We start from the raw sequence: 66,841 nt of genomic DNA on the forward strand, positions 1-66,841 counted from the left end.
GAGGGATGTAAAAAGGGTGACAGATGTCCTTCCCTTGTTTTTGGCCTCAGCAGTTAAGATTCCAAAAGTCACTTTCGCTTAGCCTGTGATAGTTTCATCTCAGCTGTGCTGTTCTTTTCACTCTTTGGCCCTTTCTGACTTTTCCTGTTGTACATCTCTAGACAGTCTGGGAGTCACGATTATGGCAGGCTCTCCTGCATAATTTTTCTACCTTAATGGATCTGAGACCTAAGTACATAACAAAATTTATAGGATAACTTCAGTTTGGGTGTGACTGAATAACCTATAGGATGTTATAGGTTTGGGGAGACGGCTCAGTGGTTTAAAAAAGCCCACACTGAAGGAAAAGCCTGATGAATGAATGAGATCATGACCAGAACCCAAAGAGGAAGAGGAGGTTGCTGGGCCTCTATACACTCACCATAGCACCTCACCCATCTCCCCACTCCCCAACTTTCATCCTCTGACCACCATAAACCCGTCAAAGTCAAGGCATTTGCACATCTCTCCCACCATATACATAAAAATAGTTGGCCTGGGGCCTTTGTAGAATTTTGTGTCTCATCTACAGTTGTAGGAACTCTGTATCCATTCCCCAGTCCCTGCTTTCACACTTGCATTTCCCTTTCCAGTGGGGAACCTCAAGAAAATCCTTTCAAAGCACAATTGTGATTAAGTTAAATATCTCCCCTGCTTCAGTAACAATCAAGGATTGCAGGCTTTCCTGGCAGGTAAATGAGGTCGTGGAAACCAGTCTGAGCCACTCCTGTTCTTTGTCTTCCTTAATGTACTGTGAGTGCTCTCCTTGTTTGCTCCTGCACTGAGCCTCAAACTTTGGCCTTACATGGCCTTATCTCAACAAGTACAAACAGCGCTTGTCTCAAGTCCGAATACCAACATAAACTACGCCCCCAAAGAGCTTTGCATTAGCCCCTACCCTTTGAAAGTCATTTGTTTAAAAACAAAATCTCTGCTTCTACAATCTATAGATTTGTACTCTGCCTTGGGTGGGGTTAATGATAAGAGAGCCATCTCAGCTCCTTCTAAGGGTTGATTCCTCTAGGTAGAATTGCATGGTTCATCTTCGTCTCTCTACAAGCCTTATAGAGATACATTCTAGATTTTTTCATGAACTTAAAAAAAAAATAGAATAAAAACAAGAATGATGTATAAGCCAAGAGTTCATGGACATTTCATCATCGTTTGCAAATGGCTGACAGCCTTTGTTCTTTCTCTTGTTGCTACTGTTTTCCTTTAAGCTCATTATTTTCTTGAACTCTCACCTTTAAGTTTGCTTGAGTTCCTTAGATCTAGTGTAATACTGAATGACTGAGTCATTTGTTATCTTCTATTATGAACGAATGGTTTTGTTTGACTTTTTTTTTTGTTCTGTTTTGTTTTTTTGTTTTGTTTTGTTTTGTTTTGTTTTGTTTTCGAGACAGGGTTTCTCTGTGTAGCCCTGGCTGTAGACCAGGCTGGCCTCGAACTCAGAAATCCACCTGCCTCTGCCTCCCAAGTTCTGGGATTAAAGGCGTGCGCCACCACTGCCCGGCTTGTTTGACTTTTGATAGCTGAAGGAAAAGGTTTCTGCTTCAGTGTTTGGAAGTGTCAAGAACTAGACTCAGGCTTAGTCTTCCATCTTGTTCTCCACTCCCACAGTTAACATTTTTCTAATGCTAGGAATAGCTCTGCACCAGGCATTCCTGACTAATGGACTGTGCCATGAGTCACATATGACTCGGCAGATATCTCAGATTCTTAATGAGTTACCATTTATTGAAGAGGCTTCCCAAACACCATTAGTCATGTAGCTTGCACATTTTCAGCTGATGACTAATTGAACATAAGAACACACATTTACTTAGTAACTTTCCAAATTTTTAAAGGAAGCATCCTTTATTTCATTTAATTTCATCAATCATATGTCATCCACCATGGAAAAACATTCCCTTATCTACAGACGTTCCTTGGCTTTATATCCCATTGGAAAAATCCATCCATTAAAAAAAAAAAAGAATGAATGAATGAACGAATGAATGAAGTAGGGCACTTACCATAGAATGATGGATTAGAAATTAAATGGAAGCAGAGAAAAATGACTTTAAGGTTTATTTTATTTAGTGTGTGTGTGTGTGTGTGTGTGTGTGTTTGTGCGCGTGTGTGTATGGGTGGATGGGTGGTGGATGGGAAAGTGGGTATCAAATGTTATGTGCCAAGGCTCTTATATAGAGGTCAGAGGACAAGTTTCCAGGAGTTGTTTTTTTTTTTTTTTTTTTTTTTTTTTTTTCTCCTTCTTCTTTGTTTTTGAGGCAGGGTCACTCTTGCTACTGCTTTACTGCTTCTACCCAAGTTTCCAGTTTCTGTTTCCCATCTTACCACGTGAGTAAAAGGGCTGAGTTTACAGACAGGAACCACAGCATCTGGCTATTTAACATCAGTTCTTCCTTTGAATCAAATCAAGGTTGTTGGGGGTGTATGGCAGGCACTTTGACCTACTGAGCCATCTCACCAACTTTAGAAATAACTTTAAAATTGTGTATCTGATCAACAAATAAAACCACCCAACTTAACTAAAGAACACAAAGGGCTCAAATGAATGGAGCACAGTATCAGTTTTTTTGTTTTGTTTTTTTGTTTGTTTGTTTTTTGAGACAGGGTTTCTCTGTATAGCCCTGGCTGTCCTGGAACTCACTTTGCAGACCAGGCTGGCCTTGAACTCAGAAATCCGCCTGCCTCTGCCTCCCAAGTGCTGGGATTAAAGGCATGCGCCACCATGCCCGGCTCAGTATCGTTTTAATACCACTACAAATTAGAAGTTGGTTTCTGCCAGGCGTTCTACAAATTGATGGAAATTCAAAATGACAACATTGTTTTTTTGCTTATTTGTTTTAAAGATGCTGGCATCAAAATTCCTGAATAAAGGAGCTTTGAAAAGGGAGTCTGAAGGCAGATCTGTTGTATAAAGGCCTCTTCCTTTTATAACTCTATCAACACTCTGAATTCCTCATGTTGATACCAGATGATAGATTCTTTTTTTTCCTCTATCACACATTGAAGGTCAATGTTGCTGACCTTCGACTATCTGTTAGAAGTGGCTCCTAGATCATAGGAAGACCTTTTACTCAGGCTTATCAGTTTATTAGAAGGATGTAGCAGAGGATGCAAGTGAGCAGGCAGCTGCTTAATAAGGCAAGTTACAGGAAGGGTTTTAGAGCCTTCTCTATGGAAATCCTAAACAACTCATGCATTGACACAAACTTTTGATAAGGCCTATTGTTGTAGACCACATCTATCTTATTAAGAATGGAAAATAAAACTGGTGCAGAACTAGAATTCCTACATTTCATGATAGTAGAAGGTACTCTGTGTGCTACCAGAGGAGAAAGGTAAAGAGGAATCCATCTACAAACCCTTTGATCTACAATGGCAACCTGCTGCATTATACAGTCATGTGGTAGTGACTCTATCAATTCTTAACTCATTCTTCAGCTTCTCGCTGCTATTTTGGATTAAGAACTCTGAACTTGTCACAATGGTTTGGTCTTTTTGGTGATCAACTCCTATATCACCGATATAGTATAGAAGACAGTCTTGTCAACCAGGAGACCACAAGGGCCTGGGCACTCCTTCAACAACCAGGGTCAAGGTCAAATATGAGGGCCAAGATTCATTTAGCAGACTTGTTGCTTAGAAAATTGTTTGTTTATGAAGAACTCTGTTTCTGGGCCAGGCAGAGAATGAATACACATTTCTGGTTAAGTTGCAGTGTCACAAAATATACCCTAAAATAGTGGCAATAAAATGACATAGAGCTAGTAGAATAATCAACAAATGGATTGAGAAGGTGGAATAATGGATTCTAGAAACAAACCATTTCATTTTGTAAACTTAGTTTAAGGAAGCAATCTTCTTTCATTAAATAGGGAAACCTGTTCAGGAAAGTTCACTGTACCTGAGACTGTTACTCAGATTTATCCTTGTGGCTTCCTTGGTTATGGAGCCCATGCCTTCCTGTAAGATGTATGGCTGACCACAATAGAGACAAGTACTTCCAGCATCCATTGCAGCTAAGTGGCCATGTGACTAATTCCAGATCAATAGGCTACTGTGTCTCTGGACCATCACTGCCTAGCTTCATTCTTGCTTGATAGTTGCAGTAGTTGAAGGAGATGGTTTTAGGTTTGGCATTTCCTTCCTTCTTGATTTTTACCTTTCTTGGTGAGACATTGAAGTCATGTTGGCATTTACATGCCTTTGTAAATGGTTCCTACATGGAGTAAGAAATTGTGAGTAATTTAGCAAAACTATTCCTATTTATTATTTCATAATCTCATTTTTCAGGGGTAGCAAGAGGGCTTAGAAGTGAAGTTCTTGCTGTGTCCCTGCACAGAATCACAGGACCTGAGTTTGTTTCTGAGGCCATATAAAGGTGGTAGGAGAAAATCAACTACACAAAGTTGTTCTTTGACTTCCACATACACACAATGACACCCTCCCTTACAGACTCATTTACACACACACACACACACACACACACACACACACACACACACACTCTATAACCCAGAACTTGGAATATATATTTACTGTGTTCTTTTTTATGGTCAAAATTGAAGTTTTGATTTTAGATTGGGGTATCATATAAAGACTTGAAGAATAAAAAATACCCCTAGGGCCGGGCATGGTGGTGCATGCCTTTACTTCCAGCACTCGGGAGGCAGAGGCAGGCGGATTTCTGAGTTCAAGGCCAGCCTGGACTACAGAGTGAGTTCCAGGACAGCCAGGGCTACACAGAGAAACCCTGTCTCGAAAAACAAAACAAAACAAACAAACAAACAAAAAAAAACCACCCCTAATCTTTCAGGACTTAGGGAAAATATGGCATTCTCTCTTAGGACTGAGTCTGTTTCCTTGCTTGTGGTCACATAGGGACCCACTATCATCCATAGTCTGTCCTCATTGTCTGTCCTGTGGCTTCCTCTCTCTTTAGGTATCATTTATTCTTTATAATGGCTTTCAACCTTTCTAAGCTTCCCTCTTGGTGCTGGTAGTCAGAGGAAACTGATTTAAAGTGATTCGTGCAGTTGGGTTAGGCCACCTAGATAATCTCCATATATTAAGACCATGGATTTTAATTGAATTAGCACATTCTCTCTCATCAGTATGTGGAAAAGAGTTTTGAAGTGAAAACATAAGAGTTCTTTGGAAAGTCAGTTGTGTCAGATGGTGTTTTGCTGGGGCAAACACATGAAGGTACATTTCGCTGAAGCAGACACTGGTGAAAGGCTAAGGCAGGCTCATGAAGGAACATTTCACTTATGCAGACACAGGTGAAAGGATGTTTTGTTAAAGCAAGTACGTGGAAAGAAACATGATGAAGGATTCTTCTTTAATGACATACATGTATTGGCCTGCCCTACATGTGTAGTTGAGCTGCATTTGTCGGGACTCCATAGAGAAAAGCAACACAAAAAAATTTCTGGTGGTGTGCTGTGGCTTTTTGTCATTTCTGTGGACTTGGTTCAATTGGCAGAGTGATGTCAGCTGAGAGGCTCAATGCTTAGGCAAGATGTGGTGAATCAAGTCCGGCAGAGGGCACATGATGTTTGGAGGGACTATGAATAGGACTCAATGGACTGTGAGAGGGGCTTGCTGGTAGAGCTAGCTTTGCGATGCTTGTTGGTCTCGAGTCTTCACTGATCTTCACGTCTCTGAGAGAGGCAGGGTCAAGAACTTCTGTCATCCCTGCTGCTCCTAATGCCTCCTCCAGACTCATGCCAATCCAGCTGAGGCCTGGCTGTCTCTGTTAGGGTGTGCTACTGCTGCTGTCCTGATCCTACTGAATTGGACTGCTGGTGTATCCATGAGTGTTTGCGAGTGGATAGAGCTGCTGCTGCTGCTGACCTGTGAACTGAACTGCCGATTTCCTGACAACACACACGGGAGTTGCTCCAAAGAACCATTTCTAAACAGGTCCACTTCCCCTGTATCCTTTCTTTTCCACTACCTATGATGGGTGATGGGCTAGAAGGGAGGTTAAAATGTTTAAGAACCATCATTAGAAGCAGGCTTTGAAAAAATTAAAGTTACAGAGTTTAATGGAATAAGCAAAAGAGTGTCTCTTATGAGTTCTGTTTTATGACATTAATATCATGACAACTCGGGAAGGAAAAGGTTTATTTGACTTTATAATGCCCTGGTCACACTCCATTACGAAGGGGAATTGGAACAGAAACCTGGAAGCAAAAACTGAAGCAGAGGCCATGGAGAAATGCTCCTTCCTGGCTTCTACCCTCTGGTTTGCTCACTTTGCTTCCTTGTACAACTCAGAACCAGGTTTGTTCAGGGTTGGCACCACTCATCATGAGGTGGATCTTTCCACATCAATTGTCAATCAAGAGAATGTCTCACCGGTTTGCTTACAGGCCAGTCTTATGGAGGATATCTTCTTCTTTTTTTTTTAAAAAAAGATTTATTTTATTTATATGAGTACACTGTAGCTATTTACAGACACACCAGAAGAGGGCATTACAGGTGGTTGTGAGCTACCATGTGGTTGCTGGGAATTGAACTCAGGACCTCTGGAAGAGCAGTCAGTGCTCTTAACTGCTGAGCCATCTCTCCAGCCTTTCGGTGTGTGTGTGTGTGTGTGTGTGTGTGTGTGTGTGTGTGTGTGTATTTCTTAATTGAAGCTCTCTTTTTCCAAAGAACTCAAATTTGTATCAAGTTGACATAAAACTAATAGGTACAGATATCATCTAATTTTCGGATTCTTCCTGCCATTACAGCTGTTCAAACTTTGCAGAAGAGCCATCCGTCATCCAGGGCGGCTCATCTCTTCCCCTTTGCTACTGGAGTAAAGGGCATTACCCTCATTCCACCTGAGTCCTCTGTCAGCTAGGATTTTCATTACCGATTCCCATTTGATCTGGAGAAGCAGAGACAAGTGGGATCAGGCCTTCTTGTAAATGGAAACTGGTAACTAGGTGATTTCTTTCTTTCTTTTCTTTTTTCTTTTTTTTTTTTTTTTTTGGTTTTTTGAGACAGGGTTTCTCTGTGTAGCCCTGGCTGTCCTGGAACTCACTTTGTAGACCAGGCTGGCCTTGAACTCAGAAATCCGCCTGTCTCTGCCTCCCAAGTGCTGGGATTAAAGGCGTGCACCACTAAGCCTGGCTATGTTTTGACGTTTCTGACTCATAAATGAAATTATAAGTGATGCATTCTTGAATGCCACATCCTGTCTCAGGCTGATGAAAAGAACTAGAAAAGAATCAGTATGTGACTCAATGGAAGCCTGCTCTTTTATAGTGAGATGGGTTAACATGTGACTAATGCTTTATTTAAAAATGTTGCAAGCATATGTAATGAGTTAGCTTATAGACTTATTTTTTTACTCATTTTGATGGCATGGAATCATAGTTAGCACTGTCCAACTTATTTCCTAGCTATGCTATGAACAGGCAAAGGATTATTATAAGAAATTTGACATTATGTTTAAATATAACATAAATTTCTGTTTTTATTTATGTGCATGAAAATGTATGCCACATATGTGCAGGGGCCATGGATGGAAGAAGCCGTCATATTCCCCTGTATCTGGACTCATAGCTGACTGTGAGTCACCTGATGTGGATGTCGAGACTTGAATCCAGGTCCTCCAGAAGAAAAGCTCTCTTAACAGTTGAACTGTTTCTCTAGTCCTCCCTCTTTGCTTTGTTCTTGAGAGAGGATTTCATGGAGTTCAGATTGGTCTCAAACTCATATAGCTGAGGATGACTTGTGGTTTCTCATCTTCCTGCTCCCATCTCTCAAGTGTTAGAATTATAAGCATATGTCATAACTCCCAGGTTTCTGAGGTTCTGGGAGCTGCACCCAGGACTTTTGTGCATGATAGTCAAACACTTTATTAACTGAACTATATCCCCAGCCACTGAAACAAATCTCATTGGTGCCACAGAAATGGTTCAGTTTGAAAAGGTTCCTATAGTCAATCATGAAAACTTCATCTCTGGAGCCTGTGTGGTGAAAGGAGAAAAACAATCCACGAAGGGTGCCCTAGACTCCTGCAAGATGTCCTGGGACCTTCACATTCATGCCATTGCAAGTGTAACCTCCCCAAAATAAACAAATGCACATGAAAAAAAATTTCCAAATTCACCGTGTGACTGCAAGTGAGATAGGAATCTAAAAGTGCTAACCAATCTGGCTAGGTTGACTGGCCAGTGAGCCTCCCCTTCAGTGAGTCTACAAGTTACCAGTTACCATGCCTGGAGGTGGGGCGATTGGGATCAAAACTGGTCCTTATGCTCACTGAGCCAGATAGAGGTTCCCTAGGCCTCTTAATTTAAGTCCTAGGTAGTCATTGAGCTGTCTCTTCAAAGAAAGATCTGTGTAGCCTGTTTTTTACTCAGATGGGTGGGAATTAATGTGATGAATAGCTTGTTGACCTCAGCACTAGATGTGTAGCTAGGCCACACCAGCTCCCTAGACTCTTATGTCCCCAGGCAATCTATAAAGCTCTCTTCCAAGAGATGGGAGATGTCACTTGTACTTTACAAGAGCATCCATGTCACTATGTCTTAAACGTGTACACACAGGATTGAATTGATTATGACCAAGAAACTTTTTGTCCAATTGTGCTGTGCTTAAATATGACTGAAGTAAACTACCCAGTGTCAGACTCTTGAAGTTTGAATCAACACTGGCTGCTATGTCCTCTGGAACTGGAGGGACTTCCTTCTTCCCTTACCTGGATTAACACTTGGGTGACCGCGGTGTTTGCAGAGACACCTCGACCCTCTGAACTGAATCCCACTTGCCTTTTTTCAAAATCTACTATTATAGTGTATTAAAATGTTCATCAATTTATTTGCAACAAGGTATTAATGATTATTATTTTTTCTTAAAGATTATTGTAAGGTAATCCCGTTTTAATAACTTTTCTTAGTTCTTCATAGTAACATCATCTAAATTATATTACAAAAATATTAGGCATGTACAATTTTCAGCTCCTTCTAAGACATTGAGCTTAGTTTTGAAGAAATAATATCATTTGAAAATATGTGTGGGTTAAGAGGATTAGTGATTAAGCCTGAGTCATCAATAATAAATTACATTAAGGATCAAAATCAAAGCACGTCCCCTTTCATGTCATTTAACCAAGAGTGAGTTCAGATTTAGCTCAATGTCTTAGAAGGAGCTGAAAACACCACAGACTCCATTCTTCCCCACCTCCCCACGGTGCCCAGGTACACTTTGAAGACTCTAGAACCACTAGATGAGATGTTATTTATTCAGCTAGGCGGGGTTTGAGCCAGGCCCTGCCTCTAGGTGAGCAGCCAACACCTGGACAGGGACTGCTGTCACCACTCACCCTCCAGCCAGCCATCCGTTGGGAAGATCTTCCTAGCCCCCTTTTAAAGCCTCTTTTACATTTTTTAAAAACATAACTGTTTCAGAGAGGGGGGAGCTGAAAATCACTTTTCTTCTGTTTTGGTTTTGACTTGAAAGTCATTTAAAGCTCAGTTCTAATGATCTATGAAGCTCTAAGTTCCCTCATGGAGCCACACAGATCCAGTTTTGGGAAAGGATTTGGACTCAAAACTAACTGACCAATTCTTTGCCCCCTGTAACAAGAGACTAATACTTAGGCCTAGGAAATAAATGCTGGTGGTTTGTGAGACTGGCAAAAAGAAAGAAAAAAAAAAAGATTACAGCTATGCATTAGCTTAGATTGTAAAAGCTGATTACACAGGAAATCCAAGGTAAGTAAGACTGGTCGTTACATTACTTCTTTTAAAGGCAGGTTAAGCAAACCAGCTGAATACACAATAGGATATCAGTCTTTGGTTTTTAGTGACCTCGAGGTGTATATTAACTCTGACTGTGAGGTACAGCAAAAGTTGTTATTTCTTAGAATGTAAGAGATATATTTTTTGGTGCATTGCCATGACAGTTTTCATTAAACATTAGAATAACTGGTACAATTGAGAAGAACAATTTTGAACAGTGCAATTAACTTACTTTTAGCAGTTTTAGAGCTTAACTAGTGGGGATAGGCATGGAAGGGCTGTTAATAAAATAATCACAGTGCAGAGTGAGGGAAAAGTATGTATACAACACGGAGCAGACCGAAGACAGAAGTGAAGTCCATAGCAGGCGAGAATAAAGGAGTCAACGACCACGGAGCATATGATGATGTTGTAACTGGCTAAGGGAAGCCCTGAGCAATCAAAGCCAGACCACCGAGGATGTGAGGATGTTGTAACTGGCTATGGGAAGCCCTGAGCAATCAAAACTAGACCACGGAGGATGTGAGGATGGTATAACTGGCTATGGAAAGGCATGAGCAAAGGCTACTCTAACTTGTGATCCGTTATTGTGGTGTCACACATACAGAAACAGACGCTATGCATGTGAGCCGAAAACTCTCATAAGGAACAAATACGCAGTTTAATAAAATCTGACTGCTTATATGATTCACTTTTCAGGATACACAAGCTCGGTGTCTTATTAATTCTATTATCTTGAATATTAGAAATAAGATTAATTTTTGTTTGGAGGATGAAAGAAAGAGGGGTGGCTGTGCATAGAAATACATTTAGACTGTGACGCTTTACACGAATAATGGATATATCTAGAAGCATTGCATATGTTTTGTTTTGTTTTTTTACTTCATTTCAGTTCTATAAACTAAATAAGTTATTAAACTCTATAAGACAGATAGTCAGTAGGTAAGGGCACTTGCTGAGTTATTAAACTCTATGAGACAGACTGGCAGATAGTAGGTAAAGGCGTTTGCTGCCAAGTCTTCTGCTCTATGTTTAATCCCCAGAACCCATATTGTAAGAAAACGAACGCTCTCGAGCTGCCTTTTGACTTCTACACACGCTCTTCCACATAGTGTCTACACAAATACAATGTTAAAACATAAAATTCACGGAGAAGCATTGTGAGGATTTAAGTGAAATAAAAATGCTAGTCAACGAGTAAACAAGAACGACTTGGGCAAGAATGATTTCGGTCTTTAGATTTTAAGAAATTAAAAGTGTTTCCTATATCTAGATTTGAAAATTTTCTTCAACATTTTAGACATTCTCCAGGCTTGGTGTGCCTCAGCTCTAAATGGTAAGTCCATAAAACCATAGTTTGTTTCAACTGCAATACAGTATTCAATATATTCATGAGAAATTTAATACTTCATAAAATATGCTTAGTGATAGGTGGCAGTCTATAAATTGATATAAGGGTGATGAGACTATCCAAAGTAGGCTGGGATAACCTATAATTAACTAACACTATAATTAAACACACTTTCTTTTTCTTTTAAACTTGAGTTATCTCCAACTTACATTAGGTTTGTGAAGAAAACCCACGATAAGCTAAGGATTACTATAGAAAACTACCTAATGATTTACTCAATGTTCCAGATATATTGTATGTACACTATTTTGAAAATTTTCCTAGCAATTACCTCACTTCTTATAAACTCTAGTGAGGGTAGTTTAATGACTTCCCATTCACCAAGATAAGAAAACCATCTCAGTGTGGAGGAAGAGGAACACTCCTCCATTGCTGATGGGATTGCAAGCTGGTAAAAACACTTTGGAAATCAGTTTGGCAGTTCCTCAGAAAATTAGACATATTGTTACCAGTAGATCCAGCAATACCACTCCTGGGTATATACCCAGAAGATGCACCAACACGTAATAACGACACATGCTCCACTATGTTCATAGCAGCCTTATTTATAATAGCCANAAGCTGGAAAGAACCCAGATGTTCCTCAACAGAGAAATGGACACAGAAACTGTGGTACATTTACACAATGGAGTACTACTCAGCTATTAAAAACAATGAATTTATGAAATTCTTGGGCAAATGGATGTATTTGGAGGATATCATCCTTAGTGAGGTAACCCAATTACAAAAGAAGTCACTAGATATGTACTCACAGATAAGTGGATATTAGTCCAGAAACTTAGAATACCCAAGATACATTTTGCAAAACACAAGAAAACCAAGAAGGAAGACCATCGTGTGGATACTTCATTCCTCCTTAGAATAAGGAACAAAATACTCATGAAAGGATATAGATACAGAGACAAAATTTAGAGCTAAGATGAAAGGATGGACTATCCAGAGACTACCCCACCCCGGGATCCATCCCATCATCAGCCACCAAACCCATATACTACTGCACATGCCAGCAAGATTCTGCTGAAGGGACCCTGATATAGTGGCCTCTTGTGAGGCTATGCCAGTGCCTGGCAAACACAGAAGTGAATGCTCACAGTCAGCTATTGGATGGAACACAGGGCCCCCAATGGAGGAGCTAGACAAACTACCGAAGGAGCTGAAGGGGTCTGCAACCCTATAGATGGAACAACAATATGAACTAACCAGTACCCCCAGAGCTCGTGTCTCTAGCTGCATATGTAGCAGAGGATTGCCTAGTTGGCTATCATTGGGAAGAGAGGTCCCTAGGTCTTGCAAACTTTATATGCCCCAGTACAGGGGAATGCCAGGGCCAAGAAGTGGGAGTGGTTGGGTAGGGGAGCAGGGTGGGGGAGGGTATAGGGAACTTTCAGGATAGCATTTGAAATGTAAATAAAGAAAATATCTAATAAAAAAAAGGTGGGATTTGAAAAAAATTAAAGTCACAGATGTGAGCATGTGAAATGGTTCATCAAATAGAGGCACCTGCCACCAGGCCTGGTGGACCTGAGTTTGATCCTTGGGACCTGCATGGTAGGGGAGTGTCAGACTTTGTTTAAATGTTCTTCCTAACAGGAACACCTGAAACAATGCTCATGCTTTTCAACTTCCAATTTTCTTGCTTCTTTATTTAAATGTTTACTTTTCTTCCTAGCATTCGTGATGTATGTCCAAGAAATTTTCAACTTGTTAAAGATTCCCTTTAAGGTTCAAAAGTCATCTAATCTACTTCCACAGGTCAAATCAACTATGCTGATTACCATCATACAATCCTTAGTTAACAACCAGTTTCCTTTAGGAACTTACTGGCTATCCTAGATAAGTAATTAACAGATATTTTCTTCCTCAGCTATCTAAAGCAGACTTAAAGGATGCCTTCCAGGACTAAATTTCTCAAACACCCTTGCTTTTCTAGGATCCTAAGCAGACCTCGATGTGCTCCCAAGCAAACCATTTGCTAGTCACCCTGTGAAGACACCCCCTGCTGGGGTTCTGTTCCTCTGTTGTAATTACCCTACAGGTTTATCCCCACAAAAGAAAAGGACAGTGCCTGCTGTCACAGATCCAACAGAGACAGTTCCATCTCCTGAGGCCTGCAGACAACAAAGCTGCCATCCTCCAGACATCATCTGACTGAAGACTCCTGAAACACAAGGTGAGATCCAGAGACATGCACTGAGCCCCATGAAGGACAGACTTGGGCCTTCCAGCTACAGATGAACTCTTTTGCCAAAGTCAAATGGCTACTGAACTTGGGGGAACTTACATGATAGTAAGGAAAATATGATGTTTACCTAGACTAATCAAGTGCTGTTTAAAACTGATGTTATTACCCTCAGACTGTACCCACGGAACAATTAATTGATTCAATGATCCCTTGCTCCCCCCCCCCCCTTAATCCTCCTTACCACTCTGGCTTAGTTGTGTTACTCCTCCAGCCTGTACAGTGTTTTCTTTTGATACTGCCTCCCCACCCCCAATTTTTACTACAAATGACACACTCACTCTAGTGATCCCTCTCTTTTAAAAAGTAAAAGGGGGAGTTGTGGGGCTGTGCTCTGTGCACAGAGAACCTGGTTTCAGGTTGAGCGTAGGCCTTGAACCCTGGTGACATGGTAGGTGGGTAGGTGGTGACTTCTGCCTACAAGGGATGGCAGGTGTTCAGCCACACCCCTGGGCTCCTGGCTCCTGTCACAGCTAAAGCCTCCTACAGGCCCTCCTCCCCCAGCAGAGAGGTGGCCATCAGTCACATAGGCAATGCCCCAAAGCTCCTGGTATTCTGGTATTCTGTCTGAACTCCACCCTCACAGTTACCTGGCAACAGCCAGGTATCTCCTTCCACAGTTACAGTCAGGTTAGACCACCCACTATGAAAGGGGCTGTTTGCCCCCTCCTCCCTCTCTTACCCTCTTGCTCTTACTCTTGCCCTCTTGCTCGCTCCCCATTCCCTTTCCCCTCTCTCCACATGGCCATGGCCAGTCTCTACTTCTTTATTCTTCTTCCTCTCTCTGCCTTTCTACAATAAACACCTTAAAACCATGGACTGCCTCTTCTCATTGGTATCTGCTGTGCTGGAGCTATGGAGCAGGTCTTCCCCTAATGAGCTGCTTATCAAACCTAACAGGGAGGCCTCTCTGTGTTCTCAGCCACAGCCGCCAGCCAACCCAAGCTGCCTGCCCAAGCGTGCCTAGGACTCTGGTCCCCACAGGACCCAGTTGGAGCTCCCTCCTCCTGCCCTTTTCCCTTCGGCCCCGGGCCAGAGTCCGTGGGTCCACACTCTGTTCTCAGCTCTTCCACAGCATACAGCAGCATCTGGGATGTTCAAGAGTGAGAACCTGTAGTCCCTGGCCTCTGTGCAGGCCCAGGAACCCCAATCCATTCTGGCAGGTCCCCGGCGATCTCAGACTCTGCCTCACTATCCCTGAAGCGGGGGATCCCGTGGCTTCTCACAGCCCGACGCCTGCCCAGTGGTGGCGTGGGGTCCACGGTGCAGTCAAATATCCCACGTCTGCCTCAATGAGTGGCTCTAGCCCTGTGGTGGGCTGGATGCCGGACCCCATTTTGACCCACAGGTTAAGGACTGATTCCCACAAGCTACTCTCTGAACACCACATGTGCTCTGTGTTGTGTGCATTCCCACAAGTAAGCAGGTTAATATGGAAAACTGTATCTAATACATAACCCACCTTTAATAGTTGTTCTCTGACATAAAGAGACATTTTAGAATTATACGCAGACATTTTTCTATGAAATAATGGCACCTATTCTGGTTCCTGGAAGGAATAATTCTAAGAGAAGACAATTGACAAGAAGTCTAGGTGAGGCTCTGGCACAAGGCACGGTAAAAATGAAAGACCTCAATTCAGGAGGAGATAAAGGCAACACTATTGGGTCAACACTCTATGGGATGGGGGGTACTTTTCTTGGGGAGATCTGTTAGGGGAAGGCATTCAGGATGATGTTCCAAGTGAGCACCAGTTTCAAAGCTAGGTCTAAATAAGACCAGATGCCGAGTGGCCAGCACAAGAACATAGGCACTGCCAGCAGGCAAGCACAGGGCCATGCAATACAAACAAGAACAGTGGTCATTGTTCTGATGAAATGGGGCCTTTGGAGCCATATTCTGGCCTGACTGAGTGGCAGAGGCTTTGCCAGCCCAGAAGACCTGGAGAGCAGTACCCAGCTGTGGGTTCTGTATGGTCACTGGTGCCTTTGGCTTGATTCAGAAGAAACTCTCTCTGTTTGTTCTAGCAACCTGTAGTTGTGGTTGGGGTATGGAGGAAATGGGACTTCTACCCTCTTCAGTCTTCTAGAGAAAGTGCTCCCCATTGATAATGGTGAAGCTAGGGTTGCTTCAGACTTCTTGTTCAATGAGGATAATGAGGATGGCCTGGGATGTGTTAGAAAGGCTAAAGAAAGATAGCCTTAGTATAGCGATAGAATGGAGAGCCAGCATAACCTGGAGCCAAAAATGTTCCTACCATGGAAAGCCAAGTATGTGAATTACAAGCATGGTACAAAACTATGTCTTTCAGAGCCCTGTTTTTTTTTCCATTTGAATTTTTGTCTGTGGGCTTTGATAACATAGCTGTCTAAAAATGTTTCTCTATCTGATTATTACAATAGATTTAATTCCAGAATACGACTGTTACATAACAAAGAGTCAATAGGTTGGAGGGGAAATAGAAAAGTCACACAATTTTAAGCTTTGTGTCCCTTTGTTTGCAGGGAGTCAGGCATAAATGAGCATTTGCTGCTGGGCTATTCTAGGGCATTGCTCATATCCTGTGCCTTGGGCATGACAGAGTCCGTGTTTATCTTTTATTACCTGCTGGATCCCCCTGGAAAGAACCTCCTGGAATTCATCATTCACTGCCTTTGTAAGAAGTCTACATATAAATGCACCCTGAAGCCATTGCTGAAGGGAGTGTGGATGCCACGGCTGATTTATGTAAGAAACAGTTGACATGACCGATGAAGGGGACCTTGCACAGGAGGTAGGAAGCTAAGAATCAAAATAGTATTTCCCAAAATATCGACAGTGAAGGTTTTGATGATGGCAACTTTTGTGAGCGTCAGTGGGAACGAGGGCACTGTGAGTTGACGTGTATGCTTTCCGGAAGTTTGTGAAGAAGTGGCCTGCTCCACACAGTCAGTTTTTAACAACTGAATACCTTGGAGTTTGCATCTAGTGAAGTGTGCTTAGTTTGAGCAATCACTACAATAACATCATTAGGCACCAGGTTTTAGAAGAATAAAAACACCATAAAATTTTATTTCAATCTTGGTTACTACTGAGAGAATTGTCTTTGTGTGTCTCAAAGCTTATTTTGTCACATTCTTAGTCTTTGCAAGAATGGCTTTGGGGTTAAATGATTAAAGGTGAGAAGTAACTGTGTGTGTTTGTGTGTGTATGTGAGTATGTGTGTGTGAGTGTGTATGTCTGTGAATTTTGTTGAAATCCATTATGTGTTAGGCAGTGATAGAACTTGATGAGTCAGGAACATAGTAAAGAAACCAGTTGTGAACACGCTTCATTTAGGACCATTTCTTCATGCGTATGGACCCAAATCTTTAGCATTGTATTTTCAACAAAACATTCTTGGAAGATTACAGTGTGGCCTTGGAAGTAAGTTTCTGTTAAGAAGAATGAAGCGTTTCTGTAAACTAAATTAAGGAAATCTACCTTGAGAGACAGACTTACTACATGTGAAGTGCCTGAGACAATGACATAGAGAGAACAGACATGATCTGTGCTTTTCCACCTAGTGGAAGAAGAGATAAAGTCTGTGTGAGAATTGGGTATGTTCTACACATGATGAGTATGAGCAGTGGGCTTCGGGAGGGAGATGGGGATGAACCTAGTTTCTACACAGAAACTGCCAAAGCTGTGCAAAGCAGGGAGATTCACTCAGTAGGAGCCGTGGCTTACCCTGCAGTGTCATGCCATGGGAAGAAAAGGTCGAGTTGAGTGTGTACGTGTAGAGAACATGTTTCTCTGAAAGTGAATTTTAAATGGCGGTCGATGGGCACAAATAGCATCAGCTTCTGGACACATTCATTCTTACATTTCACTTCCATTCATTCTTACATTTCACTTCCCCTCGGCGGAAGCTTCGTGCTCTGTTGCTGAGTCTGGAGAGGCACCGTGTTTCCTACCCCAGCTCTCACTATTTTGGTTTGGGATTCTAGTTTCAGCTTCTATGGAACGTATTATGACCTACACAATAGAAGATGTCTAGAACACATGTTGATTGTTTAATCTTAGGAAGATCGAAACTAGCAACACAATTTTATTGTTTGGTTTCCAAGAGAGGGTTTATCTGTGTAGCCCTGGCTGTCCTGGAACTCAGAGACCAGGCTGGCCCCGAACTCAGAGAGATTCATCAGTCTCTGCCTCTTGAGTGCTGGCATGAAAGGCATGTGCCACTGTTGATTGGTCGCAATATGATTTTAAAGCACAGTTTTTAAGAGACAACCTTTCTTTGCGAAACTATACACTCTCCATTTTTTCCTTCCTTGTTCTCAGAGATAACTATGTAGCTCAGGCTAACCTCATATTTTGCACTATTCTTCGTACAGTGGGATTACAGGCATGCATCACTAGGCTGGACTTTGAGAACTCCTTGGCAACTTGGATAGAAGGTGTTATTTAATAAAACCCCGTTTAAAGCACCACCACCCTATAGCAGAACATATACTTGGCACTTCACTGAAAAGCCCCTTTTCATTGTCTCAGATGTGTGATTATAATCGGAGGAAGAGAAAGAAATCTGAGAAGAGGACAAAAGACAGAGTATGACATTGTTTTTCCTGTTAAGTAAGGGTTAGAGCAGGGCAGGCTTTTGCCTCCCCACTAGACACTTGACATGAGCAGCAGCGTGAAGTCAAATAAGCACGGCAGCTGAACAAAGCCTCCACCAGTTTGGATGGGCAGATGGTGTGTGTGCAGGAATCCCTTAGGGTGGATTCTTCCCCAACCCAAACACACTCTGCCAGGATTGTCAGTGACACAAACTGTTATTAGTCTTGTTTTTGGTGCCAAGAAGCCACACATTCAGCCAAATTCTTAGCAGCTTTGATCAGAAAAAACATCAAAAACATGTTTTTGCTTCTTTGTATGCTACATACCTTGGCATAATTGCACATGCCTATTTTTAGCCATTAAAGACAATATTTCAGTTATTTAGTATTCTCTCTCTCTCTCTCTCTCTCTCTCTCTCTCTCTCTCTCATGTATTATAGGTTGGAATACCTTCTCTTATAACATTTTAAGAGCTCCTGTTGATTAGGTCTCATGTTTTTATTTGCAATAGTCTTTTAAAATGTTATCTTCCTGACAGTTCTATAACAGTCCTAGCATTTTCTTCAACACATGTCGTCTAGCCTAGTATCATACACATATATATTACATGTTGCATATATAATTTCTTATACATTATTTTTTTCCCTTTTTTCTAACATGTATGTTTGTATACTGCATGTGTTCCTGGTGTCCCAGGAAATCAGAAGAGATAGGTGGGTCCCCTGGAACTGGCTTTGCAGTTGGTTGTGAGCCACCACGTGGTTGCTGGGATTCAAACCTGTGTCCCCTGGAACAGAGCAGCCAGTGCTCTTAACCACTGAGCTATCTCTCCAGATTCCATTTTTACTTTGGGAAATGTAGTTTTTGAAAACATTTCTGCTGTCTTTCTGCTCATAACCAAACCTTTACCTTCATTTCTTTTATGCAGATGCATGTATTTTTAGTTATAAAAATCTTGATTTTTCTGGTTTCACTTTACCCCCTGAAAACATTAAATAAAATCAGCAAAAGTGCAGGGAATCAGTTGAATTTCTTGCTGTCTTTCTTTATATATATATATATATATAAAGTCATATATATATGACCTTATTTCTTTCCTTTACCTTTGGCCTTCATATTATGAAAAAACACAAGAGAGTTCAGATTTTTTGGAAAATTTTCTTTTCCTTCGTTGAAGTTGTCATTTAGAGGTAATTTCCAAGTACAGAATTTGCTATTGCAGATTTTATTTGCACTATTTTCAGAGAAGCCATGATGTGCTCAACAGCTTGTTGGACTGGACATGTCATCATCTCTCTACCCTAAGTACATTCCTGGCATGTACAGGGTGACAGTGCTTAGGTGGAATGGACTAATTATTGTCAAGGTCATTAAATCTGAGTAGAGAAACATGTAGATTAAAGAAAGCTGTTTTAATGATACTGAGAGATAACAAAACTAGGTAAGAATTCTGAGAGGGTACTATACAGCTGATTAATTAAAATGAAGATGCTAATAGTAGTTAGTTTTATGAGCAGGTCACAGAGCTAATAATAGTCTGTAACTTTCCATTTGAAAATGAGGTTGCTCACATGACCCAGTGATTCCACTACAGAGTGTTACAATCAAGTGCATGGCATCTGTGTAGAAGGACATGTGAACTCCTGTGCTCATCTATGGTTGCCTTAGTTGATTTTTTATTGCCATGACAAAACACCATGACAAAGACAACTTATAAGAAAAAGTATGTAAGTTCCATCTTATGTAAGTAGGAAGGAAGGAAGGAAGGGAGGGAGGGAAGGAGGGAGGGAGGAAGGAAGGAAGGAAGGAAGGAAGGAAGGAAGGAAGGAAGGAAGGAAGGAAGGAGGAAAGGCATCAGGAGTGAGGAAAGTAGTTGGAATAGATATAGGTGGGGTTTATATAAGAAAGGGCCAGATGTAGAAGCTGGGAAATCTGTCAAGGCTGGATTATCCTGGGCCTCAGAGAACTGTCATGTGAATTTTTCTAAATGTGATGGAGAATCACGCAGGATGCTTCAGCAGAACAATAGTGTGATAGCCTTTGTGATTTATTGATTACCATTGTGATTTACTGATTACCATTGCGATTTATTGATTACCATTGTGATTTACTGATTACCATTGTGATTTATTGATTACCATTGTGATTTACTGATTACCATTGTGATTTATTGATTAGCATTGTGATTTACTTATTGCCATTGTGATTTACTGAGGTACAGGAGGAGCAGCCACAGGAGAGGGCAACGTTGTAGAGACCTTGAGGAAAGACTGTGGGGACTTGGGTAATGAAGGATGAGTAGTGGAACCACTTCTTATTTCCAAATTTTATTATTCTTATTAGTTATTATTATTATTTATTAGATATGGGGTCTTCTTAAGCTGTCCTGGCTGGGCTGGTACTCACTGTGTGTCCCAGGCTGATTTCCAATTCACAGAGATCCAACAATCTCTGCCTCCCCAAAGCTGGTATGCAAAGCCCATAGCAGCAAGCCCAGCAGAAGTACTTGTTTTGAAATCAGGAGCTCACTGCAAAGAAACACCTTGCTACAGTAAATCTTTGGGTTTGCTCTACTCTGCTCTCAAGATTCCATTGGTAGACTGCCGGTGGCAATGGACTCACTGTAAATCGGGAGGTTATTAGACCAAGTTGTTAGAGTAGGAGTCTTGGGCCAATAGTATGCATCCTTAGATGATCTGAATGTAAGTATATGATGTGTTCCTATCAATATTCCTTCAGTCAGTATTTTTGATGTTTTCCTTCTCCCTTTCCTTGACTAACATTCTAAGGTGTCTAGAGCCATATATCATTTTTTCTCTTTGACATATTCTTATAATGTTGATGACTATTGATTCTTGTATCCAGTATTTGTACAAGAGATTAAAACTTGGTGACTTTTTTTGTTATTGTATTACTTGCTTATCTTTTCATGAGCACATCATCAATACAATATAATTAGAGTGCTTGGTAAATGCTTTAAGGATTTTGCCTCAAACCATGAATGTTATCCTGGGGACTTAAAACAGGTTTATTTTATTTTATTTTTTTATTTACTTTTTAAGTATTGACCTTAAAAAGGTAACTGTTAAAGAAAATTAAGAGTAGATGAATAAAACTAGTGATATTTAGAACTTAAATAACACTAGTGGCTATACTGGAAGGGAAAGTTTTAGGTTAAATTAGGGTTTACATTTAATGTTTGACAGGATTTCTTTAGGCTAAGGCTCTTTAATTTTATCCAGACACCAAGCTGAAATTCACAATGACAGACTTATATTACACCATAGGAATGAAGTTCAAAAGAGACAGAGTGTTGAATAAAATAAGAACTGGGAAATGGCTTGTAATACAGAATGACCTTCAAGACCAAGAGATGAACATCTGATAGATAAGTTGTCTATTTGTGTCAACTAATCAACACAGAATTGCACACCTGTGCTTATGCTCACATCCTTGCAACATGATTTTCCTCATACTTTCTTTAACTCAAATGTCACCTGGTTGTGTAAAGACTCAACTAGTTAAATAGTATACATGCTCATAATAATAAATTAACATATATAAAGCATTTAAGAGTGAACTGGCCGAGAGTAGGTATATGTTCTTCTTTTCCATTATGCCTTTTAAAACCTTTTCTCTCATCTATTGTTTCCTGACCAGAATTTCCCCTCTCTCCTCTCCTCTGGCCTCTCCTCTTACTTCCTCTGTGTCCCAGATTCACTCCCACCCTCCACCTCCCCTAAAAGAAGAGGTCTTTGAGGAACATCAAGATGTTGAACACCAAACAAAACATAACAGGCTACAATAAGAGCAGACATGTACCATCTCATCAAGGCTGGACAAGGCAACCCAGCAGTAGAAAAAAGTTCCCTACAAGTAGGCAAGAGTCAAGGACAGTCCCTGCTCCCACTGTTAGGACATCCAGAAGAACATCAAGCAGACCCACCTAGACCAGACCCATACAGGCTCTCTGATATCTGTGAGTTCCTGTGAGTCTCAATCAGTTGATTCTGTAGGCCATGTTCTTGTGCTGTGTCCCCGACTCACTCACGTGGTTCATCTTTTCTAAAGATTTTACTTTAATTTAGGTGTATGTGTATGAGTATGTGTATGTGTATGTGAATGTGTATATGTATGCATATATGTATGTATATGTATGTCTTTCTATGCCTGTGGAGGCCAAAAGTGAGCGTCAGATCATCGGAAACTAGAGTTACATGCGGTTGTGAGCCATCTGAAGTGGATGCTGAGAACTGAACTCATGTCCTCTGCAAGAACAGTTCTTCAGCCCTGTAATGTGATTTTAAATTGTTATCTCTTGTGTGATGGCGAGGTATTTTGAAGATCGCTTGTCTTTCAGTGTCACACTAAGTACTGTGCTGGGGGAAAAAAAAGGGCTACCACCATCCAGTGTGCCCAGAGGGCCTGCAGAGTCATATAGTCCACAGTTTTGAGAAAGCTGAGAAACTTTTCTTCTTCATTCCTTATCTTATGCTAAATATGCTCCCAACATTTAAAAAACATGAGAAGTGAAATGGAAAGAAATCTGTTTTTCAGCAAGATGTGGGCCAGGAGAGATGAACGAGGCAGTTGGGGTGAATGTGAACAAAGAACAAGGATTCTATCTATCTATCTATCTATCTATCTATCTATCTATCTATCTATCTATCTATCTATCATATCTATCTATCATATCTATCTATCTATCTATCTATCTATCTATCTATCTATCTATCTATCTATCATCTATGATTTATCATCTACCTATGTATCTATTTATCTATCATCTATGCATATATATATATATATATATATATATATATATATATACATACATCTATCCTACAAAACATTAGGATAAAGCTGATTTTTTTCTATATTAGATAAAAATACAAAATGAATCCTTATTTCTAGAATACTTTGGCAATGTGTAGAATTGACAGTTCTGGGGCGATGCTTTGACAGGCTTTAGGCAGATGGACCCACTGTCAGGTTCTCCCTAGAGGGAGCACCTGCCTCTGTTCAGTCTCAGTCCACTGGTTCTGTCTGTTCTCTGTGGCACTAGATTTTGCTGTCCCTGACCTAGGGCGACCTACAACTATTTCATTATTCATATTATGAAAGACTTCAACTGCTTTGAAAACACTTTAATGCCTGCACTACATTGCAAGAGTCTGTCTGGATCATGTTTTATTTTTACATCTTTGATTTTGGCTTATCCATAGCAGATATCACTACTCTTTAGAGCTTCTAGTGACATGAACTCAGACAGTTTTAACTGTTACACAAGAAAAAATATTACTGAAAAGGAATATGTGTATGTATGTATGTATGTATGTGTGTATGTATCTATACATACACACATACATACATATAGGAAATATACATACATAGGAATAAAACATGTTTTATCAGTTTAATAGGTCATATTATGTAATAGGAATGGAATTTGATTTAGATCAAGTGTTTAACTGAGTCAATGTGGGAAATATCCCCCCAAAGTGGCTTAGGTTTGAATTTTCCCTTGCCCATCAAAATGACCTTGAGCAAATCACCTAATCCCTGTGTGCCTATGATGGAGGTGATAGTAAATATTCACCTGGTAATATCACAAGAACTATGTATTAGATTAGAATGATTTTCACCAAGACATCATTCATACTGTAGCTGAGTACAAATTCAAGATTAAGAAAAAAATTTTCTACTGGTTTGGGACAGCGCAGGGGGGTCCAGCAAATTTGTTTCAGTTATTAGAGCAAGGCCTATAGTCTGATCACCATAGTATAGGATAGAACTCAAAAGATAGAATAAAACTTATTTTTGTTGTTGTTTAAGACAGAGCTTTTCTCTATATCTCTAGCTGTCCTAGAGTTCATTGTGTAGACCAGGCTGGCCTTAAACTCCAAAATCTGCATGCCCCTGCCATCTGAGTGCTGGGATTAAAGGTATAGACCACCACACCTGGCTAAAATGTATTACTTAAAAAATACCATTGTTTTCATTTTATTGTGCATTGGTGTTTTGCTTGCATATATCTGTAGGAGGGTGTCAGATCTCCTGGAAGTGATGCTACAGACAGTTGTGAGCTGTGATTTGGGTGCTGGGAACTGAGCCTGAATCTTCTGGTAGAGTAGCCAGTGCTCTTAACCATTGAGCTACCTATCCAGCCCTAAAATATATTCTTTACCTGAAACAACTCCTCTCTGTTAAGAGAAGTACCTTGTTGGGTACGATGCATGCACCCCGGTATTCCTGGGAATCATATGGGTGGATTTTTCAGGTTGGTACCTCAGTCAATTTCTTCTGTTTATGTCACAAAAACAATTGTCTTGGGCATTTGGCTCTTGGGGAGAAGAATAGGACCTGGGATGCTCAGAAGACATTTAGGGGAACTTCACTTTCCATGCATTATTGTGACCTTGAACTTTCCTCATTTGAAAACCAGAGAATCTGTACCTCAAGAGTTTTGCCAGGAAATTTGTATGGCAATGTGCTCAATTTAGCATGCTGTAATGCTTTTGTTTATTCAGTTGATGTTGGAGTTTGCAGCTGGAGGTGTCTTAACGTTGTCTCACATGATTCTTTAAACCTGTACATTGAGAGGAATTCCTGAGGGGCTCGGACTAAGACCAGCATCAGGCAGCTCAGAGACCAGTGAATCTTTCTAAATAGCACTTATGTATAATATCCATGATGTGGCCATGTAAAGGCATTCAAAAATAAAATTATATATTCCTGGACATATAATTTTGGAAGTAAGCCTATGTCCAATATCACTGCTTGATCTTATAAAAACATACTGAGAAATTTATGCAAATATTTGAAGGAAGCCCTAAACTATTAGGAAAAATAAAGTATCATATAGTAGTCTATACAATCAAATGTAAGATTATCTGAAGTGAAAAGATTACAGTTTTTTGGTAAGTCATAAAATTCCAAGAAGGGACTATCAATAAAACACATTACTTTGTGTGCTAAATTAAGAATTGTCAAAATAAAAAGACTTTCATAAAATATATACTTATCTAGTAACAATAATCACAATTCATCAAAGTAACATATTACCATTTCCTCTTTCATCTTCACAAACTTGATTGGTTTAATGATAAATTAAACCAATTGGTATAGCTCGGCATGCAGCTGCTCTCGATATGTATTTGTATGACTTCCCTGTATATGGGACCTTTCAGAACCAGCTCTTTAAAATACAACAGCTCAAAACATTTAGAACAGGTTTTGCCTTCACTTTCTTACTTTTCTCTCACTTCAAGTAAAAATTTGCTGCTGGAAAACACACACATACACTCTCACACACACACATATACATGCATTTACATATATACATATATACAAAAACATACACATCGGCTGGAGAGATGGCTCAGTGATTAAGAGTGCTGACTACTCTTCCAGAGGTTCTAAGTTCAATTGCCAGCAACCACATGGTGGTTCACAACCATCTGTAATGGGATCTGATGGCCTCTTCTGGTGTGTCTGAAAACAGCTACAGTGAACTCATACATAAAGAAAAAAATCTTTAGAAAAAAACATACACATATATACACACACACAAACATATATACACACAAACATACATACACATACACAAACATACATATACATACACATACACACAATACATACACACATGCATACATATACACACATATACACACATACATACACACATGCATACATATACACACACACATACATACACACATGCATACATATACACACATATACATACACACATGCATACATATAAACACATACACACATACATACACACATGCATACATATACATACATATACATACACGCATGCATACATATACACACATACACACATACATATACACATACATACACACATGCATACATATACACACATACACACACAAACACACACATACATACATATATGCACATACATATACACATGCATACATATGCACACATATACATACATATTACATACATGCATGCATACATATACACACATATACACATTACATACACACATGCATACATATACACACACATACACACACACAAACCTTAAAAACACCAACACTAGGTTAAAATTTTCTTTTCAGTGATTGATTTTGTATCCCATGCTTGCACAGATGACTGTTTCTATTACCAGCAATGGGGTACCCTTGCCAACTTCCTCAATGCCTAACTCCCTGCTTGAAAATTCTTTTTTTCTCTTTTTTTTACTTTATTTTTTATTAGATATTGTCTTTATTTACTCTTCATATGTTATCCCCTTTCCTGGTTTTCCCTCCCCAAACCCCCTATCTCCTCCCCCTTCCCTCTGCTTACCAACCCATCCATTCCTGCTTCCTGACTCTGACATTCCCCTATACTGGGGCATAGAACCTTCACAGGACCAAGGGCCACTCCTCCCATTGATATCCAACTAGGCCATTCTCTGCTACATATGCAGCTAGAGCCTTGAGTCCCACTATGTGTTTTCTTGGGTTGGTGGTTTAGTCCCAGGGAGCTCTGGAGGTACTGGTTAGTTCATATTGTTGTTCCTCCTATGGGGCTGCAAACCCCTTCAGCTCCTTGGGCACTTTCTCTAGCTCCTTCATTGGATACCCTGTGTTACATCCAATAGATGACTGTGAACATCCACTTCTGTATTTGTCAGAATACAGGATACACTGGCAGAGCCTCTCAGGAGACAACTATATCAGACTCCTGCCAGCAAGCTCATGTCTAATTATTTTGGATATTTTGCTTTTAATGTATATTAGATTTTATCAAGCCATAAAATAACTCGAGTAAGATATTTCAAATCACTGGCAAGACCAGAGGAAGCAAGGCCAAGATGGGCAACAAGAGGGTGAATCTGGACAAGGTCCTTTATATTATGTACATGCATGCAAATGTCGCAGTGATGTTCATTTGCATATCCTAAAAATATTTTTTTAAGTCAAGTTTCAAAGAAGGTACAAGTGGATGAAACTCATTTTTGAATCAAAGTTAATATTGATGCAAAAAGGACAAGAACGGGTGAGGGAGATATGAGGTAAAAGGGGAGAATCCAACATTTCATGTGCTTGTGCTTTTGATCAAGATGACTAGAAAACATAAAATTCATAAAAGTAAAACTTTTAACAGGAAATGTTTTTATCAATTATTAAAGACTAAGCCATTTAAAACATTCTGAGGTAAAAATAAATAAGCACTGAATAGGTAGATATGAGCTTTCTTTCTTTCTTCCCATTTATCTATCTTTTTAATCAGTCATTTTATTCATGTACATTTCAAATGATACCCCCTTCCTGGTTATGCCTCCACACCCTCCCCTACTCCTATGCCCCTTCTCTCCCTTCCCCTTTGCTTCTAAGAGGGTGCTCCTCCACTCACTCACTGTTTCACTGCTCTGGCATCCTACGCTGAGGCATCAAATCTCCATAGGCCCAAGGACCTCTCCTTCCACTGATGCTGGACAAGGCCATCCTCTGCTACATATGTAGCTGGAGCCATGGGTCCCTTCATGTGTACTCTTTGGTTGGTGGTTTAGTGTCTGGGAGCTCTGTGTGGTTCAGTTAGTTGATATTGCTCCTCCTATGGGGTTGCAATCCCCTTCAGTTCCTTCAGTCCTTCCCCTAGCTCTTCCACTGGAGTCCCCAGGCTCAGTCGATGGTTGGCCCAGAGTATCTGCATCTGTATTGGTCAGGTGCTGGTAGAACCTCTCATAGAATAGCCATATCATGTTCCTGTTGGCAGAGCTTAATTAATTTAATATTTTTCTGTAACATAGGTCAAAGAAGGTAGAGAAAATTTCGCCTCTGAGTCATCGAAAGGGAAAAGGAAGTGGCCTCCTTTAGAGAATGTCCTGTGCTCCATTTAAGTCCAAATCCAGCTGGGTGCATGGTATATTATGTGGGTTTTTGTTTACAAATTATGACAGGACACAGCAAAAGATGAAGGCAATACGACTGAAGGAAGCAGGATGAGCAAACTGAGAAGGGCAAGGAGAAAAGTCACCAAACCACATCTGTGCTCAACGGATGGGGATGAAACCGCCATGGCCAATTCCACTGGTATGCCGCTTCCGTGACTGTTTGTGACTGGTTGGGACAGGGGCACTTTCTATTTCATGTTCCTTCCCATAAAACATTCCTCTACGTCTGGAGAAGCAAAGGGATAAAAAGATGCAAAGTATTGCTGCATGAGAGATGGCAGATATAAGCTCACGTTAACTATAGAGAAATAGCCATTCAAAATATTTAGGATTCAAGGGAAGGGAGTTGGATGCTGGTATCGGGTGGGGGATGGAAAACAGAGTGGGGGAGATGCTTCCTTCTGCTCTGAGAATGAATGTGAGCTTTATGGCTAAGGGCCTGGGCAGCCACAGGGAAGTTCTGGAGGGAGTTTTTAATCCATTTGCTGAAACTCAATGGTGCGCTAACAGATCTGAAATAGTGCTGAGTAGGAATAAGGTCACTCCTGGTGTTTCAAAGAGGAGGCAAAAGGAATGGCTAGCCCATGCTAACAATAAAAGCAGACCTTAACAGCTTTTTATTTTATTTTTCTATTACTTTTATTTTTTTTAACAGTCCAGTTATTATCTGACCCCAGGTCCATCTGTCCTCCCATAGTTCCACATCCCATTGCTTCTCCCTCCTGTCTCCAAGAGGAACCCTCATACTCCCTGCCAGGTCTCCCCACTCCCTGGGGCCTCAAGTGTCTCCAGGGTTAGATGCTTCTTTTATCACTGAGGTCAGACCAGGAGGCAATCCTCTGTTGTATATGTGTGTGTGTGTGTGTGTGTGTGTGTGTGTGTGTGGTTAATGGCTTTTATTTTTATTTTTTATTATTATTACAGACAATATACTTCCTTACAGCCTGCATCTAGGGCAGGCAACACATACTGTCCCTGTTGGGTGTGTCACTTCATGGGAAGGGGATCTTTTTAAGAAACCTTCATGCTGTGTTAAAGATAGTTGAAAACAATTCTAACGTGTTTTGACATTTTTTCCCCATTATTAACACAGAGATGTCCAGAAACCAAATAGCAGATCTGAGCAAACCTGGCTCTGCTGAGTCTTGGTCCTCGCACAGTGCCAAAGATGCCTACCACCAGACACCAGTGGTAAAACCCTCTCTTCCCAGTGCCTCAGCCGGTGCTCCTGATGCTGAATACAACCCAAATACTGGTAAGTAATCACCTCGAAAGATTCTCGAGGAAACAGGGAAGTGTTTCAAGTCACCGTTTCCAAGTTGATCTTTGAACTTGAAATGATCTGATGATGGTGAAGATCCCAGGCCCCAGGCAAGACAGAGGAGAGTATCCACATCTGTGTTTGTGAAGCTCTTTGCTGCCTCATTACCCTTCAGGCTACGGATCTAGGAAACCTAGGGAGCGCTTGCCATGGGTGAGAGCACTTGAATCTTCTCTGAAAATGAAATTCAATCATTCAAGTCTCTGGCTTGCTGAATAATTTTCCTGGTGCATGAGTGTGTTGGTTAACATCCTCTTGGATACAAGAGATAGAAACTGGCTAAAAAAAGAGACATTTATTCTCTGAGGGAGTCTATAAAGAGTAGATTAAAAAGTGGGAAGACAGTAGTCTATGAAATTCGAGACAATTACCAGCTTCAGAGGTTTTCAGAGACGAATTTTAGGGGTCTCTAAACATATCTGCTAAGAGGATAGACAGAAGCTATGAAAACTGTTATAATCCAGGCCACAGTTTATTGAAACATAACTTTTATAACATAAAAGGTTAAAATAATGTGTGGTATAAACTCTAGGAAAAGACTAAACACCGGTGTTCTCTGGTTCTCTCCCAGGGGGACACAAATAGCAGCATCATTGGTCATTTTGTTTTGCTAGCTCAGGATGCTCACTTTAGTATTGATATCCAGGGACTTTGCTGGACCATGCTGCATTGGCAATTGAACTGAACTCCGTCTCCAGCCTTTTTGGGGGACAAGTTGGAATGTGTACAAAGTCACCATTACAAATGACATTGTTTGACTGCCTGGCCGATACACAACCTCTAGGTAAATACAGACATTGTTGACAGGCAACCTTCTAAGCATCGGGAGGCGAATGCCAGGGAGCAAGGGTATACTTCAGACCCCTCTTTCCCTTCTCTCCTCTCCCTTTTTATTACACACAGGACCTGGGGAAATGAATGCTGTGGGGCTCCATCTGAATTCACTTGCTTCAGCTAGCACAATTCATGGTCACAGAGTTGTAAAAACCTCAGATTCACATCTGAGTTCATTCAGAATGCAGAGAGAACCCAGTCTAAGTATAAGATTGCTTCCTTCCAAAACCGAGTGGTTCCTTGGTCTCAGAATCACTTCTCTGGCTTTATGTCTGAGGGCCAGCAGTGCTCAGGACGATGCTTCTGCCTGGAATCAATCTGAATTTCCCTTCTTCTGCACCTCTAGCAGGAAAAATAAAACCCAAACTGAACCAAAATAAAAACCAAAAAAAAAAAAAAAAACGTCAAAAACCATCCCTGAGCTTCTAAGATCTTGCCTCGACACTGCAAGACTTATTTCCCGTTTTAAGGACCACAGCCTTTTGCCACAGCAATGTTCACCCTCCATGTTCTTTGTGCCTTGCTTTGTGTTCTCCATGGAGAGAAGAGCAGCCATTCTGACATCGGTGTGCATCAGAAGCAGACAGTACAAATGGCAGAGAGGCTAGAGCTAGTGAGGAGAGATCAGTAGAATACAACATGGCCCAGATTCAGCTTGAAGGATTATTTTTGCAGTTACGTATTACTTGTGTCTGCTTTTATTTGTGACCCCATGAGGTAGAAGCTTGCGTGTGCCACTTAGGCTACTCCAGGGATCCAGTCAACGATGCTGTAGAAAAGTGTCCAGCCAGGATTACCACATTGTTTAGGGAAAGGTTGAACTCAGAATTTCATTACATAACATTTCCTAATAGTTAAGTATTTCTAATAAATTTAAACAGGGATTTAAACATCAGGAGGGCTAAAAGAGAATACTGGCTATTATTACCTTTTAAGGTATATGGTTTACAAGTTTTTGTGTATTTTGTTTTATGTACTCTGGTTCCAGACAGAAAAACAAAGATGGAATTTGGGTATCTTAATCTTAAATAAAAAATAATCACTGTGCTTTGCCCTGTCTTTGTACCACCAGTCATGACTAGGGATGTGGGTACTATTATTGATTAGCCTGGATTAAGCTCGTATAGCCTATAATTCCAAATAAACCACCAATGTATCATACAACAATACATGTGAAAACTGATACCTCACCTAAGTAGAAGCAATTTCAATAAGTATTTTCAACTACACTGAGATATTTTTCCCCCCAAAATAACTAAGTTTTCCAAGATCAGTTCCTTTGCTCTTGCAGTATTTTATTTACTCACCATTTTAACGGTTTGCACCTGGTTATTGTGTCAACTGGACTTGGTAGCACTGCCTAGAACTGACGCATTCTGGCTGGAAGACACAGCTTCATTGCATTAAGTGGGTATTCTCACATGGCCATGCACACTTCAGCCCCATGAATGAATGTCTCGGGGTTCTGGAGAGGGAAGGCAGAATCCCAGGAACAAGTGGCATATGTTAGAGAGAACATGTTAAAGGCAGTTGTCCCCATTTGAAAATTTCTATTTCTTTCTTGTTTAAAACTCTGTTTAAATTTATTAGAAATATTTAACTATTAGGAAATGTCATGTAATAAAATTCTGAGTTCAACCTCTCCCTCAACAATGTGGCAATCCTGGCTGGATACTTCTCCACAGCATCGTTGGCTGGACCCCTGGGGTAGCCTAAGTGGCAGACCCAAGCTTCTACCTCATGGGGTCACAAATAAAAGCAGACACAAGTAATACATATCTGCAAAACTAATCCTTCAAGCTGTATATATATGTATATATATGTATGTATATATACACATACATATATATACCAAACAAATAATCATTATAAATTATTTTTATATTTATTATAGAAAAATAATTATAAATAAAATTTAATAAATAAAATAGATAATGATTACATTTTGATGATGATGTAGTATGTGTTATAATGCGTGTGTAACTGCCAGTTCATATGAGTCATGGGACACATAGAGATCAGATGAGAACTTTTGGGAGTCCTCTTTACATTCGGGGGTAAGGAGCTCAAATCCAAATTATCAGGCTGTACTGGAAGCACCTTTATCCACTGCACCAGTCCTGGACTGGTATATCTGGAAGCCCACATTCCTGTTCAATCCATCTCTTATAAGCAGCAGTGGCTTTCTCGGGTACTGAACATGTTCTTGTTGTCTCAGAATATGGATGACATTTCTCTAAGGCATTCTACATGTTCATGGGCTTTGAGCATTTTCCTTTCTTTAATATTTCCTTATTTTCTCCCTAAACAGAGCAGTAAAACTTGCCCCATAAAAAGCACATTGATTTAATTTATTAGTCCTCTGAGGGGATAGGACAGGAAAACATCTCCCAGGAATCACACTGGAAGAAAAACAAACGAGTCCCTGAGCTGGTAATTATCTGCCTGCTATCCATCATGTACAGCTGGGAAAGACTGACTGAAAGGGTTAATTGGAAGTAACAAATATGATTTATTTGAAGGGAAGAAGTTCAGACTGATGCATCAAGATGAGTTGATGCTTTGAAAATGAATTTAGGTTAGATAGGGTTCTCTTCTTTGGTGAAAGATTGAATTTTTAAATGAAAAATTTGATATTAAGGGTATATATTCTAAAAGCTATGATGCAGAATTGTACTTAATAATTAGACAAGGTGAGATCATAAAGGATATATTAATTTATTCACTAACACACAAACTTATTCACTAAAGGCATATTTTTGAGTGTCTGTGATGACCAACATCTCTATAGGTATTGTGGCTATGACAGCAGACAGAACTGAGTCTCACTCTCATGGACTGACATGCAAGAGAATGACAGATAGATACCAAACAGGTGACTCTGAAGCATGGCCAGCATGTTTCATGGCAATAAAGGACACTGAAGAATATGGGACAGGGATAGTACAGTTAGATGAGATAGGTTGCTCCAAAATTCTCATAGTTATAACTCTTAGCACTATAGATTACATTTGGAGTCAAGATCTGTCAATAGGTTATCAGGGTTAAAGGTGCCCAGTAGGTGAGGCCCTAATTTAGGGTAACTGGTACACTCATAGGAGACATTAGCCCATGGACTCAAATAGAAAGAACATCATGTAGATCATCAACTCTAAGTCCAAGAGAGAAGCCTCAGAAGAAACATCCCTGCTGATACCTTTGACCATTAACTCTGGTCTTCAATAAAAAGAATACAAGTTCCCACTAAGTCCCTTCCTCTTCAGTACCGTGTTGCGTCCCGAGAATGCGAATGCATGTGCTCATTGCTCAGGTGCTCACTGCTCAGCCTCAGCTCAGTCAGGATGACCTTCCATGGACCCAGAGTTGGCATGTTTACACTGCAGACGTGTTTCATGGATGTTCCGGATGACTGTGCTTAACTTCTCCAGTCCCTCACTTTACCGAATCATCCCCCCTTTTCATTCGATGCCACGTTTTAATGCCAATAGTTTCCCCATGTAGTAACAAGACAGTTTGAGGGTAGGGCTTTTCCTGAGTACTTACTTAGGTATACAACCAGTTTGATAAGTAGGTGGTGATAAAAATATTGACCTTGAACAGTTTACTACAAACGGGTGAATATTTTTTTTTCATTGTAAAATAAAGCAGAGGGGACTTTTGGAGGCGGGAAAGAGGACTGGGCAGACCGAGGAAGAAGTCACTGGATAGAGTAAAGGACAATGACAAATATGATTAAATACATCAAGATGAAACCTTCTAATCTGTATGCTTAGAATTTAGAAAGGAAAGATGAGAAATCTATAAAACAATAGATATTTATTGTAGGAAGGTTAGAAGATACAGATAAGACAAATGGTAATAAGGTAACCTGTCTTTTCTTCACTGGGGAGGCAATAGAATGGCTTCTTTTTTTCTTGCAAGACAAAAAGAGTTTGCTTGACATCCTATACAGAACTGTTTATGATGTCTGAAATACTGTTTATGTGACGACTTCCATATTTTAAGTTGCTTATGAGTTTTATTTTATATAAGCAGCTTTATTCAACTTGGGCCGAACAAACACTAATGTTTCAGAATAAAGTGGGAACACACCAACTGTTGATTTAGCATGCAACATTCTAATTGCTACAGCATAATTGTAATTGTTTGTGTTGAATGGAAGGTTATACGGTAGTTATAAAACCTCAGAGTCCTGGGGCAGCCAGACTTATCAGTGGCGGGGCATTATATCTAATATATGTGCAGAGGTGGCACCAGTAATTTGATTCTCTCATGCTTCATGTATTTAAAATCTGCTCAATCTGTGTTTTTAGACTGTCAATCTTTATGCATATTTTAAAGCCTAATTATATCTTGAAAACCGATACCCAGTTATCACTTAAAAATTATAGCTGTTTGATGTTCCTGGTGTGACAGATTAATGGGTGTTCAAATGCAGGCGTGCTCGAGGCACCATTTATTGGAGCAAAAGTAATTGGGCTCACTTTTTTCATTTAAGTAGCACTTACATAGTGCTTATTGACTCCTGGCACTGTTAAATACCTTGTTTAATCCTCATAACAATTGGGTAATATTTTAATAATGAAGAAGCAGAGACACAGTGGGAGGGGGAAGGTTGCCAGGTATGAAAGGAAAAATATGGGTGTCTTGATTTGTGCTGACCCTTTGTCACCATCCCTAAAGGTTCTGACAGTGGCATTCATAATGCATGCTTTGGACCTGACCATTTTATCTATGCACTCCATTCACACCCTGGGAATATGCCACCTACTCCGGACCCAGAAAACTAGATTCTAGATTCCATATTGACAATGGTGTATGTGTGTGTGCATGATGGAGAGGGAGATGGGGGAGGGGTTGGAGACTTGGACTCCTGCTATGTGTGTCTCTCAGGGACGCAGTCTAATGAACTGACTAGATTAACTTTGTATCCAAAGTCTCTCCTAGCTCCTAAGTTTTAGAATATTCAGATTATCTTAACTTACTGGAAGTGGACATTTTAATCATATTTCTGACTTTAAAAATTGGCCATGGAATCCCAAGTTTTCATCTCCATTCCCATTCTTGATATCTTTCTTAAACACTTGTAAAATTTGATGTAGAGCTATGCTTCTAGGACTCAGTCGCCATTGCAAAGCAGGAAGGTAACTTCTGGGGAGACCAATGCTGTCAGGTTATTCATTGTCTTCCATGAGCAAAGGTTTTCTCTTTTTTCCTTTTATTTATTTATTTTTTAAAATTATTTTCACAAACAAGTGTTTCCAGTAAGCATATGATGTCCCCATCTTTTTAGGCTGACAAGTCCTAACTGGTGACCAGTCCCTGAGGGTGTTTAGACAGAGCTCTTGGGATGACTGTAAAGGCAAGTGAGAGATAGGTGGGATCTCTGTGTGAGGTTGTGGTCATGTGATAGGCATGTATTACTCTTGTTTGTAACCCTAGTGACTAATTCAATATGTCTATCCTATTGTCTTTTGATCCATCCTGATCTAGTGATTTCAAATGATTACCCTACAGATCACACCCGGGACAATGCTCAGAGTTTGACCCCACCTCAATTTTCTGCTAGAATGAAGCACATTAAACAAGAAATGGCCAAAAACCACCTCCAGTTTGTACGATTTGAAGCAACAGACTTGCACGGTGTTTCCAGATCTAAGAGCATCCCCGCACAATTTTTTCAAGTGAGTTTTACAGTTATGCTGAGTGTGGTTTCATGACTGTTAAAAAGCAGATGCTGTTTAGCACTCATCTACATTTTCTTGTAATCCATACAGTAATTTGAATGGAAACACAATAATTTGTTTTGCCATTTTCCTTGTCCCTCCCCATATGCATTATTGCTCCCCAAGGAGACAAACAAGCAATAACAATCCCTTTACCCAATAGAAATAGGAAACTAATTATGCAGGTTATTTCAGTCCTTCTGCCTCAAATAATCACAGTCTACAGAACTATCTTCTCTTTTTCATACTACAATTATAAAGATTATATTTTATTTGACATGAGAAAATTGCAACCCAAGACCCAAGAGCAAACAAGAAAGCAAAAGGTAGAAATGATTAAATAGAGATGCTTTGCTAGGTTAAAAAAAGGCATATTCTTCAGCTGTAATTCAGATATGAATATACACAATTGTTGTTAGATGACTAAATGAATATTAAAATGTGAAAATAGTGGTATCAAAAAATATTTCATCTCTGGATACAATCTTAGGATTTTCTAGGGTCATTTTGTTTACTTTAAGCCAATCCATATCCTTTCCATTGGGGTGCTTATTCTTACTCTCCCATTTTCACATAATTCTCCTTCCTGTAGCCAGAGTTCATTATTCTTTTATTCTAACTTTATAACCAGAGAGCATGAATTGTTAAACAAAACACTTCAAATTCATTTTGGAACTTTTGAAGGTATAATATTCATTAGTATTTGTATCACAAATATTAGTGATTTAAGACTAAATAATTTCAATATTTTACAGTGAACATATAAGTACATTTGTGAAAGCTAATCTGAATAATATATACATATATTCAAGCATGAATATACTGAATAGGTGAAAATATATCTTGAATATATATATACATTATATATTTTATATATATGTATATATATATACATATATATATATATATATATATATATATAATATGTGAGAATTTTCTTAGGCAAAAATGTGAAGTTAATAGTCTGTTGTTTTGTAAAAATGTCACCTAGATTTTTTTTTTATTGAAAAGAACTTTTATACAACATGTTCTTACTATGGTTTACCCCTTCCTCCACTCCTTCAGGTGGGAACCTGAACACACTCCATGCCCTTTCTGCCTATCTTTAAAGAACAGAACAAACAAGCAAACAAATAAAACCCAGAAAGAAAACAAGAAACTCTCTGATTCTCTGATACTTTGTTTCTCTCTTCTCTTTCTCTCTCCCTCCCTCTTGCTCTCTGTCTGGTCTCTCTCTGTCACTCGCTATTCCTCTCTGTCTCTGTCTCTCTCTGTCTCTGTCTCTGTCTCTGTCTCTGTCTCTGTCTCTGTCTCTGTCTGTCTGTCTGTCTGTCTGTCTGTCTGTCTGTCTGTCTGTCTCTCACACACATACACACACCCCATAAAAGTAGAACCCAAAATATACCAAACAAAGCAATTTGAGACTAAAAGTCTACAAAAAAACCATCGTGTTTGTCTTGTATTGGGCATCTTCTGATGGAGGTGGAGTCTTACCCAGAAGTGTGGCTGGTACACCTAGTGAGACTCCGTAGGAGAAACAAGGCTTTCCTTTCAACATGGGTGGGTGTCAGTTGCACATAATCTCTTGGTTATGGGTGAGAGCCCATGTGAACTTCTTCTTAGCACTGGGATTACAAGAATAACTTTAAAACATTTTGACTTATGGTAATAAAACACCAAATTGAAATTAGTAAATCAGATTAATGACTAGAAGAGATAATATGTCCCTATTTATAGAATTAAGAAAGACTTTCTCACACTAAAGCAGCCAGGCAGGCTTAGTGTTGAGACACTAGCCTGTGACTTGTCACTTAACAGTTCCGTAGTATTTACTGTATCTTTCTGTACCGATTGACTCTAGCTCAGCTTCAATATTCCTTTTATCCTTTCTCCAAAATGTTGCTTCTTATTTTAAATGATAACATTGATTTTCTAAAAACAAAACAAAATGCCAGATCATCTGCTGAGAATAGAGGCAAAGGCCGGTACATCATTGGAGGAAGCCAAAGAAGAAATGCATGGGTCAATGACATCTCTGTTGTTTAGAGAGTTTCCCATGTGCCTGGCACTGTGCTAAGTGCCTCACAGACAGCATGTTTCAACAAATGGGCAGAATCTTGTTCTATCAAATCGATGATTTGATTTAAATCATATATGGATCATATGAATTCTATCCTATATTTAATAAAAGTGTTCCATATTCCTGTAGATCTCATAATCAATGCTTTGGTTGTTTCCAAAGGTAGCCCTCATTGCACTCCAAAGAACAGGGGCCAAAGGGTTTTAACTTAATCTGTAAAAATTTCCATCACGTACAGAGAGATCTGTCTTGAAAGTATGAAGCCATTTTAGTGCTTCACTACCTTGTATATAATTTAAGAGAATTTATGCTATTCAGACCTTCATACAGAAGTTTAGATATGTCCCACACTGAATGGAAAATGGTGAGAATTCTACATGTCCAAAAATGTGTACATAAAAGAGAATATTAGGGGGAAAAAGTGCTCTGAAACTCACAGATTAAATAGTCTAAAGAATAAAGTTTGCTGTTCTCCCAGTTTTCAAAGGATGGCCAGAGTCCAGTGATGAACAGCTCTTTTCCACTATTTACAGCAAAGGGAATGTAATACAGATTGTGTGATCTGCCACAAATTTCATGAATAAAACACATTTATTTTAGAAACTCATCTCAGAAACATACAACTGCCATATAGATTTTTGAACTCAAAATTATCAAATAGGGAAAATTTAGAATTAAAATATTTCACACAGAAATCTCACAATGTATATATTATGTGTGAGCACGCATGCCCAAGCACATACATGTGAGTATGCATAAAATTTACATGTAAAACTCCAAAGAGTAGCAAATTTGGAGGATTGATGTGGTGGTACACACCTATAATCCTAGCACTCAGGAAGCAGAGGCAAGAAGGTTGGGTGTTCTAGTTCAACACAGTGCATTTAATAAGGCAAGCCTGGGCTTACATGAAGATCGTGTTGCAACCAACCAACCAACCAACCAGCCAACCAACTAACCAACTAACCAAGAAAACAAAAAAATAAGAGGAATGGTCTTAAACACATTTTAAAAGTCCAGTTAAGTCATTAGCGTTTGAGAATATATGTAAAACTGATAGGTTGTGAAGGAACCAGTCCATATAATCTGTCCCTACACCATAGCCATTTTGGGGGTGTTTCTGAGGATGATGTGAGCAAACTAATGTTGTCTGTGGAGTGTTGGGATGTTTGTCTTAACCCTGCGATGCACACTGAGTTTATGAAAACCACTTTTAACTGTCTGGGTCTTTGCTCTACTCATATCAAGGCTTGTTGAGATTCTTACATAATTTCTAAAAGTTTTTTTTAAAAAAATATTATCTGTCCAGCTTTATAACTTAATGTTAACTTCTGCTGCCTGACACAGAGTGGCATTAAATACATGAGTCATTCCATTAGATCTAAGAGACAAACAGCCGACAGGGGCTTACATCATCCAGTCACTTGCCCAACTCTACTCCAGCAATTAATAAAAGAGATTTAACTAGGACTTGGATCTGCTGAAATCCAGTCCATACTGACCAGAATGCTATATGTGGAAACTATAACTTTGAAAATAGAGGTTCACATCCACAGATAAATTTTCTGGGACTCTGTGGGACAATGAAGTAAGTACTTCTTAAGTGGGTCGTATAAGTGAAGTTCTGGCTCTCGGGATCTGTGGCAGATGTCCTGTGTCTGCCCAGAGTCTCTTCTCCAACAATGATTTAAGATTCCTTTGGCAGAAGTTATCAGTAGAGTGTGTGTGTGATAATATTACAGTAGAATAAAGCCTAGTCATGGCTTTACTTGTATCTCTTTAATAGACTTCTATCATTTACTTATAATATTCATCTAGATGTGAGAGGGTTGGATTATATAGTGGACCTGCTTATTACTACACTATTCACAATCAACCTACATTAGTATCGATGCATGAAAGGATGAAGAAAATGTGATATATATATATATATATATATATATATATATATATATATCCTATAATTAAATTTAGTGAAATTAGTTAGACACAGAAACAAATGCTGCATGTTCTCTTTCATACCTGGGTACTAAAATGTTGGTCTAAATAGAATGTTGTTCAGTGAGAGGTTGGAAAACAGGAAGGAAAGAGGAATAGAGGAAGGCTGGTTACTGAGCATCAAGATATAGAGTGGAGTACTAAGTTCTAGTTTTCTGACACAGTGTAGCTAGTGGAGTTCATAACAACTTGTTATATATTGTCATCAATGAGAGGAAATGGAGACCATGTGATCAATACATTGTTTACTTGTACGGAATGATCACAGCATACCCCTTAAACATATAAAGTAATAAAATAAAGTAAAATATATCACCTCAGAGGAAAGCCTTACCTGAGGTCTTAGAAACAATGCTAAAAAAATTCATTGTAAAGTTTTTTATTTATAATTTTAAGTATTTCTGTAAAATTATAAACCCTTGTCTTTTGCTGTATAGTGACTTTCTTTATCCTTAGAACATTTATGTGTAGCTACGTGAAACAGTTATGATTGCTGTTTTCCACATCTAAAATCATATCAAGGCTTGTGTTAAAATATTAAAAATTGTCAGAAGGTCTTTAAGAAGAATAGTTCTTTCAGTATTTCATTTTTGATATCTATTTTGAATTTTAAAAACTTTACCTGATAGTTAATGTTAATTCACAGATATTATGCTTCCCATTCTTATTATCAAGATCTTCTTCTCCTGTTTTGTTTATCTTCACGTTTTATCTTCAGGTTTTAGAACCTAGTTAATCTGTCCTTTTTATTCTTCAGGAAAAAGTGATCCATGGAGTTTTCATGCCCCGTGGGTATCTGGAATTGATGCCAAACCCTAGGGACAATGAGGTGAATCACATAAGAGCCACATGCTTCAATAGTGATATAGTCCTCATGCCAGAGCTGTCGACCTTCAGAGTCTTGCCTTGGGCAGAGAGGACTGCGCGGGTGATTTGTGACACCTTCACAGTGATGGGCGAGCCTCTGCTGACATCCCCTAGGTACATCGCCAAGAGGCAGCTGCGTCAGCTGCAGGACGCTGGCTTCTGCCTGCTGTCTGCCTTCATCTATGATTTCTGTATTTTCGGTGTGCCCGAAGTGATCAATTCAAAGACCATATCTTTTCCTGCCTCCACATTACTAAGTAACCACGACCAGCCCTTCATGCAGGAGCTGGTTGACGGCCTGTATCACACCGGGGCCAATGTGGAGAGCTTCTCCTCGTCTACCAGGCCTGGGCAGATGGAGATCTGTTTTCTCCCTGAGTTTGGCATTAGCTCAGCCGATAATGCCTTTACCCTCAGAACAGGTGTCCAAGAAGTGGCCAGGAGATATAACTACATAGCTAGCCTTGTAATTGAGACTGGATTCTGTAATTCAGGAATTTTGTCTCATAGCGTCTGGGATGTGGGCGGGAAGACAAATATGTTCTGCAGTGGTTCTGGGGTGGAGAGGCTCACGCTCACTGGGAAGAAGTGGTTGGCAGGCCTGCTGAAGCACTCTGCGGCTCTCAGCTGCCTGATGGCCCCTGCGGTCAACTGTCGCAAGCGCTACTGCAAGGACAGCAGAGACCTGAAGGACAGCGTGCCCACCACGTGGGGATACAACGACAACAGCTGTGCCTTGAACATCAAGTGTCATGGTGAAAAAGGCACCCAGATAGAAAATAAACTAGGGTCTGCAACCGCGAACCCTTACTTGGTGTTGGCGGCCACTGTGGCAGCAGGCTTGGATGGTCTTCAGAGCAGTGATGGTGCTGATGAGAGCCAGGATCTCTATCAACCAGAACCTTCCGAGATCCCTTTGAAGATGGAAGATGCTCTTGCTGCCCTAGAGCAAGATGAGTGTCTGAAGCAGGCTCTGGGAGAGACTTTCATCCGCTACTTTGTTGCCATGAAGAAGTATGAACTGGAAAATGAAGAAACAGATGCAGAGGGAAATAAATTCCTGGAGTATTTTATATAGGATGGGACTCTACCCTGTACAGATAATATGATGAGTAGCTAGTTTATCAGAAAGAAAAGATTGAGCCTTTGCAATGAATAATACTAGACAGCTTCTGCCCCTCTCCCGTGGATTACTAGGTAGATGAAACGGGATTGCTGCAATCCTGAGCTCAGCTATAAACAATAAATTTGTGGTGAAACAGCATATGCAAACTTATATTGCCTGCTGTCATTTTCTTTATATTGTTAGCCTGGCTGATGTTTGGGTCATGTGTATATTTGCATGATAAAGAAAGATGTACATTAGAAAGCAGAATTTAAAGACTGGGGTAAAAAGAAAAATATCAATATAGTATACAGTATCAAATATAGACATAGAATTCTCCTACCAAGAAGACAGATAGGTTAGCATAATCCTATGAATGAAAGCAGGTTGAGGTCACTTTGCATCACTATGATAATTTTAAACATGTCAAGTTGTACAGAGTAGGACATGACAGACCATAAAAGCTCTCCCTTCACTTTTGCCCTTCTCTACCCCCTTCTTGAAAGGTTCAGGGATTTCAAAGCTATAATGTCTCCTAGGGCCAGATGATAGGACTGAGAATCAGGTTAACACTGAGGTCAGACTTAAAATGTGGTAGAACCCTTTCTTTAAACAATGCATGATGGGTAAAGGGAGAAAGGGGGCTGCATTGTTCTGCCAGGCTGGCTCTATTCTTCGAAAGCAGACATCCCATTTGAAACATCGTTGTTCTACAGAGAGGAGCCTGCCTAGACAAGGCTCTGTCTGCAGCTTCAATGCACACTTAAATTACTAATTACATCGCCACAGAGGTTGGTGTTTCTCCAGAGACTAGAAAACGTCCCAGGCCTTTCTTTGATGGTGATAATATTGCAACTTATCATTGAGATTTAGCGTCTCTCGGGAACAAGTACAATATCCACGTACTTGCAAATGAAAACACTGTTCCCCTGCTTAGAATCAAGTAGGAGATTTTATGTTCAATTAAAACTGGCTGTGGTCTCAATTTAGACAGCAAACACTTAAGAACGCTAGAATTTAGCTTCGTTCATCTTGTTAAGGTTCTTAGCACCTGGTAAATGGTGAAAGTCAGTGTGACTTTCACAACTGCTAGCTTATTTCATCTTCCAGCAGAAGACATGTGTTTGGAAACAGAATTAAATCCATACATGAAGAAAGGGTTAAAGGGGACTAGCACAGGGCAAGAAGGAAGTGTGAAGCTCAGAGCATGGCATTCTGTTTTCTCGAGTACAAGTTCACCTTGTCAGCTGGGTGAAAGATACAGTGAAAACCACAGGGGTTTTCTGAGCCTCCACTGGGTTGACTCGGTTGCTGTTATTAAGATCAGCTAGAGAGACTAAGATGAAGCAGTCTATGCAAGGTCTAGCTAGGCTCCTTGGAGATACAAGCAGGTGTCGTGCCTTCCGGTCCCACCCTTCCTGCTGACTGGCCCCTCGAACATGAGGCTAGCCGGTCTCTTTTAGAAGGTAGTGAGATGAAATATTTGCATCATAGCATCATGTATTGTGTGTGTGTGTGTGTGTGTGTGTGTGTGTGTGTGTGTGTGTGTGNGAGAGAGAGAGAGAGAGAGAGAGAGAGAGAGAGAGAGAGAGAGAGAATGTGTGTTTGTGTTGGGGACTGAGAGGATAAAGGATAGAGATAAAAGATCCAGTGAAAGATGGTTTCTGAAAACTTTTTTCATTTCTGAAGTTGGGGGTGCAGATGTGAGTTAATTAGAGGGATCCACTCATGCAAAAAATTGTATTATTGCTCACCCTAATAGAGCTGTATAGAATCTTTTATAAGTTCACAGGCCTTAATGAAACTTGTCTCTTGCTTTTCTTAGTTTTACTACTATGCGTATAAGATGCTATAAAAACTCTGCTAATCACAGTGTTTTTGGTCTTCATTCCATTGTCTTTATCACATTATCAGCATAATTTTCAAAGTACAGTATGAAAGGTCCCATGGCAAGGATTATATAATTGGGAATGTTATCGGTTAACTATATGGTAGTTAGTCAGCAGAAATTATCCAACAACATACTACAAATCAGTTTTACAGCATCCATTGGGATGGCAGCCTCTCTAGAGACTCAATTAGATGTGTGCAGTTGTATACATTATTCATTAAGAAAGGTCAAAGGTGATCATTGGTCAAGACAGTTTAGGACTAAGGAAAACTTGGGGCCAGTAGATGTAAATTTGTAGTTAACTCTTTTTCTATTTCTTTGTTCTGCTCCTGACCTGTAAAATGTGTGTGTGTGTGTGTGTGTGTGTGTGTGTGTGTGATATGTTCTGCTATAGCCTCTGTGTTCCTGGTCTGCAGGGAGAGACAAGAAATCTATTCAGTAGCATGCATTGAGTACCCCTTTGTGTGATAAGCCAGCTACAGTCCTACAGACCAAGGCAAAGACAATAGGTGGACCAGGAAAGAATGTGCAATCTGCGTGTCTTCAGAAACTTTTTTGTCTTTATAATGTAGGCCCCATGCTTGGAAAAAAAAACTATTTAGTGGGCTGCTTTATGGCTTCAAAATGATGCCTTTTGAATCTCTTTCCAGAAATTACTTTCTTATTTTCATTTACCATAATTGTTCTAATCAAAGCTTAGGGGGAAATGTGATTACTGAATTTAAAGTTGGTTATTAAATGAGTATACATAAGAATCTAAATTAAAGATTTAGATTCTTATGTATACTTTAAGAGTGCTTTAAGAGTAAAAACTAAAACATTAGTGGCATAATAAAAAATTACTATTTTAAAGGATATTTTATAATCTAAAATTTCATTTTATATTATGTGAATAACAACAGTAAAGCTTGAAATGGTAATTTGAAGATAATGAAAGATCTAAAACTTCTCTATGAATAAAACTTGAAGTCACACAGTAAATTCGGAATGAGTTGTCAATACAGAGCAGTTAGGTGTCTATCGATGTACCTTCAGCCTTCTACTAACCAGAACATCTCACCAATGTTTATGATGCACGGTTATTGGTAAGAATCATTAGTAGAGGCTTTCCCATCCCAAGTGTTAGCGCATCTGTCTGTAAACATCTCCCCTGTTAACAGTTATTTCTTCTTACAGCTCTTCTGGTATCAGAAACAGACTTCACATAAAAACTCCTGGTTAGGATGTGAATTCTGAGAATGAAGGACACACATCTTTCCATATTTGTCTTGATATACCTTATTCCTTGAGTTAGTTATAGACTTAAGAGCTGTCATTCAATTAGGGCATAACAAAATCATACTGCAGTACTGTCTTAGTAGCATGAAATGTATCCACATCTATATACCCAGAGACAGTGAGGGAATGGCCACAGACACATCTATGAGAATCAGTGATTAATGGTTTTATTGGCTCTGAGGTATGTTTTCCTTTAGAACTGTTCTGTTTCCAGAAACTCTTGAGGAGACATTTGTTAGGTGGATAGAGATTGTATTAAACAGCTGGAGGGAAACAGTCATGATTTTGGGGCAAGAAAAACATTCAAAAGGTTTCTTACCTTGTGCCATGCCTCCCCTGTGGATTCTGTCTCTCAGAATAGAAATGAGAATCTCACCTTTATGGTTCCTCTTGCAGGTGTAAAGACTGACACTCAGGGGCAGACAAGGAAGCCATGTGAAGCCTGTGCAAGGCAGGAGTGAAAGGCATTAGAGTGTTAGGGGCCTGGTAGGGACACCAGGTGGTGTTGCTGCCCAGTGATGGCCCCTGTGGATCTCTCTGGAGTACCAGGAACAGCATCCAAACCTGCATTTCCAGGCCTTTCAGGTTCTATGAATTACTGACTATTTTAAAGGATTGTTCCTTTCTATTTAAAGTATATAATATATATTTATCTCAGGGTTTTTATTCCTATACAAACTTCATGACCAAGAAGCAAGTTGGTGAGGAAAGGATTTATTCAGCTTACATTTCCATATCCCTGCTCATCATCAGAGGAAGTCAGGACTGGAACTCAAGCTGGTCAGGAAGGAGAAAATGATGCAGAGGTCATGGAGGGATGTTCCTTACTGGCTTGCTTCTCCTGGTTTGCTCAGCTTGCTTTCTTATAGAACCTAGGACTATCAGTCTAGGGATGGCACCACCCACAAAGAGCCCTCCCATCCTTGATCACTGAGAAAATGCCTTACAGCTGGATCTCATGGAGGCATTCCCTCAACTGAAGCTCCTTTCTCTGTGATAACTCCAGCCTGTGTCAAGTTGACACACCAAACCAGCCAGTACTTTATCTATACCTATATAAAATGCACTATATAATGCATACATTATATATTTTATATGTACAGTATATATCTAAATGCATTTATGTATATATACATGTCTATCTATTTATAAATGGCTGAAACATGGTTTCTAAAAGGAGGTACAAGACTCAAGAAATGCAATCAGAAGACAGGGAATAATTTAACATTTGCATTAGATTCAGAATAAATGAAGGACTATTACTTCAGAGAGTATAACATCCATCATCTAAGTTCTTTCTCCTTTATTGGCCCTACAGCTTTATGAGAAATGCATGTGTATGTGTTTGAAGTTAGAGTGTGAGATTCAGAGGACGGAGGGCTGGAAGAATTAGAACCTGATTCTCATGTCCGTCCTTGGTCTTGTCCTGTTCCTCAATGCCTTGGACTGTACAGTCCCAGCAGCACTGAAAATTATTGTAAGGGTTGTATGTCAATTTTAAGGTTCTAAACACCAAACATCGGCAGATCCTTAAGTAACTGGACTGTTCCTTGTTCATATGTACTCCAATTAAATGTGGCTCCCATGGCTTTCATCAATATGCTTGACCACAAATAAAGTGGAACTGCTCAGTAACTCATTCTCTGTCTGCTAACCCTCTAGGACAGAAAGCCTGTCACAGAGGAACAGCATGGCGTGAAAACATTTCAGACACTTCTCGAGGAATAGAGATTCAAACATCAAAGAATTCCGTAAATGGTTGACCATAAAAATTACCTTGTTGATATTTCTGACCATTTTAAGAAGTTGAATTGGTTTGATTTCAATTCCGTTTTCACCATAAAAAATAATTGTCGGCAAATGCTCAGTACTGATTGAGAGCATAAATGATCTGAATCTTCTATCTGGCTGTTTAAGGGGTAATAGATGAAACCATTTACTGAGGGGGCTAACCAAATGGCTCAGTGGGTAAAGGCATTTGCCACCAAGGTTTACAACTTGTGTCTAACCTTCACAACCCACATGGAGAAAGGAGAGAACAGATTTCACAAACTGTTAAGCTGTTCTCTGACTTCCACGTGAGCCAAAACATGTGCACCAGTGCCCTCTTATTAACTAACTAATTAACTAACTAACTAACTAACTAACTAACTAACTAACTATATATATATATATATATATATATATATATATATATATATATATATATATATATGGATGTTTTTGTTTTTTGTTTTTACTTTACCATGTTAATTTTATCTAGAAATAGAAGAAACAAGTCAATGACTCTAAACATTTAATACTGTGCGGCTGCTGAGATTAAGTTAAAAGCAATGATTATCAATTTATGAGGCTTGGACAAAAACTTGTTGAATAACTGCAAGTTGATTTTTGAACGTAAGCTAGAGGGCAGCAGTGTACCGTTAAACAGACATTGCATGCAGAGGCTCAGCAGTCCTCCCAAAGCTTGATATTAAATGCAGAAGCAACCAAATCTTCAGTGAATGAAAATGGAAAAATGTATTAGGTATTCTAACACCATGAGACGTTTCCAGTAGTGTGACTTGCATTTGAATATATTTTGCTTAATGGATATTAAATGCATGCAAGAAGAGAGGAGACAGTAGCTCCAGAAGGGTTCATCACTGACACTTCAGGGCATATTCAAGAGATGTTCAGAAGGAACCACAGAAATATTAGTTGAATTATGTGATGTTTGATGTTAATCTAGGTTTCTTAAATACTATATGGATTTGCATTGGATCTGGAACAAATAGGTCTGAAAAGAACTAAGATTTTTTTTTTATTCCACCAATCTAAGAATGTTTTATCATTTAATATTTCACATTTAATGATCTGTGGAAAAGATGATAGAAAAACATGGCTGCAACTTTTCCTTAGCTGGAGCTTAATTTAAATGAATTATGTTATGAGCCCATAAAACATCATCAATATAAATTATACAAAATACCAAATTAAATTGATTATTTAAAGGTGCTAATTTTTCTTTCTCTGACCACTAGAAAAAATGTCTACAGGTATATTTTTTTGTGAAGGAAACTTAGTTATGTCAGAAGTGAAACATAATATACTGAAGTTAGATAGTGAGTAGCATTTGTATTCAACACATAGATAATTGTTTTAGAGAGACATTTGTATTCCAAGTATAGACACTTATTTTAGAGAGAGGTTTGTATGAAAGTTATTGAGGGATTGTTGCAAACCAGAAAACATATATGTCTCATAAAAGCTTTCAGCATAGCTGAGAGAAGAAAGTACACTTCTAAATGTCTATCGATGCAATGCAGAGCTTATACATTAGAGAAAACAGTGCAGAGGTGTCACTGATCAAATGACAGTAAGACCTTGTCTGGGTCTTAGCTTTCCTTGGCTCCACCCATATTTCCACTTTGGAGGGGTTCAGCCAGAGCCCATGACTGGCAGACTTGAAGAAAGGAAAAGTGGAGCTGTACCAGTCAGACCGTGCTACTTTCTCAGTTCCCACACAGGGGGCAGCCATCTTCCCTCTGCCTCACCATGTCGCGCAAGTCTACACAGCATCGAATCCCTCTGGGCCCCTCAGATGCCTTTCTCTATGCTGTGCCCCACTTCCGACGCTCTTGCCCATCTATGGGTTAACACACTGACATCTTTCTAATGTCACACATATATAGACACCTGTAGGAAAACAAAACGAAGGGCCAAAAGCTATGATTATTAACCTCATGCAACTGTATCCTTTCTTTTCTCTTTAAAAATGACCCTTGTGTGTGCAATCTGTTTCAACTCAGTCCAGCTTCTCACCTCAATCTATCTGTTTACTACTCATAGCTTGTCATCATGGACATTCTTGTTGCTTTCCTACTAATACAAACAACTATCCCCCTTACCCACAAAGCTAATAGTGAACATTCCCCTGCTGGTTCCTGGCTACAGCTCTGCCTGTGTATTTTACGACTAGTATACCAGCAGAATTGGACATCACTGGTTTCTGCCTCTTTGTTAAAATGGTTTTCTCTTGATTTGCAGGATCCTGGAGGGTTTAGGTTTTCTTTTCTTTTTGGCTGCTTCTTACATCCTTTTGGCTCTCTCTTTTTTTTTTTTTCCCTGAAATTTGATGTTGATTCTTGCTCAGGATGCTTCCTCTTAAAGTCGTTTTGTTTTTTTTTGTTGTTGTTTTTTTTTAAAATTCTTATATCTATGAATAACATTCATATTTAAGACTCTTGGTTAGACATGATAGAAATCAAACTTGATTAAATGTGTGGATTTTTCGCATTGTGTTGAAAAACCCTAGATCTTAGCTATGGGGATGAGACATGGATCCAAGAGCAGACTGAAGCATGGGAGGTAACCCTGCACGTGCTTTCTCCCTGTTTTTCTCTTTATGTCAGTATTACACTGTCTCTCATGTTGGAATATGTTGGTTCTGTTTGTTCCTTTCTCTGTATGATAGAGAGATGTGTGCTAAAACAGCAGCCCAAATATATATCCTTTATATTTACAAGGCATGTATATGAAGGCAACTCACCTCCTCTAAATCTCTTGGCTTAGCTTGGGTAATGGTCACACTTCTCTTCCATGTGGCTTTCCCTTCTACTGAAACATGAATAGTCCAGGCTTATGCGGTGAAGTGAAGAGCCAGGAGGTACCAATGGTAAGTCTTATATCTCGAGTTTCTCATGCCTGGCAGATGATTGCTGAGTTCATTACTCCAGGTTGTCCCTCCACTTGAATATTCTATAGGCTTCTTGAGCTCAACACAGCCAGTGTGTAACTCATGGCCTCTTTATTACTCTTTTCATAATAAAACATATCCATATTGATCCTCTTCTATTCCCTGCTTTAATTAGCCACCCCTTAGAATTCCCAGATGTCCTTAATCATCTGATGCCATCAATTATTGTTAAGTCTGGAAAGGATAGGGATGAATGTGTTCTTGTCTCTCTACATACTTAAGATGTACACACATCCCTCCCCATTCCGTTCCTTGCAGGCTCAGAGCTACTTCAATGCTTTAAGGCATGATGGACTGCTCAGTTTGAGCCATGTTCTCTATGCAGTTGGAAGCTGAAGTCATCTCCTGGGCAGTTGTACCTCACTTCACATACTATGACCTACATCAGGTCTGCTGTGATCTTGGCATACAATTAAGAACAAATGATCTTTTTATTTGAGCCACAATCCCTCCATCTATAAAGCAAATATGTCTTCTTGATCCTTATCAGCAAATCTGCTACAATAATTATTTTCCTTTCTTTTTCAAATTAAAAATACTTCACATAAAAGTCAGAATTTGCCTGGAAATTTCAAAGCCAGTATTGCTAGGAAGCTTCATAATTATGTTGTGCTATATTCCTTTGGACATTTCCTTCTAAAATGTGACACTACACGATAGTATGATCTACCTAACATTTCAAATGAAAAGTTTGATTTTAATTAAACTAATGGAAACTTAAACTTAAGCAGAGACTCGGAGGACTTTGGCTGAAATCTGCAGAGAGTATGTGAATTATATCCCTTATGTACAGTCTATCAAATTCTTCATATTATCAATACCATGCAACAATCAAAGATTTAACTGGTAAATTTACCTGACACAGGAGAGAGCCTTGTGGAGATGAAAGTAAAACCACTCCCCACATCAAGGACACTCATTTTTATGCTCATGCCCTTGTCAGGGAAGTCTTGTGTTGCGCAGACTGACCTAATAGCATATTTCTGTTCCTTTGATGAGAAGAAAGAGGTGTGTGTGTGTGTGTGTGTGTGTGTGTGTGCATGTTCTGTCTTTCCAGAGCCGTTCCTCAGCCTCACAGGTAACAGTGAAAAGGAAGGCATACTGAGCAAGCACGGCAGAGCAAGCGATCGCAGGAGCGGCATGAACGCCATGGAGCACAATGCTCAACGCAGTTCCGAGTAGCTTCTTATAGAAGCTTCAGCATCACCGCTACGTTCTTTAGACAGGCAAAGCCCCTGGCACAGATGCGTGCAATTTCACAAGTGTAGAGGCCAGTTCTTTGCTTGTTTAAGACTGAGAAGCCCTAGCAAGTCCTGCCCAACAGTTCACAGGGGCTTCCACAGGCTCAAACTGTAGGGAAAGAAAATCTCAAAGGCTCTGCTGGCTTCTAGAGATCTTTTCAGTGTGTCTAGTTTCTATTTCCCCTGGGACTTATCTCTGTTATTCTGAACTACTGCAGAAGCCAAACAGCTGGTCTAATATCCAGGATCTCTGCCGAAAGCAGGAGGAGAGTTGTTTTTTTTTTACACACTTTGAGAGAGTATGTTTGGGCAGTGCCGTTAGGTCTGCTGTGCTGACTATTTATCTGCTTTGCAGTCACAGCAGTCAAAATCCTGGACATGATGTGAATGGTCTCACTTCAGGATAAACTCCTCTGTGGAAAGCCGTTATGAAAAAGAGTATCTGATTGGATGCCTTCTGACTGATTTGGTTTGAAATATTTTTAAGAATAGAATTTTCAAAGGTTAAAGGTGGCAGAGAGGGTAAGCCACCTCTAACTGATCAAACGAGAGAATTGATTCCTGTAAGTTTGCTATCTGATATCGGCACTGTACCACACACACACACACACACACACAGTACATTTGTCTGTAGTAGATTTAGATCTACTATAAAACCCATATGCGAAGTCCAATTTGGAACAAAAGAAAGAAGTTTGTCATTAAGCCTATTGGAGAAGCCCAGTTGATAAGGTTTCTATAGTATGGACTTTGGAATTAGCTCCATTGGTCTGAGTCCCAGGAGTGCGCTTGACTATCTCTGAGACCCCAGGAAGGGTTTTTTAAAGACTGTCTAAGTTTACTTTCTGCATTAGTGGACCTAGGATCATACTCAAGCCAGGAAAGTTAAGGTTAGTCACTATGTGAAAAGCCACTTGACTAGTGCCTAGCATTTATGAAGTATGTATTACTTATTTTGTGACTAGGTAAACAATGTGGAGTCTCTTTGATTTGTCTATATGGTTTAAGCTTTCCCTAGTTGCAAGTTATGGTTTAAAAAAGACTTCCCTTTGGGACTGGTCATGGTGGGCAGAAGTCAGGAAAAGCAAGAGCTAGGACCAGTTGAAGGCCTTCAGTCAACCTTACATCATTTACACCTCAATGTTGCTCTCCTCCTTCGAGCTCATGAGATCTCTCTGCTTTAGTTACAACGCTTACTGCTTTAGACAGGATAAGAAAGTGGTTGTGTATGTAGGATGTGCAATTTAATTTTTTTTACACATATTTACTTATTACATGTCTTATTTATTTGTGTTTGCTTATCTGCACACATGTGCATATATGGAGGACAGAGGACACTTCATAGTTCTGTCTGCCAAGTAGGTTCTGGGAATCAAACTCAAGCTATCAACCTTAGTAGTAAACACCCAGCCCAGTACATGTGATTTATGAATAACTTTATTGCTTACAGTGTACCTCAGAAGCATCTTTGATTGTGAGAAAATAAAATGTTAATGAGATTTAAGCACTCTCTCAGACATCTTCATTTATAATTATGCACTGCATATATAAAAGAAGATGCCAGCATTCACATATAAAACTCTCAAGGATAATCTTTCATAGCATAGATTTTTATCTGCCTGTAAATTTAAAAGGAATCTTGCTACCATACCAAATCACAATGCATTTCCTAAACAACAGGGGAGACTGAAATCAGTTCACTCCTTTTCTTACTATTGCATACATTTTTATAATAAGTTGGAAGAGAAATATTCAGGATTAAAAGAAAGACATACTTGAATAATTTATCGAGAGAGTAAAAATGAAACTTATAGAAAAATTATGTTAGAACCTGACAATTTCTAAAAAGAGTTTATTAGGTTCCTAGAAAATGGGCTTCTAAATCATAACAGACTTATGATAACCTTTTAAATAAAAATATCTCTCAAAGAAGTATATCTATAATTAAATTTAGAATGAAAATACGGCATTAATAATGCTGTCCAGGGCAAACACAGAAGTGGATGCTCACAGCCAGCTATTGGATGGAACACAGGGTTGCCAATGGAGGAGCTAGAGAAAGTACCCAAGGACCTTAAGGGGGCTGCAACCCTGTAGGTGGAACAACAATATGAACTAACCAGTACCCCCTGAGCTTGTGTCTCTAGCTGCATATGNAGCAGAAGATGGCCTAATCNGCCATCANTGGGNAGAGAGGCCCCTTGGTCTTGCAAACTTTATATGACCCAGCACAAGGNAAGGCCNGGGCCAAGTANTGGGAGTGGGTGGGTAGGGGAGCAGAGGTGGGGGAGGGATATAGGAAACTTTCGGGATAGCATTTGAAATGTAAATAAAGAAAATAATAATAATAATAAAAAAAGAGAAAAAGAATAAAAAATAAATAAATAAATAAACAAACAACAAAAAAAATAATGCTGTCCAGAACCAGAATCCTGGCACATTTTATAATGTTAAGGCTTTGTCCAAATAATTTCAGATTTGAAAATGCTGTCAAAGTTGATATGTATTTTCTATTGAATATAATGGAAGCACCCCTAGAATAATAATATATTTTGTACTACCACACGTAGCCTTTTGTATCAAATAATGATGGATAGACTTTTCAAAATAGAAAACAAAAGTTAAAGTATTCACAAGCGTTCTTAAGGTAGTCATAAAAATCAGCCTATCCTAAAATGAATGAACCCTCGGAATGGTCACAGAAGTCTCCTCCTTAGAGCTGACATACTTACACTAACAACATTAGTGATTTTTGTTGAGGGAAAAATCTGCAACACACCTCAGAAGCTGGTACATGGTCTTCTAAGGGCCTTTTCTCATGACATCTTAGTACCAGCTTGCCATTGTCCATGGGCATTGTGAATGGATAACTAAGGCTACAGATGTGCTTCTGATGAGAAAGCAACAAGGAATTAATACAAATTTAAGTATGGGTACATAGTACTATCCACTGGAATACATTAAACCAGAGTTTTACATCAGGTGACACATTTTGTTTCATGCTACTGCTTGGTGAGTTAGAGTCTCACAGTGAATCTGCATGGGAACCTCTATATATCACACAGTAAATCAATAGTGTTTACAGCAGAATTACACGGTGAGCTCCTCCGTGCTTTACTCTAGATCAATGAAGACTCACTATGGGGTTTACCTTTTAGTGTCTATGAATTGTATGGTAAATCAGGAGTCTTTATAGACAATATACCTTTCATAGACAGTATCATTTCAGGGAAGACCCAGTCCCATTACCAAAATTCACTTCCGTTTTCTGTACTCAAAGTAGTCGTCAGAATGTCAAATATTAGAATCAAGTAGAGAAAAGTGAAAATTACTGGAAAGGTAAGACAATTCTATGAATCACAAGCTCATAACAAATTGAGGGCTAATAGAAGTGGCCCTGTAGTTAGGATTCAAGATGGTGGGAAATGTGTTCCTCAAGAATAAGATCGTTGTAGGAGAGAAGAAATGGAATGTTGGTTATCGGCAAATGTTCCCATTTTTCAATTAGGACAAATATTCTTCCGGGCCTCAGAGAGTTGCTCAGTCTCATCAACTTTATTTAAAACAGGACTTGGAATGTGGCCTCAGGAAGGGAGAATTTTGGAATATTTTACCAACCTTGAAGCATTTAAGAAAGAAGTCGCCTTCCTATGCTATATTACTGACATCCCATCTCTGTAGGGCAAGCTCATACGGATTGCAGTCTGTTATATGGACAGGAAATTTTATGGATGAATTTTGATTTTAAAGCAGTTTACGTAGGAGATAATGAAGTGATTAGGCTTTTCAGACTGGAGCTGATGGCTTTGAGTATACAGAATCAACTGCCTCTCTGTGATCAAGGGACCAACTTTATCATGCTTTTATTTTAAGAATATATATGACCCTAGAGGTGATCTGTCTCACTCAGAACTGAGTGATTGACAAACCTAAAACTCTCTTAGATCTGCTAATTCCTAGATCATTCTTTTTAAAAAGTTCAATACACACACACACACACACACATACAAATCTATCTTATACTACAGCATTTTCCTGCTACCTGATATTTAAATAGAATTTTTGTCCTGCCACTGGAACTTGTAAAATATTTTTACCCTTGAATCTGCTCTTTTATTTGCATTTTGCGGTTTGACAGTCCTGTTGGTTTTCTGCCTAGAGGAATTTTGAATTAAATTGCCTTTTAGGTTCTAAATTTGTTTTAAAACTCACTTTGAATTGGCTCATAAAACCGAGCCTGTCCTGCTTCAGTTTGAGCCCATCCTCAGATTTAAATTGACTTAGACATAAGCTGGAGATAATTCTCAATTTTTCTCTGCGTTCCAATTGCCAGACTGTCACTATCCTATTTTATGTTCTTATGACGGAAACCGAAGACAGCACTGCAACCCTTGAGGGGATCTCAGAGCACCTTGGCCCAGGTTCAGACACATTCAGAGGAGAAATTTCAGGAGTGAGGGTAGGTTTTACACAAAAAGTGTATTCAAACTATTCCAGAAAAGAAGAACTGCCAGGAGGTACTGGTGACACAGGACCCTTCCTTGCGTTATCACCTCATTAGTTCGGATTGCCTGACCCTGGATGTTCTCTGCTGTCAGGGCGAGCTGCTGGCTTTCCATTTCTCTCAGGAAACTGAATCATCCTCACTCCACTGACAATGCCCTTTGGGAACTTAAGGAATAGCACGGTTGGATGTAAACACGTCACATCCAGTTCTGGTACTTTTACTTCTAATCTTCAGTAACACTGGAGAGTTTTTCTATGGTATGTCTAGTCTCACACAGGAAACAACAACAACAATAAACAACAAAAAACCCAAGCAGTTATTAGGAGCCTAGGGCTCTAAGTAATTCTGCCTTCCATTCTTTCATCCATTTTTTTCCTGAAATATATAAAAGAATAAAAAAGATATATTGGAAATGGAGTCTTGCTGTCTTGCCTACACTAGCTTTAAAAATCGCAAACCTTAGAGTAGCTTCTTTAGTTTCTTGTATAGCTGAGTTTACAGAGTAGGTCACTGCTTTAGGAAGGAGCAAAATATTAAGCAAGGCTTTTAATGAAGAGTATATAAACTCTATGCTTCTTAGGGTTTGTATGTGATGTGTGAAAGTTACAAAGAGACAGTCACAGAGTTAGAGAGATGGCTCAGCAGTTAAGAGTGTTCACTACCTTTCGAAGGGACTGGAGTTCACTTCCCAACACACACACATTGTAACTCTAGTTCTAGCGGAATCTGATGCCTCTAGTCTTCGAGGGCACTTCTGCTTTGAAAATCCCACAAGCTTCAGTCTCTTTAAAATATCTGAAGTCTCTTTAAGGTTCAAATCTCCCTAAAATTTGAAAGACTTTTAAACTAGGGGCTCCTGTAAAATAAAATATAAATTACATATTTATTTCAAAGAGGAAGAGCAAGGGCACAGTTACAGTCAGAATAGAGCAAAGCCAAAGTCCAACCATGTAAAGACTTATGGGACTCATGATCTCCAATGGGTTTGGAAAAGCTTCTCTCTGGCTCTGCCTCGCACAACATGCACAGCACATCAGGCTGGCTCTACTCCACAGCTGCGCCTGTATTGGCTACACATTCTGTCATACTACATCTCCAAAATTCTGCGGTCTGCAATGCGACAGGTCTGCACCTTTCCCAATAACTTCTTCTGAGCTCTCTTTGGGGACTCTAGCTCTTCTACAAGCCTCAATTTTCTCCCATGATATCTTTAATCCTGGGCTTCACTGTAACTGAGGCTGCACCTTCACCAAGGGCCTTGCCGGGCTCCAAGCCTCAGCTGTTCTCCATGACTCCTTCATGCCTTTAAATCCAGCACCACCTGGGAAACTCTTACACATTACCAAGTTTATCTGGCAGCAAATGCACATACAGCCTGAATCCCATCTGGATCACAGCTTCTGCGTGCCAAACCTGAGGAAACCCTTTTCAAAAAGCTTGCGGAACAAATAGTAACATCCTGCTTTTACCTCTGTGGCTGAGCCAGCTGGCTATCTGGTCTTCAAAGTGAAGGCAGAGGTGGGGAGAGGCAGTCTGAGATGAAGCAGGACGCCAGCAGAGAAGCTGTGAACTCTCAGGAGCTAGCATGATGGATCCCACAGCCTAACTGAGGTCGACCTACTGAACTAGAAATGGCAGCCATAGACCCTAAACGGGACGCGCTGGGATTGGCTGCTGCTGGTATTGTTTCAAAGGAGACTCTCCTGTGATTGGCTAGCAGAGTCAAATGGGAACTAGAGGTGGAAAAGGGAAGTTCAATGAAGTTGTTACCCAGGCAACAGAGCAACGAACAGTGAGTGGCAGTTTATCTTAGGCTCCTAGGCTGTGACCAGAGCACTGACCAAGCACCTGGGATCCAATTCAGACCTTCCACATTTAGCAAGCACTCTGCCCTTGAGCTACACCTTTATCTATATTTGAATATGGAATCGGAAAATGCCAAAGCTGAGAATGCGGAAATAGGGAATTTGGAAGCAAACAGCAAGGAAGGTAAAAATATGCAATATGAGACATTTTCTTCTGCCTGGGCCCTTCAAGCACTATCCAATCTCCTGAATCCTGAAGAAGAGGATGGTTTTGAGTTTGAACAGGGACAATGTTCATTTACTATTGGAGCCATGGGCCCTGGGAACATTGGACCGCCTAAAGCAAAAGAGTCCAAAGCCATTCCTGAACCCAGGAGTGATGAAAGTGAGAACATCTGGAATCCAGAAGAGGTTCCAGAAGGAGCAGAGCATGATGATATATGGGATGTTCGTGAAATCCCAGATTATGAGATTGTATTCCAACAAACTGTGGGAACTGAGGACGTATACCTAGGATTAACAAGAAAGGATCCTTCAACAGCATGCTGCCAGGAGCTGGTGGTGAAAATTAAACTGCCCAATACAAACCCTTCTGAAATTCAAATTGATATCCAAGAAATGCTCCTTGATCTTCGCACTCCTAAAAAGAAGCTGTTAGTAAACTTTCCCCAGCCTGTGGAACGGAACAGTGCTAAAGCATCCTATATCTGGGAAGCTGAAACACTTGAAGTCAGGATGACTGTCCAAAGGGATATGGATTTTAATATTTCCTGAAACTGCATGAATAAGAAGAGAGAGAAAAAAATCGTGACAAGAACATTTTTTTTTTTTAACCTTTGAATACTGGTTACGTTCTCTTTTTTTCCCCCTGACATATTTTAGAAAGGTTCAGATTTTTAGTGGTGTTTTCATCAAATACAGTCAATTCTATTACTGTTATGATATATGGTTGTTTCGTACAATAAGGTGCTGTTCCATTTTTATAGTGAGCTGAATAAAATATTTTCAAGTTAACCATCTATATTATTACATGGTCAATCTCACAGCAGAGCTATGACCATGAAATAAGTGATTCACTTAAATCAGCAGTCTGAAGATCTTCAGCTAATTAAACTACCAAAAAATCTGCTACATAAGGATTTGTTATTATTATCACCAGAAAAATTCAATTGGTTGCTTTTTCATTGATTTTAACAAATAATTTAGAATGTTTTCAATCTAGGGCTTCATTATTGTTCTGGAACATATAAGTAAGAAAGGACTATAAATAATTTGCTGTGTCCTGTGAGACACATGTTTACTTGAAAAAGTAGTATTTATAGATATATTTGTAGATTCATTTTTCTCTTGTTTTTATCTTTTTAATTAGACATTCTTATTTTTATTAATTTTCCCAGTGTTCCTTGAATTTTCTGTACTATTGAATGAGTTTATTTCATTACTATTTATTAAAAAGTTATATTTTAAGAAATGATGCTTAAAATCAGTTTAAAATACCAATTAGGATAAATGGAAGAAATTCAGGTACGGTTTTCTCCTGTATTTCTGTTTCATGTACTTAGATATTTTGATTAGGTGAAGACAGGCCACTGAGGCATTCAAACCAGATATGGAAATTACATAAAGTCACATGATGACTCCTCTACATTGCCATCCAGAGACAGAACAAGGGACAGAGAGGTGAACCAGGAGATAAAAAATGAAATGGTCAGATGGGTTGTTCCCATCACTAAGGTCGTGGTTCTCAACACCGGCTACACATGTGGTTACCCAGGGAGCTTTTAAAAAAGTGCTGAGGCTCAGGTCCCACTCCAGACATCCTGAAGGGATTGATCTGGGCCAGTGTCTGCACAAGACCAGGGTTTTGAAAGTATTGAAATGTGATCAGGGGGGCAGCTGAGTGGTGCTTGTCCTTGGCCAGTAAGGACTCTTGGCCATCGGTTCTGCTGTGATTTACACAGTGGTTTCTAAATTTGCTGTGAAGAATGACTTCACAGGCTATCAATGGCAGCATCTTGGACCTCTGCTCTGCTCGACTAAACAGAGTTATTCCTCCAAAATATGCAATTGTGAAAACACCTCTGTCACGACATTTTGGCAGTGCCCCCCTCCCACTTCCCTAAAGGAGGAATGGAATTATGTTATCTGTTTTGACAGCTATTAACATTCATTTCTTTTTTTTTATTTAAACAATTTTTATTAGATATTTTCTTCATTCACAATTCAAATGCTATCCTGAAAGTTGCTTATACCCTCCCCCCACCCTGCTCCCCTACCCACCCTGCTCCCCTACCTACCGACTCCCACTTCCTGGCCCTGGGATTCCCCTGTACTAGGGACCAAGGGCCTCTCTTCCTAATGATGGCCAATTAGGCCATCTTCTGCTACACATGCAGCTAGAGACAGGAGCTCTGGCCAGGCAGTGGTGGCGAGTGCCTTTAATCCCAGCACTTGGGAGGCAGAGGCAGGCGGGTTTCTGTGTTCGAGGCCAGCCTGGTCTACAGAGTGAGTTCCAGGACAGCCAGGGCTACACAGAGAAACCCTGTCTCGAGAAACTAAAAACAAAACAAAACAAAACAAAACAAAAAAAACCATTCATTTCTATTGACTAGTGTTTGTAGAATTCCACAGGAACTTCAACTAACAGTATTGCTCATGGCTGGGGTGGGGGTGGGGGGAGAGTGTGCAGGGAAGAGTAACTTGTGCTAGAAAACTCCCTTCCAGGTAGGGAAAGAGGAGGGGATGTAGAGAAGGAGGAAATCAAGTGTCTGCAAAAGTAATAAACCTACCTGTCGGTATACATATAGTATCCCCTCAGGTAACCTTCATGGTTTTGATCTGTATAGAAGCCGATTAGATACCCTCCCCCCCTCCATGCTTTAGGATAAGTGGACTTTAGTCCTGTACCCACCATGTACAGTTGTGTAAGCTTGGGAGAGCCATTTTCAGTCCTGGTGATGTGATTGCCAGGCGAGTGCTTTTGCCAGGCTATTGTGACGGGAAAAGTTATGTGCGCCTTCAATTGGACAATGCTAAGAAGTTGATATTGTTTTTATATTGTAAAAATACTTTTGAGAATACTACAAGAAAAGAGTGGCAATCAGAAGAATGTAAAGCCTGGAACAATCGTAACACTTAATTGCTATCTATTAAGAAAAACAAAGAAATCAGGGTTGCTTATTTTAGTCTCATTATGTTACTTTTAAAATGTAGATGGTCTCGGTGTGATTTTATTAGTATCTCGCAGCTAATCATCTCAAAATCCTTTGCAATTATCACCCGTGTTAAAACCACCATCCATAGAATCATCATTTTCCATTTCAGAAATGCAAATATAACCAGAAATATAAATTTTGGATTTGTTATATTGCATTAGCATCTCACTGCCTTCCAAACTCTGGAGGAACAAAAGTAAAACTTGAGTCAAATTTAAATAGAATATTTTCTGACAGGATACATCATTTTTAAAGCTCTAGAATCCCTCATTAGAATAAAATCTATAATTACAGATGACAATAAAATAAAATCACATGATCTGCTGCTGATAAAGAGCTAACAGCTACTATTCTCAGCCTAGTTTAGAGAATAAGAGAGGAAAGGACAGCAAAGGTGAGATATTGTTAACGGTAGGATTTTTTTCCATTCTTAATGTACAAGAGTCACAGAATGGGCTCAGACCCATTGATCAGGGCAAAGCATAGTGACCTGTTTGCACAGACGGCCAGATGGATCCTAATCAGATACTCAAAAAAAAAAAAAAAAAAAATATCGAGGAATGGTAAGTTTGTGGTGGATAACTTCCATATTTTATTTATCTTTAATGACTTTTATAACTTGATACCTTTTATGACATAACCACTCAAGAAATAATTACTGAATAAAGGAAAATGCAATTGCATAGCATCTATGTTGAAATTCTTTAAGACCTTGAGCTCATTTACCCTCTACGATTGATGCGAAGGAATCATTTAATTTGCAAAGTTCTGAGGTTAGCCAATCTATAAAAATCAGTTAAAGAAGACACCTAGTTAAATTTTTTTTTGCAAGGATTAAAATATACTTAGGAGGAATAAGGAACATAACTCTCATGAAAGGTTATAGGTACAGAGACAAAATTTAGAGCTAAGATGAAAGGATGGACTATCCAGAGAGTACCCCATTCGGGAGTCCATCCCATCATCAGCCACCAAACCTAGATACTAATGCTCATGCCAGCAAGATACTGCTGAAGGGACCCTGATATTGCGGCCTCTTGTGAGGCTATGCCAGTGCCTGGTAAACACCGAAATGGATGCTCACAGCCAGCTACTGGATGGAACACAGGGTCCCCAATGGAGGAACTAGAGAAAGTACCCAAGTACCTGAAGGGGGCTGCAACCCTGTAGGTGGAACAACAACAGGAACTAACCAGTACCCCCGGGGTTTGTGTTTCTGGCTGCATATGTAGCAGAAGATGACCTAATCGGCCATCAGTGGGAATAGAGGCTCCTTGGTCTTCCAAACTCTATATGACCTAGCACAAGGCAAGGCCTGGGCCAAGTAGTGGGAGTGGGTGGGTAGGGGAACAGAGGTGGGGGGAGGGGTATGGGAAACTTTCGGGATAGCATTTGAAATGTAAATAAAGAAAATAATAAAAAAAATGAGAAAAAAAATAGTATACTTAGGAGATCCTTTCTAAAGTTGTGTTCTCTTATTCAACATGCGGCTAGTAGTGCCTGCTCTGTACTCAGTCGAACTCTGTCATCTTGAGTACATTAATAAACAGAGTAGTCAAAACCACCTGCCATCATACTGCTCAGGTAGATTTCGGGAGAAGCAACAACAAAAGAAATCTATCGATCAATCGATCAGTCAATCAATAGTCCTTCAGTCTTTTGTATAAGAAATTAAAGGCTACAACTGTCAAAGAAGAGTAGGAGGGGCTGGGGTAGGCGTGGTACAGGCCTTTGTACAGTTCTGTAAAGGACAGTTGAATCAGTTCTCAAGGTAAGAGATTTAAATGAAGGTTTGAAGAAGATGAGGAAGTTAGCCTTCAGTTTCCAGGAAGAAGCAGGTTGTAGGATAGTTCAATGTTGTTAGGCAGGATCCTGTCTTTGGGTATTAGAGAGATGGATGTTACAGCGAGATGAGAGTCAGGAAGAGGAGAGGAGGTAGTCAGAAAGGCAAGGGGTCTGTGGGCAGCAGTGGGATATTCAGGGGCTTGTGTAGACTCTAAGTTTGCCTTTTCTGCTGGGTCCAACTGATACCATTGCAGGTTCTGACTTCCTTTTAATTGGCATTTAGTTTGCAATGCAGTGGCCACCCATCTATAGCAGATAGTTTATAAGCTAAAGTGACATTTTTATAAATACTCATCATTAGTCAGAATAAATTTCAGTTATCCCTACAGAATGCAATAGTGGTCCTCTAAAGCAACTGCAAACAAGGGAAATTTCATCAGCTGGTTCCCGGGTATCTTGGTAGGATAAACACTTAATAAAATACTGTGTTATTATCTTTCAGAGTTAGGCTCAGGGAGTAAGTAGATTGTAGACTGCATAAAACTCCAAATATAATTCTGTCTCCGTAAATGCCATGGAATTTGGAAATTTTTTTTTATTTATTTTTTATTTTTTGGTTTTTCAAGACAGGGTTTCTCTGTGTAGCCCTGGCTGTCCTGGAACTCACTTTGTAGACCAGGCTGGCCTCAAACTCAGAAATCCGCCTGCCTCTGCCTCCCGAGCGCTGGGATTAAAGGCGTGCGCCACCACGCCCGGCAGCTCTGGAATTTATTTTTGTTAAAAATTATTGGTATGATTAAGGAGGACTTTTAGTTCATAGTTTCTGTATTGAATCTATTCTGGTAACCTTGTGTCGTAGTTAGGGTTTTACTGCTGTGAACAGATACCATGACCAAGGCAAGTCTTACAAGGGCAACATTTAATTGGGGCTGACTTACAGGTTCAGAGGTTCAGTCCATCATCATCAAGGTGGAAGAACGGCAGCTTCTAGGCAGGCATGGTGCAGGAGGAACTGAGAGTTCTATATCTCATCTGAAGGCTGCTTGTGAAAGATTGACTTCTAGGTGGCTAGAATGAGGATCTTAAGTCCATGCCCACAGTGGCACACCTACTCCAACAAGACCACACCTAATAGTGCCACTCCCTGGGCCAAGCATATTCAAACCATCACACCTTGTAATTTGAGTTTTCATTGTACAGTAGTTTTCTTCAGCCACCTCAGGCTTCTTCCTACTTGTGCTGCAGTACTACTGGGGAAAAGATGAGACTCAGCATTAGGACAGCCACACAATTCTTTAATTTCTTCTCTCTGACCTGTCATGCTATCCTACAAACTCCCAGAATTCTCTTACTTCTAATCAGAGAAACAATTCAAGTTGTTATTTTCTTATTATCAAAGGGACCTGGGGGCATAGTTCCAACAACTGCATGTTACAACTTAACTAAATGGCATTCTCCGCTGAATAAATTACTGGCATACATAGACATTTAGTCTTAACATTTTCTTTCAAGGACTCAGAAGGGGAAAGTCTGGTGAGAGGGTGTTGAGTCACAGATAAAGCCAGGGAGTGGTGCTGCTGTTTCACCAAGGACAGAAGCTGGGTGGCAATTGTAGCACATATGTCAGTGTGCTATAAGAATGGACTTTGAAAGCTTTACGAACAAAGAGATGATCAAAGTCTCATGAGATAGAAATGCTCACTGTGATTTAACATTACTCAGTGCATATGTGTGTCAAAACACCACAGTAACTCATAAATACATGGAATTGTTAACTGTTGATTTAACATGCCTGTTAAATACATGGAATTGTTAACTGTTGATTTAACATGCCTGTTAAACGCTCCTAAGAGAAAGGCTTGACTCTCACTACCTTTCAAGCCCTTTCACCCATTTTAACCACTTACCTTGTGTACATCAAAAAATGCTATCTGAGATGTATCTTGTGACATTTAAAAATATTGATAACTTATTTACTTCAGTGAAAGGGAGTTTGCCTTTCACTTAGTTGTCCATGTGATTAAAATGAATTTTTATTGGTGATTGGCACTTGTGCAAAGTGGAGTAGTCTCACTGCAGCATTTACACACACACACACACACACATACATACACACATACATAAAGACACACAGACACACACACATATACATATACACACACACCCATATATAGATATAATTGTCCTGGAAGTAAATGTGATTCTGTGAAATCTCAGATGGTTGTTGGTAAGCTGGAAAAAGCTAGATTCACAGTCATCCTTTCTTTCTGGTGGACATCATCACATGACTTTTCTACTCTACCCATCAGAATGGAGCACTATGCGAACTGCTGATATATACTGAAACTTGGTTTATTCTATTGATATAACTGAGAGACTATATGCCATATATGACTCTAGTTTGAAGAAATGAAGGTGGAGGTTACCATACATAGGCACTATAAAATCTTCCAAGTAGTGAAAGTGAGCAGGGCTGGGAACTGGGGAAAGATTCTCAGATAGAATCTGCATTAAAATCTTTCACAGGGAAGGGGGAATAGGGTGGACACTGCAGGTGGACAAGGGGAGGGGTCTGGCTGTGGCTGTGGGGATGGGATCAGGACGGGTCAGGTGGGGAGAGGATGGAGAAAGTACTGGGAGAGACTACTGGAATTAGAAGGGGGGCATCTCTAAGACGGGGTCCTTGGAGGAGAGGAGAGAGGGGGAGCAGCAGTTGGGATATAAAAATAAACAAATAAAGTCAAAATATTTTGCAAAGTATGAATTTTGAAGCTTATAGATTTGAATTTTCAGACCTTCTCAGCAAAATATACACTTTTAGTGTAGAATGTTTTAAAGTACTACGAAAATACAGACACAATTTTATTCCTCCACAATTTATGTTGGAACTGAACCCATGCTACAGTTGCTTTAAGAGATGAGACTTGTAAGAAGTGATTAAGTCCTGAGGAGTTTGCCCTTACTTGTGAGAGTTGTGCTTGTAAAGCAGGGGGCAGAGGACTTTGGCTCATTCATCATTTTTTATTACGTGGCGACACAGAGTTTGTCCTCCAGAGGACATAGCAAAACAGTTCCACATTATAAGCAGAAAAGGGACCTCACCAAAAACCAAACCTGCTGGCACCAGGCTCCCAATTTCCTAGTTTCCAACAGTGAGCCATTCTTTATAAATTACACAGTCTCATGTATTTTCATGTAGTAGCAAGAATGTTGTAGCTTCACTAATAACAATGGTTGGTGTTTCTGATATTATTTTAGGTGATTTAAAAAAATCCTTTGACTCTAATTTTCTGTTAATTAAGGTATTGGGTGAGGGAAAAGCATTGAAGCCCTGAGAACCAGCAGAAAGAATGGAAACAGGCAACCTTGGAAAGATAGGAGGTTAGGGGGACCCTCCAGAATGCACCAGAGACCTGGGAGGTGAGAGACTCTCAGAACTCAAAGGGAGGCACCTAAGGTGAAATGTCCTACAGCAGGGAGAGAGAACTTACAGATCCCACCTCCAGAGGAAGACAGGGCATCAAATGAGGGAGGGGGTCAACCCACAGTCACAACTCTGATCTGTAATTGTCCTTGTCTGAGAGAATTACAGGGATGGAAATGGAGAGGAACCTGAGGAAAAGAAGGTCCAGCCACAGGCCCAAAGTGCGATCCAGCTCAAGGGGAGGTCCCAAGGCCTGACATTATTACTGAGGCTATGGAACACTCACAAAAAGGGACCTAGCATGACAGCACTCCGAAAAACCCAACAAGTAGCTGAGTCAGATGTAGATAGTTGTACCCAACCGATGGACAGAAGAAGCTGACCCCCGTTGTTGAATTAGTGAAGGCTGAAAGAAGTTGAAGAGGAGGGCAACCCTGTAGGAGGACCAGCAGTCTCAATTAACCTGGACTCCTGAGATCTCTCAAACACTGGAGCACCAAACAGACAGCATACATCAGCTGATATGAGGCCACATACCCCAGAGAACTGCTGGATCTGTGTTCACTCAGAGATGATGAACCTAACCCTCAAGAGACTGGAGGCCCCAGGGAGTTTAGAAGTCAGGTGGTGGTGGTGGTACGGACATCCTTGTGGAGACAGGAGTTTGGGGAAGAGGTATGGGATGTGGAGCAGTAGGAGGGAGAATGGGGTGTGCGGGGAGGGGAATTAATATGGAGTGCAAAATAAATAAATAAATAAATAAATAAATAAAAATAAAATGCTATCATTATTACAGAAAAAAAGGAACTGTTCTCCTGTGGTTAACTTGCTTAAAATAGATTAGTTTAGGAGTTCTCTGGTGGAATTTTTAGGGTAACTTATATATACTATCATATCATCTGCAAATAGTGATATTTTGACTTCTTCCTTTCCAGTTTGTATCCCCTTGATCTCCTTTTGTTGTCTAATTGCTCTGGCTAGGACTTCAAATACTATATCGAATAGGTAGGGAGAAAGTGGGCAGCCTTGTCTAGTCCCTGAGTTTAGTGGGATTGCTTCCAGCTTCTCTCCATTTAGTTTGAT

General features: G+C 39.8%; 2 protein-coding genes and 1 long non-coding RNA gene across 3 annotated transcripts; 2 read left to right on the plus strand and 1 right to left on the minus strand.

Moving 5' to 3' along the window:
* The first annotated feature begins 16,174 nt into the window (after nucleotides 1-16,174).
* On the plus strand, nucleotides 16,175-42,045 carry Lgsn (lengsin, lens protein with glutamine synthetase domain). The gene is made up of 5 exons (XM_021199148.1): nucleotides 16,175-16,214; nucleotides 27,950-28,082; nucleotides 29,037-29,198; nucleotides 35,616-35,782; nucleotides 40,660-42,045. The coding sequence occupies exons 1-5, from the start codon at nucleotides 16,185-16,187 to the stop codon at nucleotides 41,845-41,847; spliced, it is 1,680 nt and encodes a 559-aa protein (XP_021054807.1). The 5' UTR covers nucleotides 16,175-16,184; the 3' UTR covers nucleotides 41,848-42,045.
* On the minus strand, nucleotides 40,273-57,126 carry LOC110322472. The gene is made up of 3 exons (XR_002380569.1): nucleotides 56,999-57,126; nucleotides 41,581-41,790; nucleotides 40,273-40,717 (listed from the first exon to the last, which is right to left on the minus strand). It is a non-coding gene; the product is annotated as an uncharacterized LOC110322472 (long non-coding RNA).
* A 233-nt stretch (nucleotides 57,127-57,359) lies between these two features.
* On the plus strand, nucleotides 57,360-58,793 carry LOC110322659 (protein PIH1D3). The gene has a single exon (XM_021199371.1). It carries the CDS (start codon nucleotides 57,452-57,454, stop codon nucleotides 58,106-58,108), a length of 657 nt encoding a protein of 218 aa, XP_021055030.1. The 5' UTR covers nucleotides 57,360-57,451; the 3' UTR covers nucleotides 58,109-58,793.
* Nucleotides 58,794-66,841: the final 8,048 nt, after the last annotated feature.

Source organism: Mus pahari, chromosome 5, assembly GCF_900095145.1.
Source record: "Mus pahari chromosome 5, PAHARI_EIJ_v1.1, whole genome shotgun sequence".
In the NCBI taxonomy this organism is placed as follows: Eukaryota; Metazoa; Chordata; class Mammalia; order Rodentia; family Muridae; genus Mus; species Mus pahari.

Coding starts and splice junctions, on each gene's coding strand:
- Lgsn (XM_021199148.1), top strand. CDS start 16,185: ATGACCGATGAAGGGGACCTTGCACAGGAG. Junction 29,199..35,615: donor TGAATACAACCCAAATACTG/GTAAGTAATCAC, acceptor ATTACCCTACAG/ATCACACCCGGGACAATGCT. Junction 35,783..40,659: donor TCCCCGCACAATTTTTTCAA/GTGAGTTTTACA, acceptor TTTATTCTTCAG/GAAAAAGTGATCCATGGAGT.
- LOC110322659 (XM_021199371.1), top strand. CDS start 57,452: ATGGAATCGGAAAATGCCAAAGCTGAGAATGCGGAAATAGGGAATTTG.